Source organism: Bombina bombina, chromosome 5 (genome assembly GCF_027579735.1).
Source record: "Bombina bombina isolate aBomBom1 chromosome 5, aBomBom1.pri, whole genome shotgun sequence".
NCBI lineage: Eukaryota > Metazoa > Chordata > Amphibia > Anura > Bombinatoridae > Bombina > Bombina bombina.
The window spans coordinates 125,506,505-125,578,593 of NC_069503.1; positions in this window are offsets into that span (position 1 = coordinate 125,506,505).

Sequence of the window (72,089 nt, forward strand, 5' to 3'; positions counted from 1 at the left end):
ATATTAATCCTAAAATAGCTACAATATAATTATAATTTATATTGTAGCTATATTAGGGTTTATTTTACAGGTAAGTATTTAGATTTAAATAGGAATAATTTATTTAATAAGAGTTAATTTATTTCGTTAGAATAAAATTATATTTAACTTAGGGGGGTGTTAGGGTTAGGGTTAGAATTAGCTTTAGGGGTTAAAAAATTTATTAGAGTAGCGGTGAGCTCCGATCGGCAGATTAGGGGTTAATACTATTTATTATAGGGTTATTGAGGCGGGAGTGAGGCGGATTAGGGGTTAATAACTTTATTATAATAGCGGCACGGTCCGGTTGGCAGATTAGGGGTTAATAAGTGTAGGTAGGTAGCGGCGACGTTGGGGGCGGCATATTAGGGGTTGGCGGTGTTAGGGGCAGCAGATTAGGGGTTCATAGGGATAACGTAGGTGGCAGCGGTGTGCGGTCGGCAGATTAGGGGTTAAAAAATTTTAATAGAGTGGCGGCGATGCGGGGGGACCTCGGTTTAGGGGTACATAGGTAGTTTATGGGTGTTAGTGTACTTTAGAGCACAGTAGTTAAGAGCTTTATAAACCGGCGTTAGCCCAGAAAGCTCTTAACTACTGACTTTTTTCTGCGGCTGGAGTTTTGTCGTTAGATTTCTAACGCTCACTTCAGCCACGACTCTAAATACCAGCGTTAGAAAGATCCCATTGAAAAGATAGGATACACAAATGGCGTATGGGGATCTGCGGTATGGAAAAGTCGCGGCTGCAAAGTGAGCATTAGACCCTTTCCTGACTGACTCCAAATACCAGAGGGCGGTAAAAACCAGTGTTAGGAGCCTCTAACGCTGGTTTTGACGGCTACCGCCCAACTCTAAATCTAGCCGAAAAGATGGCAATCTGCATGAGGAATGTGCTGATGGGGTGGACATGATGTCATCAGTGAGTACGGCCAGGGGCCTTGGTCACAGCCAGCGGGGCAAAGTTGGGAGGGGACATTTTAATATGCCTAGAGGTGCTACTGGTAATGATGGCCGATGCAGCCTGGAGGGTCTGGGTTGCCTGCTAGAGGCAGGCAACGTAGAAAATATGGGGCTGAGGATTTTGGGCCGGGTGGAGCAGATGCTACGGCTCCAAAGAGGGGAAGGGGAGGGGCTACGGCTGGTTCACTAGACCTTTCCACTGTACAGAGGGGTGCTGGGTTGTTGGCACCGTTAGGGGGGATGTCACATGTTCCTTTATTACAGGTTCCTATGTAGCAAGTAAATTCATAGGAGATGACTACAGAACCAAGCAGTAGCGGGTTCCAGAGACAAAAGTTTGCAATGGCTGCAACCCAGCTGGGTTGGCCCTTGCGATATACAGGTGCATGGACAAGTGCGTGTGGGTCTGATGTGGTGGGTCAAGGTTTTGAGGAGCAAGGGGGTGTGAATGTATGGGGGGGAATTTATAGTACTATAGTAGCTGGGTTGAGAGATCTATTGGCCAAAATTGAGGGAGCTGGGTTGCTGGGGATCCCGGTGGTGGCCAGTGCATGGGTGCCTCTTGAGGCATCTGTGGGCAGTGCTATCCCCGGGGGTGTCTTTGGTGGTTCATGGAGTTGATGGGGTGTGTTTACCTAAGGGACAGACCAGTTCGGTTGTGGCCACTGCCGCTGTTATTGGTTCGGTCAAGGGGACAGGGGGACCGGTGCTTAAGATAGTGGACGCTGCCTTGTTGCAGTCCTGTCTTTGCTCCATTGTCCCTTTGGGCATGCATCTGACTACGGAATTGAGGGAAAAAATATGGAAGAGGAAATTCATAGAATTGTTTTCCTTCTTGCATTTGGATCAATTCTTGACCTCTGAGAATTCCCTAAATCCCTGAGAATTCCAAAAAAGATTCATAATAAAAAAAAAAGAGGAGGAAGAGCGGAAGAAGCACTACAGGAAGTTACCAAAACTTTCACAAACTGGGTTCAGGCTTTCGTCATCTACGACAATGTGATGGCTGGAAAGTTCCCTGACCAAGGAGCGCCACTCTTCTGCTATTTAGATGAGATAGCGGCTGCACAGAGGACGTACGGGGGGATGGCCTGGTGGGCCTATGATGAACAGTTTTGTCAACGCCTATCTGTTAAGCCAGAGATGTGGTAGGACGATAGGGATATGGGCCTTTGGCTCAAGATCATGACCACACTTCGGTCTGCTCAGCACTTTCGGTTTGGTGCCGGTGGTCAAACGTAAGGGGGACTCTCGGCACCAATCAAAAAAGGATTCTGTTTTGCATTTAATGAGAAGGTGTGCAAATGGAGTTCTTCCTGCAAGTTTCGACACAAGTGCTCAGGGTGCACGGGAGCACATTGCTTCTGTAAAGATAAGGCTGGAGGGAACTCTGAGCTGCCTGAAAAGGGGGGCAACCCCGGTGAGGGTAAGCGCGATGGAATGGTGGCTCACAGGTACGCTAAACAGAGAGGGTGTAAGGACAAGGTGTTGCTATTGTGGCATGGTTTTGAGCTTGGGTTTAAAATACCATCTACTAGGGGGTTGTTCATTTCAAGGGTAATCTAAAATCGGCTAGGGATTGACCCGAGGTGGTGCAAGAAAAACTTGATAAAGAGGTGGCATTAGGGCGCATGGCTGGTCCTTTCCGGAAACCTCTTATTTCTCCTTTGCTTATTTCACCACTTGGAGTGGTCCCTAAGAAGAATCCTGGGAAGTTCAGGAGGATCCACCATCTGTCCTTACCAAAAGGGCGGTCGGTGAATGACGGTATCCCTGAGGAGCTTGCTTCAGTATCTTATACATCCTTTGATTTGACAGTCAAACTGGTGAAGAAGGCTGGCCATTTGGCGTTGTTAGCCAAGATTGATATTGAAGCATCTTTTTGGTTGTTACCAGTTCACCCAACGTCACACTATTTACTGGGCTGTTACTCAATGGGGCCTATTACATAGATCTCTGCCTTTGCATGGGGTGTTCTATCTCATGCTCTCTGTTTAAGTGTTTTAGCACTTTCCAAGAATGAGTGGTTAAGGTTCGGTCAGGTTTTTCGCTGGTGGTCCACTACCTTGATGAATTTTTGTTTGTAGGTCGGCTAGATCGGAAGTTTGTGGTATATTAAGGGACATATGTTATCAAGTGGCAAGGAATTTTGGTGTCCTGATTGCCATGGGAAAAATTGGAAGGCCCTTAATTTTCTGGGTATTACCATTGACTCAGAGGAGTGTAGGTTGCCCCGTGACAAAATAGCTGATGTGGTGCGCATTATTCAAAGATTCCTTGGCATTTCTAAGGTGACTTTGTGGGAAATTCAGTCTCGTTTAGGAAAATTGAATTTCGCATGTAGAATTATCCACATTGGAAGGGTTTTCTGCAGGAGACTATCATTCGCGACAGCCAAGGTACTTAGGCCTCATTATTTTGTGAGGCTAACACAGGAGCTTAAGGGCTAAAAAGCTTGAGTTACACCCTATAATGACACGATCCGTTCCGCAATCTGAGACCAGTAGTTATGAGTTTTACGCAACAAAACTGTTACACAAAACTCAGAACTAAAGTGTTACAAAGTACACTAACACCCATAAACTACCTATTAACCCCTAAACCGATGCCCTCCCGTATCGCAAACACTATTTTAAAGTTATAAACCCCTAATCTGCCTCTCCCATCATCACCCCCACTAATAACATTTATTAACCCCTATTCCGCCACTCCCCGACATCGTTGCCACTATACTAAAGTTATTAACCCCTATTCCCCCGCATCCCAACATCGCCCACACTATAATAAAGATATTAACCCCTATTCTGCCGTCTCCCGACATCGCCACCACTAAATAAAGTTATTAAGCCCCTAAACCTCTGGCCTCACACATCACTACCACTAAATAAACCTATTAACCCCTAAACCACCAGCCCCCCATATCGCCAAAAATGATATTAAACTATTAACCCCTAAACCTAAAAACCCCCTAACTTTAAATAAAAATTACAAGATCCCTATCTTAAAATAAATAAAAACTTACCTGTGAAATTAAAAAGCCTAAGTTTAAGCTATATATTAAACTAACATTCCTATTATACTAAAATTATTTAATTATAAATTAAATTATAAAAAACCTAACCCTACTAAAACAAAATTATATCTACAATTACAAAAAATAAACAATACTAAATTACAAAAAATAACAAACACTAAATTATGAAAAATAACAAACGGAATTATCCAACATAAAAACAATTACACCTAATCCAATAGCCATATAAAAATAAAAAAATCCCCCGAAAATAAAAAAAAACCCTAGCCTACAATAAACTACCAATAGCCCTTAAAAGGGCCTTTTGTAGGGCATTGCCCTAAAGAAATCAGTTCTTTTCCCTGTAAAAAAAAATACAAAGACCCCCAACAGTAAAACCACCACCCAACCAACCCACCAAAATAAAAAACCTAACTCTAAAAGAACCTAAGCTACTCATTGCCCTGAAAAGGGCATTTGTATGGGCATTCATCTTTTTTTCCATTGCCCTTAAAATGACATTTAGCTCTTTTAAAAAAAGTCCTTAACCCTAATCTAAAAAAAAAAACACCCAAAAAAGTTTAAAAAAACCTAACACTAACCACTGACGATCCGCTTACAGTTTTTGAAGTCTGGACATCCAGGCGGCAAGAAGTCTTCATCCATGCGGCGAGGTCGTCATCCATCCAGGCAGCGTCTTCTATCTTCTTCCAGACGGCATCTTCTATCTTCATCCCGGCGGCACGGAGCGGCTCCATCCAGAGAGGAGCATCCTCTTCATACGGTTGCTGCCGTACACTAAATCTTCAATGCAAGGGAGTTTTTTCAAAATGGCGTCCCTTGCATTCCTATTGGCTGATTTGATTTTATAAATTAAAAATCAGCCAATAGGAAGAGAGCTACTGAAATTCTATTGGCTGATTTGAATTTGTAAGCCCAGCCTCTACCCAGTACCCCGGCCATTGGCTCACACACCATCTCCCTGGCAGAAAACCCCCCAAACCTTTTGCCCCAGAGGCATCCGTAAACAAATGTAAGTCCAAATCTAGCACTCCCACCTCTTGCATCATTGTCATACCATTGAATTATTTCAAAAACAGCCACCAAATTATCAAATCCTCCTTATGCTCCTTCCTCAATCTAATCCTATGAAAAGGCATCTTTATCCCTGCTGTAGCCAATGACAATTTTCTCGTACAGACACTGCCAACTGAAATTATCTTACAAGCAAAATTGAGCTTACCAATCAACGACTGAAGCTCTTTCAAACGCAGCTTTTGCTTCCCCAACACGCCTTCAATCGTGGCCATCAAATCCTCCACCATATCCTCAGGTAGACTACACGTCATCCTAACCGTATCAAGGTGGATGCCCAGGAAAATCAAGTTGGTCGTGGGGCCTTCAGACTTTTCTTCCACCACTGGTATTCCAAAATCCTCAGCCACCTCCATGAAGGCTTCCATCAACTTTGCACATACTTCCGATCCCTTTGAACCAACAAACAAAAAATAGTCCAAATAGTGAACTATTGAACAACACGGCACCCTTCTGTTTAACCACCCATTCAACAAAGCAACTATATTTTTTAAAATAAGAACACAAAATTGAACAGCCCATGGGAAGATAGAGATCAACAAACTATGACCCATCAAAAAAGTAACCCAGTAAATGATGACACCTTGGATGCACGGGCAGCAGACAAAAGGGGACTTCAACATCAACCTTCGCCATCAAAGCACCAACCCCAGCCTCGCTCACCAACTCCCCTGCCTTATCAAACTGCCACCAATTCAAGGTCAATGCCATTGTTGACAGACGTCTCCTTTGGCTAAGATAAGTGATGGATCATTCGAAATTGACACTGGACTTTCTTAGGTACCACTCCCAAGGGAAAAATCCTCACATTAGCCAATGGGAGCTCCCCAAAGGGCCCAGCCATCCTACTCAAAGACACTTCTCTCAACAACTTTCCCTGTACCACCTCCGGGAATTCCTTAGCAGACTTCAGGATCCCATGAACCACAAACCCCCCCCCCCTTCAACAAATGGGATCCAAAATATAGAACTAAAACCAGTTTAAATAATTTCTGCATCATGCCGCCAATACCTCCCTTTACCATACCGTTCTAGCCACGGGACCATCCTTTCGACTCTCACTGGTGTCCATGCCCTGTGGACCCAAATCTCCTGGCTTCCCCAACTGTCTGCCCTGCTTGAAGCGCTTGGAAAATACATGGGCTCCCCCGCAACCAGAACATTTGTGTTTATACTTACATGATCCTGCAAACCTACATTGCCCATCATTAAATTGAAAACAGAGTCCTTTCCTGACTGCCGTACTCGCTCCAGCTGCCACTGCTGTACTCACTCCAGCTCCCCCTCCTGCGCCTGCACCCCCTGTTCCATGAAAAGACTGCCCTCCTCTCAGCGGGGTCATCAATCTGACCACCCCCATACATAATAGTAAAGAAAAACAAACCCCATGAGCACAAGGCTTAACAATAAGAGCCGAACAGCCTGATAAATATAAGCTCCACCCCATCTACCGGGACAAAATAAGGAGCCGGGAAACTAACTAATAAAGCGTACTTTTTTAGGGACGCCTAAATACTGTCTTTATATAAATATGGCTGCCATAGTCCCATCACCTATTATTACCCCTTAGATCCCCACTGACCACAAAAGCCTCTTAATGTGCCTACCCCAAGACATCAACAGAAATACAGGCACAGCAGACCCGCCCCCCACCCCTTTTACCCCAACCTGATTAGCCACCTGTCCTCCTCCACCTTCAGTGGCGATGCACCCACATGGTTCCTCCGGGTCCCCCACCACACCCCACGGCCTACCTTCTGCTAGCCTCTGTCCCCTGTTAGGCCTCTTTTGGTTGATCCTCCTGTCCTCCACCTGAATGATGGGTGATGATCTCACCCGGTCCGCCTCCAATCACCTCTCTCTTCGGCAGTGATACATCCTCTGCAGTTGGCGGCCTCTCTGGCATGGGACTCGCTGCATTCACTGCCAGTCCTGCTGATGATGTTCTCCTGCCACTTCCGTCTGGTGCTAGCCTTCCTTCTGCCTCCACGTTCAGGACTTGAACGCTTAGCGGTCTAGCCCTCCTCACTGGCCTGGCCCTCGCCGGCCGTGCTGACCTGCCTCCAACTGCTGTCTCTTCCTCTCTGGTCACCTCCTGGGACACCGTCAGCTGCTCCATCACCCACTCTGTGCCCTTGTCTTTTGCCAGGGCCTGTACAGTCTGAAGCAGGTCCTGAATCCCTTCCATGGCACAGAATGTTGTAACTCTTCCAGGTAATCGAGTGCGAGTAGAAGGTAGCTAGCTTCTGCTCGCACATAATCTCCAGTATTCTTTGGTGCCTTTTCCTGGCCACCCTCACCTCTTATATAGCCCATCCTGGGACCCGCTTCAAGCTCCCACCCCTCATACATAAACATCCTACACAGTGAACAAGTAAGCATGCTCATGAAACGCGTTTGCGTTATAACCTGTCACACTCCAGATTATTTTAGCCTGTGTGCTTGCCTGGCTATTGAGCCAACTTTGTGCTTTTATATTTATGCCTCAATAAAGGATTGATTTTTACTAACGTGAGTCCGAGTGCTGTTGGCTGCTGTGTGCCTCTCCTGGATCCATGTATGTATACTTTAGCATAGTGAGCAGACTTGCCTTGGCTGCATAGCAGCACAGCTGACTTTCCTCTTACACCCATTCTCCTTTGAGCCTTGGCGGGAGACCGGAGTCTTCGCCTTTCTGATTACACAACGTCTGAGGTAGAGAGTGCTCCTGGAACAGTCTACTTGTGTTTCCTACTCCATATCTATACTGGGGTCAAACGCCCCTCCCTTAACTTTGTGTCATCCAGGGCTCCCAGTATTATTAAATTAAGACTGATATACTGTATATATGTGTATGTATATATATGTCTGTATATATGTGTATATATATATATATATGTCTGTATATATGTGTATATATATATATATATATATATATATATGTCTGTATATATGTGTATGTATATATATGTCTGTATATATGTGTATATATATATATATGTCTGTATATATGTGTATGTATATATATATATGTCTGTAAATATGTGTATATATATATATATATATGTCTGTATATATGTGTATGTATATATGTGTATATATATATATGTCTGTATATATGTGTATATATATGTCTGTATATATGTGTATATATATATATATATATATATAAAGATACAAAGAGAAAACTGTTTAAAAGCGCACAAAGAGATCTTGCAATAAATTCAAAATTACCTGATGATTCTCAGGAACACGGCACCATGGAGAGTGGGAGTAGGCGGTAGTGAAGTGTAGCAAGTGCAGCCAAAGCCTGGTCTGTTAACCACGCCAATCAAGTCATATACATCCAAAAAAGTAGGCGCACTATAGCAAAAGAAACTTCTCCTCAAAATGTAAAACACAAATTTATTTTAAAGAGTTAAAAGCATAACAGCATAATCGCTGAGAAGGCACACATAATAAAACAAACACACTAGTTGTGCGGTCGAGACCTTACGCAGACATGTTTCGTGCGCATGCGCACTTGGTCACTGCATGATTGCAGTCTGGATCGCATACACTTTTGTAGCAAATTCTTAAAGGTAAATTACCCTTTTTTAGCAACATTGTGTTTCAAATACCTTGCAACATTGTGTTTCAAATACCTTGCAACATGAATATACGATACACAGTTTAAACCAATTGACTGAAAGATTTTAAAATGGTTTTAACACAAAAATATATACATTTAGATCAGACAGTTAACTTCATAGGTTAGATAGAAATAGTGTTCTCCTTCAATCAAAGTATGAATATTATAACTCGTATATTTAAATGAACAGAGTACTTTCTTTAGATATTTTATCAAACCATATTGGGGCCTATTTATGAAATGTCTTGTGGACCTGATCCAACAGTGCTGATCAGGTCCGCAAGACCTCGCTGAATGCGGAGAGCAATACGCTCTCAGCATTTAACATTGCACCAGGAGCTCATAAGAGCTGCTGGTGCAACGCCGCCCCCTGCTGACTCGCGGCCAATTGGCCACCAGCAGGGAGGTGTCAATCAACCCGATCGTACTTGATCGGGTTGATTTCCGGCGATGAGGCGGACAGGGTTATGGAGCAGTAGTCTTTATACCGCTGCTTCATAACTGGTGTTTCTGGCGAGACTGAAGACTCGCCAGAAACACGGCCCACAAGCTCCGTTCTGAGCTTGATAAATGGGCCCCTTAGTCTTTATAAATTTTATGCCTGTGTATCTTTTATAGATTCTAAACTATTTAGAGGAATTACAGATATAAGTTGGTTTTCCCTTACTTGTACTAAGAGAATATTAAATCTAAGATGATTTGTAAACTTTAAGATATTTCGTTTTTGAAGAAAATTAAGAATAGTGATCTTTTTATCATTGGATAAATAAATCTAGATCTCTTCTCATATTCAATCCTTGTGGATTACTTGTTTTAAAAGAGAAAATCCAGAAAACTTCTCTGGATTTTCTCACTTAAAACAAGTAATCCACAAGGATTGAATATGAAAAGAGATCAGGGGGCCCATTTATCAAGCTCCGAACGGAGCTTGTGGGCCCGTGTTTCTGGCGAGTCTTTAGACCGCTGCTTCATAACCCTGTCCGCCTGCTCTGATGAGGCAGACAGGAATCGCCGGAAATCAACCCAATTGAGTACGATCGGGTTGATTGACACCTCCCTGCTGGCGGCCGATTGGCCGCGAGTCAGCAGGGGGCGGCGTTGCACCAGCAGCTCTTGCGAGCTGCTGGTGCAATGTTAAATGCGGAGAGCGTATTGCTCTCTGCATTCAGCGAGGTCTTGCGGATCTGATCCGCACTGTTGGATCAGGTCCGCAAGACCTTTAATAAATGGGCCCCCTAGATTTATTTATCCAATGATAAAAATATCACTGTTCTTAATTTTCTTCAAAAACTAACGCCTAGATTACGAGTTTTGTAAAGACCCGCGGTGCTAACAAGGCTTTTTTTCCACCGCTCCCTTAAGCCAACGCTGGTAGCAAGTTCTTCCTGAATTGCTCTTCCAGAATAACGCAAAATTAACCAGACTTGTTGTTAGCTGAACTCATCTGATATCACCACAGCGAGGAACACTACTCTAACCGTTCACCTAAAACGCTGAATACAAGTTTAAGGAGAAAATATCAGTTTTTCACAGCAGTCCCATACTTGTCGTTTTACCATCAGGAACCAGAGAATAAACTTGAATTCATACACGGACCATCTAACTGCTACACGATACTGTTGCGAAAACCAAAAGGATACAGGTTCCCAACATATGAGTTATCATTTCACTTTGATACATTAACTGGTTACTTTTGTTTGTACACATCACCGCATTTTTTAACTTTGCTTTATTAACTTCGTTGCCTTATATCTAGTATTAATTACATATGGTGTAATATTAATATATACATTTGGTTTATTAACAATATATCGTTGTTTTTATCTTTGTTATTTAGAATTTGTATTTTATTGATGCCGGCATCATATTTTAATCAATTTAATACTAATGCTTAGAACATTAATTAATTCATCAATTGAGTGTTATTTAATAAATTCAAATTTGATCCAATATATCTACATTCTTTAGGCTCCACTGGTTTTATAGGTTGGTGTATGGTAGTGATCATCAAACCATCTTGAGATATATTTTAGGACTATTTCCATTTATCTAAATTTTTAATTAAGCAACTTTGTTGCCGTTCTCTTATAAACATAATACTTTATAAACAGAATACTCTTTATCAATATTTATTGTGGTTTTCTTTTTTTGTGCTATCAAAATCACCGAAGCTCTCTCCTGCTTGATCTTGGCAATCAGACGAGGGAGGAGAGAAAATGGTGGGAACACATAAGCCAGGCTGAAGGACCAGGGCACTGCTAGAGCATCTATCAGCGTTGCCTGGGGATCCCTTGACCTGGACTCGTAACAAGGAAGCTTGGCGTTCTGACGAGATGCCATCAGATGCAGTTCTGGTTTGCCCCATAGTTGAATCAGCTGGGCAAATACCTCCGGATGGAGCTCCCACTCCCCCGGATGAAAAGTCTGCCAACTTAGAAAATCCGCCTCCCAGTTCTCTACTCCTGGGATATGGATAGCTGAGAGATGGCAAGAGTGAACCTCTGCCCATAGAATTATCTTTGAAACCTCCAACATTGCCAGGGGGCTTCTTGTTCCCCCCTGATGGTTGATAGGCTACAGTCGTGATATTGTCCGACTGAAATCTGATGAACCTGACTGCAGCTAGTTGAGGCCAAGCCTGAAGAGCATTGAATATCGCTCTCAGTTCCAGAATGTGTATCGGAAGGAGGGCTTCCTCCTGAGTCCACGAACCCTGAGCCTTCAGGGAGTTCCAGACTGTGCCCCAGCCCAGAAGGCTGGCATCTGTCATCACTATAGTCCACTCTGGCCTGCAGAAACTCATTCCCCTGGACAGATGAACCCGAGATAACCACCAGAGAAGAGAATCCCTGGTCTCTTAATCCAGATTTAGCAGAGGGGACAAATCTGTGTAGTCCCAATTCCACTGATTGAGCATGCAAAGTTGCAGTGGTCTGAGATGTAGGCGGTGCAAACGGAACTATGTCCATTGCCGCTACCATTAGGCCGATTACTTCCATACACTGAGCCACTGATGGCCAAGAAGTGGAATGAAGAGCACGGCAGGAAGTTAGAAGCTTTGATAACCTGACCTCTGTCAGAAAAAATTTAATTTCTACTGAATCTATCAGTGTTCCTAGGAAGGAAACTCTTGTGAGAGGGGAGAGAGAACTCTTTTCTTCGTTCACCTTCCACCCGTGAGACCTCAGAAAGGGCAGAACAATGTCCGTATGGGACTTGGCGATTTGTATCAGAATGTCGTCTAGGTAAGGAGCCACCGCTATGCCCCGTGGCCTTAGAACCACCAGTAGGGACCCTAAATCCTTTGTAAAGATTCTTGGTGCCGTGGCTAACCCAAAGGGAAGAGCCACAAACTGGTAATGCCTGTCTAAGAAGGCGAACCTGAGGAACTGATGATGATCTCTGTGAATCGGAATGTGGAGATAAGCATCCTTTAAGTCCACGGTAGTCATATAATGACCCTCATGGATCATAGGGAGGATGGTTCGGATAGTCTCCATTTTGAAGGATGGGACCCTGAGAAATTTGTTTAGGATCTTGAGATCCAAGATTGGTCTCAAAGTTCCCTCTTTTTTGGGAACTATAAACAGATTTGATTAGAAGCCCTGCCCCTGTTCCTCCCTTGGAACTGGGTGGATCACTCCCATAACCAGTAGGTCTTGAACACAACGTAAGAATGCCTCTCTCTTTATCTGGTTTACAGATAATTGTGAGAGATGAAATCTCTCCTTTGGAGATGAAGCTTTGAAGTCTGGAAGATATCCATGGGAAGCAATCTCTAATACCCAGGGATCATGGATGTCTCTTGCCCAAGCCTGGGCGAAGAGAGAAAGTCTGCCCCCACTAGATCTGGTCCTGGATCGGGGGCTACTCCTTCATGCTGTCTTAGAGGCAGCCGCAGGTTTCTTGGCCTGCTTCCCCTTGTTCCACGCGTGGTTAGGTCTCCAGACTGATCTGGGCTGGGCAAAATTTCCCTCTTGTTTTGCATTAGAGGAAACTGAAGCTGTGCCACTCTTGAAGTTTCGAAAGGAACAAAAATTATTCTGTTTGGTCCTTAACTTATTGGACCTATCCTGAGGAAGGGCGTGACCTTTACCTCCAGTAATATCAGAAATGATCTCCTTCAGACCAGGCCCGAATAGGGTCTGTCCCTTGAAGGGGATGTTAAGAAGCTTAGACTTTGAAGTAACGTCTGCTGACCAGGACTTAAGCCATAGCACCCTACACGCCAAAATGGTAAAACCTGAATTCTTAGCCGTTAGCTTGGCTAAATGAAAAATGGCGTCAGAAATAAAGGAGTTAGCTAACTTAAGAGCTTTAATCCTGTCTAGAATATCGTCTAACGGGGTCTCCACCTGAAGAGCCTCCTCAAGAGACTCAAACCAAAAGGCCGCTGCAGCAGTAACTGGGGCAATGCATGCAAGAGGCTGGAGAATAAAACCTTGATGTATAAAAATTTTCTTAAGGAGACCCTCCAATTTTTTATCCATAGGATCTAGAAAAGCACAACTGTCCTCGATGGGGATAGTTGTACGCTTAGCTAGGGTAGAGACTGCTCCCTCCACCTTAGGGACCGTCTGCCAAAAGTCCCGTATGGTGGCATCTATGGGAAACATCTTTTTGAAAGCAGGAGGGGGAGAGAACGGCACACCTGGTCTATCCCATTCCTTAGTAATAATTTCCGAAAACCTGTTAGGGACTGGAAAAACATCAGTGTTAACAGGCACTGCAAAGTATTTGTCCATTTTACACAATTTCTCTGGAACCACAATGGGGTCACAGTCGTGCAGAGTCGCTAAAACCTCCCTAAGCAATAAGCGGAGGTGTTCAAGCTTAAATTTAAACGCTGTTATCTCAGAATCAGACTGAAGTAACGCCTTCCCTGAGTCTGAAATGTCACGCACAGATAGAAGCTCACCTACCTCGGCTTCTGAGTATTGTGAGGGTATATCGGACATAGGCAATAAAGCGTCAGAAATCTCTGTATTAGTTCTAGCCCCAGAGCTGTCTCGCTTTCCTTGTAGCCCTGGCAGTTTGGAGAATACCTCTGTGAGGGTAGCATTCATAACTGCCGCCATGTCCTGTAAGGTAAAAGAATTAGACGCGCTAGATGTACTTGGCGTCACTTGAGCGGGAGTTATAGGTTCTGACACATGGGGAGAGTTAGATGGCATAATCTCCCTCTTTTCAGTCAGAGAATCCCCTGGAGATAAATCTATAAGCGCCATAATATGGTCTTTATAGTTTATAGAAATTTCAGTACATTTGGTACACATTCTAAGAGGGGGTTCCACAATGGCTTCCAAACATATTGAACAAGGAGTTTCCTCTATGTCAGACATGTTTAACAGACTAGTAATGAGACAAGCAAGCTTGGAAAACACTTTAATAAAGGTGAAACAGCAATTAATCAAAAACGTTACTGTGCCTTTAAGAGAAAAAAATAGCACTTAAACTGCAAAACAGTGAAAAATACAGTAAAATCTTTGAAATTTTTACAGTGTGAGGGCTTCCTCCTGAGTCCACGAACCCTGAGCCTTCAGGGAGTTCCAGACTGTGCCCCAGCCCAGAAGGCTGGCATCTGTCGTCACTATAGTCCACTCTGGCCTGCAGAAACTCATTCCCCTGGACAGATGAACCCGAGATAACCACCAGAGAAGAGAATCCCTGGTCTCTTAATCCAGATTTAGCAGAGGGGACAAATCTGTGTAGTCCCAATTCCACTGATTGAGCATGCAAAGTTGCAGTGGTCTGAGATGTAGGCGGTGCAAACGGAACTATGTCCATTGCCGCTACCATTAGGCCGATTACTTCCATACACTGAGCCACTGATGGCCAAGAAGTGGAATGAAGAGCACGGCAGGAAGTTAGAAGCTTTGATAACCTGACCTCTGTCAGAAAAAATTTAATTTCTACTGAATCTATCAGTGTTCCTAGGAAGGAAACTCTTGTGAGAGGGGAGAGAGAACTCTTTTCTTCGTTCACCTTCCACCCGTGAGACCTCAGAAAGGGCAGAACAATGTCCGTATGGGACTTGGCGATTTGTATCAGAATGTCGTCTAGGTAAGGAGCCACCGCTATGCCCCGTGGCCTTAGAACCACTAGTAGGGACCCTAAATCCTTTGTAAAGATTCTTGGTGCCGTGGCTAACCCAAAGGGAAGAGCCACAAACTGGTAATGCCTGTCTAAGAAGGCGAACCTGAGGAACTGATGATGATCTCTGTGAATCGGAATGTGGAGATAAGCATCCTTTAAGTCCACGGTAGTCATATAATGACCCTCATGGATCATAGGGAGGATGGTTCGGATAGTCTCCATTTTGAAGGATGGGACCCTGAGAAATTTGTTTAGGATCTTGAGATCCAAGATTGGTCTGAAAGTTCCCTCTTTTTTGGGAACTATAAACAGATTTGATTAGAAGCCCTGCCCCTGTTCCTCCCTTGGAACTGGGTGGATCACTCCCATAACCAGTAGGTCTTGAACACAACGTAAGAATGCCTCTCTCTTTATCTGGTTTACAGATAATTGTGAGAGATGAAATCTCCCCTTTGGAGATGAAGCTTTGAAGTCCGGAAGATATCCATGGGAAGCAATCTCTAATACCCAGGGATCCTGGATGTCTCTTGCCCAAGCCTGCGCGAAGAGAGAAAGTCTGCCCCCACTAGATCTGGTCCTGGATCGGGGGCTACTCCTTCATGCTGTCTTAGAGGCAGCCGCAGGTTTCTTGGCCTGCTTCCCCTTGTTCCACGCGTGGTTAGGTCTCCAGACTGATCTGGGCTGGGCAAAATTTCCCTCTTGTTTTGCATTAGAGGAAACTGAAGCTGTGCCACTCTTGAAGTTTCGAAAGGAACAAAAATTATTCTGTTTGGTCCTTAACTTATTGGACCTATCCTGAGGAAGGGCGTGACCTTTACCTCCAGTAATATCAGAAATGATCTCCTTCAGACCGGGCCCGAATAGGGTCTGTCCCTTGAAGGGGATGTTAAGAAGCTTAGACTTTGAAGTAACGTCTGCTGACCAGGACTTAAGCCATAGCACCCTACACGCCAAAATGGTAAAACCTGAATTCTTAGCCGTTAGCTTGGCTAAATGAAAAATGGCGTCAGAAATAAAGGAGTTAGCTAACTTAAGAGCTTTAATCCTGTCTAGAATATCGTCTAACGGGGTCTCCACCTGAAGAGCCTCCTCAAGAGACTCAAACCAAAAGGCCGCTGCAGCAGTAACTGGGGCAATGCATGCAAGAGGCTGGAGAATAAAACCTTGATGTATAAAAATTTTCTTAAGGAGACCCTACAATTTTTTATCCATAGGATCTAGAAAAGCACAACTGTCCTCGATGGGGATAGTTGTACGCTTAGCTAGGGTAGAGACTGCTCCCTCCACCTTAGGGACCGTCTGCCAAAAGTCCCGTATGGTGGCATCTATGGGAAACATCTTTTTGAAAGCAGGAGGGGGAGAGAACGGCACACCTGGTCTATCCCATTCCTTAGTAATAATTTCCGAAAACCTCTTAGGGACTGGAAAAACATCAGTGTTAACAGGCACTGCAAAGTATTTGTCCATTTTACACAATTTCTCTGGAACCACAATGGGGTCACAGTCGTGCAGAGTCGCTAAAACCTCCCTAAGCAATAAGCGGAGGTGTTCAAGCTTAAATTTAAACGCTGTCATCTCAGAATCAGACTGAAGTAACGCCTTCCCTGAGTCTGAAATGTCACGCACAGATAGAAGCTCACCTACCTCGGCTTCTGAGTATTGTGAGGGTATATCGGACATAGGCAATAAAGCGTCAGAAATCTCTGTATTAGTTCTAGCCCCAGAGCTGTCTCGCTTTCCTTGTAGCCCTGGCAGTTTGGAGAATACCTCTGTGAGGGTAGCATTCATAACTGCCGCCATGTCCTGTAAGGTAAAAGAATTAGACGCGCTAGATGTACTTGGCGTCACTTGAGCGGGAGTTATAGGTTCTGACACATGGGGAGAGTTAGATGGCATAATCTCCCTCTTTTCAGTCAGAGAATCCCCTGGAGATAAATCTATAAGCGCCATAATATGGTCTTTATAGTTTATAGAAATTTCAGTACATTTGGTACACATTCTAAGAGGGGGTTCCACAATGGCTTCCAAACATATTGAACAAGGAGTTTCCTCTATGTCAGACATGTTTAACAGACTAGTAATGAGACAAGCAAGCTTGGAAAACACTTTAATAAAGGTGAAACAGCAATTAATCAAAAACGTTACTGTGCCTTTAAGAGAAAAAAATAGCACTTAAACTGCAAAACAGTGAAAAATACAGTAAAATCTTTGAAATTTTTACAGTGTGAGTAAGGGACTAAAGCAACATTGCACCCACTTGCAAATGGATGATTAACCCCTTAGGCCCCAAACATGATTGAAAAACGTTAAAAAACGTTAAAAGTCAATTGAGCACCATGCCACAGCTCTGCTGAGGCTCCTATCTGCCCTTAAATATGATTTTGTGCAGCAATAACCACTTTGAAATGGTTCTCAGATGCCAGAGGACTCTTCTAGGGAAGCTGGATGTCTCAGGATGAATTAAAACTGCGCAGTTAGAGCGCTAAAATAGGCCCCTCCCACCATGCACTGGATGTCAGAGGGGCCTTAAGAAAATACTCCTAGGAGTATCTGACTAGCCATGTGGAAACTAGGCCCCAAATAAAGACTTATCTCCCTCTGAGAAAGAACGTCCTATTTATGAAATCATGTAAACGTTTTGTCACTAAGCAATATGAATATTAACATGAGTATTACCCTGTTATGTAAGCATGATCCCAGTCGATGTTAAATCACTGCATCAGGCTTACCTCAAATACACAAGGCTCTGTCAGCATTTTCTAGAACTTATTCATCTCTCTAGAAAAAAAAATACTGAACATACCTCAAAGCAGGTAATCTGCAGACCGTTCCCCCAACTGAAGTTTTCCCATATTCTTCAGTTATGTGTGAGAACAGCAATGGACCTTAGTTACAAACGGCTAAGATCATCAAATCTCCAGGCAGAATTCTTCTTCTAATTTCTGCCTGAGAGTAAAACAGTACAACGCCGGTACCGTTTAAAAATAACAAACTCTTGATTGAAGGTAAAACTACACTAAGACACCACATATCTCTTGATACTTCCTTTCTTGTCGAGAGTTGCAAGAGAATGACTGGGGGTGGCAGTTAGGGGAGGAGCTATATAGACAGCTCTGCTGTGGGTGTCCTCTTGCAACTTCCTGTTGGGAAGGAGAATATCCCACAAGTAATGGATGAACCCGTGGACTGGATACACCTTACAAGAGAAACATAATTTATGTAAGAACTTACCTGATAAATTAATTTCTTTCATATTGGCAAGAGTCCATGAGCTAGTGACATATGGGATATACAATCCTACCAGGAGGGGCAAAGTTTCCCAAACCTCAAAAGGCCTATAAATACACCCCTCACAACACCCACAATTCAGTTTAACGAATAGCCAAGCAGTGGGGTGATAAAGAAAGGAGCGAAAGCATCAACAAAGGAAATTAGGAAATAATTGTGCTGTATACAAAAATCATAACCACAATAAAAAAGGTGGGCCTCATGGACTCTTGCCAATATGAAAGAAATGAATTTATCAGGTAAATTCTTACATAAATTATGTTTTCTTTCATGTAATTGGCAAGAGTCCATGAGCTAGTGACATATGGGATAGCAATACCCACTATCACAAGAGTCACTAGAGAGGGAGGGAATAAAATAAAAAACATAATTTATGTAAGAACTTACCTGATAAATTCATTTCTTTCATATTAACAAGAGTCCATGAGCTAGTGACGTATGGGATATACATTCCTACCAGGAGGGGCAAAGTTTCCCAAACCTTAAAATGCCTATAAATACACCCCTCACCACACCCACAAATCAGTTTAACGAATAGCCAAGAAGTGGGGTGATAAGAAAAAAAGTGCGAAGCATATAAAATAAGGAATTGGAATAATTGTGCTTTATACAAAAAAATCATAACCACCACAAAAAAGGGTGGGCCTCATGGACTCTTGTTAATATGAAAGAAATGAATTTATCAGGTAAGTTCTTACATAAATTATGTTTTCTTTCATGTAATTAACAAGAGTCCATGAGCTAGTGACGTATGGGATAATGACTACCCAAGATGTGGATCTTTCCACACAAGAGTCACTAGAGAGGGAGGGATAAAATAAAGACAGCCAATTCCTGCTGAAAATAATCCACACCCAAAATAAAGTTTAACAAAAAACATAAGCAGAAGATTCAAACTGAAACCACTGCCTGAAGAACTTTTCTACCAAAAACTGCTTCAGAAGAAGAAAATACATCAAAATGGTAGAATTTAGTAAAAGTATGCAAAGAGGACCAAGTTGCTGCTTTGCAGATCTGGTCAACCGAAGCTTCATTCCTAAACGCCCAGGAAGTAGATACTGACCTAGTAGAATGAGCTGTAATTCTTTGAGGCGGAATTTTACCCGACTCAACATAGGCAAGATGAATTAAAGATTTCAACCAAGATGCCAAAGAAATGGCAGAAGCTTTCTGGCCTTTCCTAGAACCGGAAAAGATAACAAATAGACTAGAAGTCTTACGGAAAGATTTCGTAGCTTCAACATAATATTTCAAAGCTCTAACAACATCCAAAGAATGCAATGATTTCTCCTTAGAATTCTTAGGATTAGGACATAATGAAGGAACCACAATTTCTCTACTAATGTTGTTGGAATTCACAACTTTAGGTAAAAATTCAAAAGAAGTTCGCAACACCGCCTTATCCTGATGAAAAATCAGAAAAGGAGACTCACACGAAAGAGCAGATAATTCAGAAACTCTTCTAGCAGAAGAGATGGCCAAAAGGAACAAAACTTTCCAAGAAAGTAATTTAATGTCCAATGAATGCATAGGTTCAAACGGAGGAGCTTGAAGAGCTCCCAGAACCAAATTCAAACTCCAAGGAGGAGAAATTGACTTAATGACAGGTTTTATACGAACCAAAGCTTGTACAAAACAATGAATATCAGGAAGAATAGCAATCTTTCTGTGAAAAAGAACAGAAAGAGCGGAGATTTGTCCTTTCAAAGAACTTGCGGACAAACCCTTATCTAAACCATCCTGAAGAAACTGTAAAATTCTCGGTATTCTAAAAGAATGCCAAGAAAAATGATGAGAAAGACACCAAGAAATATAAGTCTTCCAGACTCTATAATATATCTCTCGAGATACAGATTTACGAGCCTGTAACATAGTATTAATCACGGAGTCAGAGAAACCTCTATGACCAAGAATCAAGCGTTCAATCTCCATACCTTTAAATTTAAGGATTTCAGATCCGGATGGAAAAAAGGACCTTGTGACAGAAGGTCTGGTCTTAACGGAAGAGTCCATGGCTGGCAAGATGCCATCCGGACAAGATCCGCATACCAAAACCTGTGAGGCCATGCCGGAGCTATTAGCAGAACAAACGAGCATTCCCTCAGAATCTTGGAGATTACTCTTGGAAGAAGAACTAGAGGCGGAAAGATATAGGCAGGATGATACTTCCAAGGAAGTGATAATGCATCCACTGCCTCCGCCTGAGGATCCCGGGATCTGGACAGATACCTGGGAAGTTTCTTGTTTAGATGAGAGGCCATCAGATCTATCTCTGGAAGCCCCCACAATTGAACAATCTGAAGAAATACCTCTGGGTGAAGAGACCATTCGCCCGGATGCAACGTTTGGCGACTGAGATAATCCGCTTCCCAATTGTCTACACCTGGGATATGAACCGCAGAGATTAGACAGGAGCTGGATTCCGCCCAAACCAAAATTCGAGATACTTCTTTCATAGCCAGAGGACTGTGAGTCCCTCCTTGATGATTGATGTATGCCACAGTTGTGACATTGTCTGTCTGAAAACAAATGAACGATTCTCTCTTCAGAAGAGGCCAAAACTGAAGAGCTCTGAAAACTGCACGGAGTTCCAAGATATTGATCGGTAATCTCACCTCCTGAGATTCCCAAACTCCTTGTGCCGTCAGAGATCCCCACACAGCTCCCCAACCTGTGAGACTTGCATCTGTTGAAATTACAGTCCAGGTCGGAAGAACAAAAGAAGCCCCCTGAATTAAACGATGGTGATCTGTCCACCACGTTAGAGAGTGCCGAACAATCGGTTTTAAAGATATTAATTGATATATCTTCGTGTAATCCCTGCACCATTGGTTCAGCATACAGAGCTGAAGAGGTCGCATGTGAAAACGAGCAAAGGGGATCGCGTCCGATGCAGCAGTCATAAGACCTAGAATTTCCATGCATAAGGCTACCGAAGGGAATGATTGAGACTGAAGGTTTCGACAGGCTGTAATCAATTTTAGACGTCTCTTGTCTGTTAAAGACAAAGTCATGGACACTGAATCTATCTGGAAACCCAGAAAGGTTACCCTTGTTTGAGGAATCAAAGAACTTTTTGGTAAATTGATCCTCCAACCATGATCTTGAAGAAACAACACAAGTCGATTCGTATGAGACTCTGCTAAATGTAAAGACGGAGCAAGTACCAAGATATCGTCCAAATAAGGAAATACCACAATACCCTGTTCTCTGATTACAGACAGAAGGGCACCGAGAATCTTTGTGAAAATTCTTGGAGCTGTAGCAAGGCCAAACGGTAGAGCCACAAATTGGTAATGCTTGTCTAGAAAAGAGAATCTCAGGAACTGATAATGATCTGGATGAATTGGAATATGCAGATATGCATCCTGTAAATCTATTGTGGACATATAATTCCCTTGCTGAACAAAAAGCAATATAGTCCTTACAGTTACCATCTTGAACGTTGGTATCCTTACATAACGATTCAATAATTTTAGATCCAGAACTGGTCTGAAGGAATTCTCCTTCTTTGGTACAATGAAGAGATTTGAATAAAACCCCATCCCCTGTTCCGGAACTGGAACTGGCATAATTACTCCAGCCAACTCTAGATCTGAAACACAATTCAGAAATGCTTGAGCTTTCACTGGATTTACTGGGACATGGGAAAGAAAAAATCTCTTTGCAGGAGGTCTCATCTTGAAACCAATTCTGTACCCTTCTGAAACAATGTTCTGAATCCAAAGATTGTGAACAGAATTGATCCAAATTTCTTTGAAAAAACGTAACCTGCCCCCTACCAGCTGAACTGGAATGAGGGCCGTACCTTCATGTGAACTTAGAAGCAGGCTTTGCCTTTCTAGCAGGCTTGGATTTATTCCAGACTGGAGATGGTTTCCAAACTGAAACTGCTCCTGAGGACGAAGGATCAGGCTTTTGTTCTTTGTTGAAACGAAAGGAACGAAAACGATTGTTAGCCCTGTTTTTACCTTTAGACTTTTTATCCTGTGGTAAAAAAGTTCCTTTCCCACCAGTAACAGTTGAAATAATAGAATCCAACTGAGAACCAAATAATTTGTTTCCCTGGAAAGAAATGGAAAGTAGAGTTGATTTAGAAGCCATATCAGCATTCCAAGTCTTAAGCCATAAAGCTCTTCTGGCTAAGATAGCCAGAGACATAAATCTAACATCAACTCTAATAATATCAAAAATGGCATCACAGATGAAATTATTAGCATGCTGGAGAAGAATAATAATATCATGAGAATCACGATTTGTTACTTGTTGCGCTAGAGTTTCCAACCAAAAAGTTGAAGCTGCAGCAACATCAGCCAATGATATAGCAGGTCTAAGAAGATTACCTGAACATAGATAAGCTTTTCTTAGAAAAGATTAAATTTTTCTATCTAAAGGATCTTTAAACGAGGTACCATCTGACGTAGGAATGGTAGTACGTTTAGCAAGGGTAGAAATAGCCCCATCAACTTTAGGGATTTTGTCCCAAAATTCTAACCTGTCAGGCGGAACAGGATATAATTGCTTAAAACGTTTAGAAGGAGTAAATGAATTACCCAATTTATCCCATTCCTTAGCAATTACTGCAGAAATAGCATTAGGAACAGGAAAGACTTCTGGAATAACCGCAGGAGCTTTAAAAACCTTATCCAAACGTATAGAATTAGTATCAAGAGGACTAGAATCCTCTATTTCTAAAGCAATTAGTACTTCTTTAAGTAAAGAGCGAATAAATTCCATCTTAAATAAATATGAAGATTTATCAGCATCAATCTCTGAGACAGAATCCTCTGAACCAGAAGAGTCCAAAGAATCAGAATGATGGTGTTCATTTAAAAATTCATCTGTAGAGAGAGAAGATTTAAAAGACTTTTTACGTTTACTAGAAGGAGAAATAACAGACAAAGCCTTCTTTATGGATTCAGAAACAAAATCTCTTATGTTATCAGGAACATTCTGCACCTTAGATGTTGAGGGAACTGCAACAGGCAATGGTACATCACTAAAGGAAATATTATCTGCTTTAACAAGTTTGTCATGACAATTATTACAAACAACAGCTGGAGGAATAGCTACCAAAAGTTTACAGCAGATACACTTAGCTTTGGTAGATCCAGCAGGCAGTGGTTTTCCTGTAGTATCTTCTGGCTCAGATGCAACGTGAGACATCTTGCAATATGTAAGAGAAAAAACAACATATAAAGCAAAATAGATCAAATTCCTTATAAGACAGTTTCAGGAATGGGAAAAAAATGCCAAACATCAAGCTTCTAGCAACCAGAAGCAAATGAAAAATGAGACTGAAATAATGTGGAGACAAAAGCGACGCCCATATTTTTTGGCGCCAAATAAGACGCCCACATTATTTGGCGCCTAAATGCTTTTGGCGCCAAAAATGACGCCACATCCGGAACGCCGACATTTTTGGCGCAAAATAACGTCAAAAATGACGCAACTTCCGGCGACACGTATGACGCCGGAAACGGAAAAGAATTTTTGCGCCAAAAAAGTCCGCGCCAAGAATGACACAATAAAATGAAGCATTTTCAGCCCCCGCGAGCCTAACAGCCCACAGGGAAAAAAGTCAAATTTTTGAGGTAAGAAAAAATATGATAATTTAAAGCATAATCCCAAATATGAAACTGACTGTCTGGAAATAAGGAAAGTTGAACATTCTGAGTCAAGGCAAATAAATGTTTGAATACATATATTTAGAACTTTATAAATAAAGTGCCCAACCATAGCTTAGAGTGTCACAGAAAATAAGACTTACTTACCCCAGGACACTCATCTACATGTTTGTAGAAAGCCAAACCAGTACTGAAACGAGAATCAGTAGAGGAAATGGTAAATATAAGAGTATATCGTCGATCTGAAAAGGGAGGTAAGAGATGAATCTCTACGACCGATAACAGAGAACCTTATGAAATAGACCCCGTAGAAGGAGATCACTGCATTCAATAGGCAATACTCTCCTCACATCCCTCTGACATTCACTGCACGCTGAGAGGAAAACCGGGCTCCAACTTGCTGCGGAGCGCATATCAACGTAGAATCTAGCACAAACTTACTTCACCACCTCCCTTGGAGGCAAAGTTTGTAAAACTGATTTGTGGGTGTGGTGAGGGGTGTATTTATAGGCATTTTAAGGTTTGGGAAACTTTGCCCCTCCTGGTAGGAATGTATATCCCATACGTCACTAGCTCATGGACTCTTGTTAATTACATGAAAGAAACAGCCATATTCCGCTGAAAAAATTAATCCACAACCCAAAAAAATAAGTTTATTTTCATTTTTGAAAGAAAAAACTTAAATCAAAAGCAGAAGAATCAAACTGAAACAGCTGCCTGAAGAACTTTTCTACCAAAAGCTGCTTCCGAAGAAGCAAATACATCAAAACGGTAGAATTTAGTAAGTGTATGCAAAGAGGACCAAGTTGCCGCTTTGCAAATCTGATCAACTGAAGCTTCATTCTTAAAAGCCCACGGAGTGGAGACTGATCTAGTAGAATGAGCTGTAATTCTCTGAAGTGGAGCCTGACCCGACTCCAAATAAGCTTGATGAATCAAAAGTTTCAACCAAGAAGCCAAGGAAATAACAGAAGCCTTTTGACATTTACTAGGACCAGAAAATAAAACAAATAGACTGGAAGTTTTCCTGAAATCTTTAGTAGCTTCCACATAATATTTCAAAGCTCTTACCGCATCCAAAGAATGTAAGGATCTTTCCAAAGAATTATTAGGATTAGGACACAAGGAAGGGACAACAATTTCTCTACTAATGTTGTTAGAATTCACAACCTTAGGTAAAAATTGAAAAGAAGTCAGCAAAACTCCCTTATCCTGATGAAAAATCAGAAAATGAGACTCACAAGAAAGAGCAGATAACTCAGAAACTCTTCTAGCAGAAGAGATGGCCAAAAGGAACAACACTTTCCAAGAAAGTACTTTAATGTCCAAAGAATGCATAGGTTCAAATGGAGGAGTAAAGCCTTCAGAACCAAATTAAGACTCCAAGGAGGAGAAATTGATTTAATAACAGGCTTAATACGAACTAAAGCCTGTACAAAACAGTGAATATCAGGAAGTATAGCATACTTTCTGTGAAATAAAACAGAAAGAGCGGAGATTTGTCCTTTCAAGAAACTTGCAGACAAACCCTTATCCAAACCATCCTGAAGAAACTGTAAAATTCTAGGAATTCTAAAAGAATGCCAGGAGAATTTATGAGAAGAACACCATGAAATGTAAGTCTTCCAAACTCTATAATAAATCTTTCTAGAGACAGATTTACGAGCTTGTAACATAGTATTAATCACTGAGTCATAGAAACCTCTATGACTTAGTACTAAGCGTTCAATTTCCATACCTTCAAATTTAATGATTTGAGATCCTGATGGAAAAACGGACCTTGAGATAGTAGGTCTGGCCGTAACGGAAGTGGCCAAGGCGGTCAACAGGACATCCTAACCAGATCCGCATACCAAAACCTGTGTGGCCATGCTGGAGCCACCAGCAACACAAATGATTGTTCCATGATGATTTTGGAGATCACTCTTGGAAGGAGAACTAGAGGCGGGAAAATGTAAGCAGGATGATAACACCAAGGAAGTGTCAGTGCATCCACTGCTTCCGTCTGATCATTCTTGGACCTGGACAGGTATCTGGGAAGTTTCTTGTTAGATGAGAGGCCATGAGATCTATCTCTGGAAGACCCCACATCTGAACAATCTGAGAAAACACATCTGGATGGAGAGACCACTCCCCTGAATGTAAAGTCTGGTGGCTGAGATAATCCGCCTCCCAATTGTCTACACCTGGGATATGCACCGCAGAGATTAGACAGGAGCTGGATTCCGCCCAGCTCCTTCATAGCTTGGGGACTGTGAGTCCCACCCTGATGATTGACATATGCCACTGTTGTGATATTGTCTGTCTTAAAACAAATGAACGGTTCTCTCTTTAACAGAGGCCAAAACTGAAGAGCTCTGAGAATTGCACGGAGTTCTAAAATATTTATTGGTAATCTCGCCTCTTGAGATTTCCAAACCCCTTGTGCTGTCAGAGATCCCCAAACAGCTCCCCAACCTGAAAGACTCGCATCTGTTGTGACCACAGTCCAGGTTGGCCGAACAAAAGAAGCCCCTTGAACTAAATGATGGTGATCTATCCACCATGTCAGAGAGTGTCGTACATTGGGATTTAAGGATATTAATTGTGATATCTTTGTATAATCCCTGCACCATTGATTCAGCATACAAAGCTGTAGAGGTCTCATGTGAAAACGAGCAAAGGGGATCGCGTCCGATGCTGCAGTCATGAAACCTAAAACTTCCATGCACATAGCCACTGAAGGGAATGACAGACTAAAGGTGCCGGCAGGCTGCAACCAATTTTAAATGTCTCTTGTCTGTTAGAGACAGTGTCATGGACACTGAATCTATCTGGAAGCCTAAAAAGGTGACCCTTGTCTAAGGAATCAAGAAACTTTTTGGTAAATTGATCCTCCAACCATGTTCCCGAAGAAACAACACTAGTTGATTCGTGTGAGATTATGCAGTACGTAAAGACTGAGCTAGTACCAAGATATCGTCCAAATAAGGAAACACCGCAATAGCCTGTTCTCTGATTACAGAGAGTAGGGCACCCAGAACCTTTGAAAAGATTCTTGGAGCTGTTGCTAGGCCAAATGGAAGAGCAACAAATTGGTAATGCTTGTTTAGAAAAGAGAATCTCAGCAACTGATAATGTTCTGGATGAATCGGAATATGAAGGTATGCATCCTGCAAGTCTATTGTGGACATATAATGTCCTTACTGAACAAAAGGCAGAATAGTCCTTATAGTCACCATCTTGAAAGTTGGTACTCTTACATAATAATTCAAAGCAAATATCTGTAAGGACAGAAGAGAGAGAGGCGCCTTATGGGACAGTATCACTCGTCACAAAAAGGATAAAGAACACACAACAGCCCAAAGCCGGGGTACTCACAAGAGTTGCGGCATAACAGTATGCCTCACAGCACAGGACGGGACCTTATTCGCCCGACAGACAAGCCAGCAGGAGAGAGCCCGGGAGTCCAGGACCCAATCAGCAGCCGCTGACAACAGAACGTCACAGGATAGCCGTCCGTGGTGCGTCCAATCACCGGTGACCCAGTTAGAGAGACAGGCAGGCGGACCAACCAGAAAACAGCAAGCGAAGAGCGGGGATATCACAATAAAAGGATTTTATTTTAAAACCATAAGTTAAAACATATGCATGATATGATATCCAGAACTGGTCTGAATACATTTTCCTTCTTTGGGACAATGAATAGATTTGAATAAAACCCAAACCTTGTTCCTGAAGAACTGGCATGATTACCCCTGAAGACTCCAGGTCTGAAACACACTTCAGGAAAGCCTGAGCTTTTACTGGATTTGCTGGGATACGTGAGAGAAAAAATCTTCTCACAATAGATCTTACTCTGAAACCCATTAGATACCCTTGAGACAATGCTCTGAATCCATTAATTTTGGACAGATTTTATCCAAATATCCTTGAAAAACCTTAATCTGCCCCGTACCAGCTGAGATGGAATGAGGGCCGCACCTTCATGTGGACTTAGGGGGTGACTTTGGTTTCCTAAATGGCTTGGATTTATTCCAATTTGAGGGAGGCTTCCAATTGGAAGCAGATTCCTTGGGGGGAGGATTGAGGTTTTTTTTTTATTCTGACGAAAGGAACGAAAATGGTTAGAAGCCTTAGATTTACCCTTAGGCTTCTTTTTTTTTCTTTTTTTTTAAGCATACATTATTTATTTATTTATTTATTTATTTATTTATTTATTTTTTAAAGAAGGAAAACTAAAACAAATTACCATAACAACAGGTAAAATAAATAAATACACATTGCAACTTAATATTAACTACAGATGATAAAAAATGAACTGGGGAATTACATTTTGAGTTTAAATGTCACTTAATAAAGATTTACAGGTTGTTCTGTAAAACATGAAGTAGTGACAAAAATGTCTGCCCCCAGCATTATACTGTGTGAGAACAGGGCAATAAAAGTTTATCAAGTGATTATGGCATGTAATGAGATAGGAAATTAACAAGTGTTTTCTTTTTCTTTTTTTTTAATTTAAACATTGCCAATATACAATACAATAAGCAAAAATCAAGACGTTCATCATAACATAGGGCATTATAAACAGAATTGATATCTTCTCGTCATAAGCCTATTTAGGGAGTGATGATCTGATTAACACCAGAAAAAAAAAACGTTAGAAATAAAAACTGTAAGTATAATTGTATTTCTGTCCTGGAAAAACAATAAACTCTTAAATTAAACACAAATAAGTGTCAATGTATTTTTTTCGAAATAAGACTAAAAATAATTAAATTAGAACAAAACAAAAAAATAAAAAATAAAAATTTTCAAGGATAGGAAAAAGGAATCTCCGGGCCCGCAAGGTACTACCTTATGATTTATAGCTCCTACTTCTATAATTTTATGGTATATCTCTAAAGTTTCTAATCCAAGAGCTGGGGAAAACTTGTAACAGAACTAATTCAGCAAAGCTGGTAGAGGAGACGAATGGAGACAGAATCCACCGCTGAAGCTGTAATGGGTAAGACTTGATAATAGGATCCCAACTCTACCAAAAATATCTTAATTCTTTTCTCTGAAGCCTGGGATAAATAAAAAGACTCATATATAATTTGGGATTGTATCCCTTTAAGAATTAACCCTAGGCTGGGAGCACTCTTAGCAATCCAGGATTTGAAAAGATTATATCTAACAGTAAGTATGATAGTGTTTAATATCCGGGTTTTTGAGTCTGTCCTGGGATTAAGAACCAGACAGACTATATCTTCCAGGGAAAACAAGTAAGCCCCATTATAAAGTCTATTGAACCAGTATTGAATTTTCTGCCATAGCTGTTTTATTTTGGGGCAATGCCATATCATATGTAAAAGATCAGCCTTACCATACGAGCAACGCAGGCATTCAGCTCCTTTAAAAGGGTAAAATTTGGCTAGCCTAAGAGGTGATAAATAAAATTTATTCAATAATTTGACATGAGATTCGTTCCAGCTTACCGAAATAGGGTAACTGGCTACCATCTCCAGACTATGGGAAATCTTCTCCTGATCAATCGTAGGGATATAAGGGCGCCAGGAATTAACTAATTTCCCCCCCGCCAGTATGCCCTGTTTAGTGAGCAAGATATCATAGATAAGGGGGATAGATGTATCTCCAGCTATAAATTTTTGGATACAGACCTTGATCTCGGACCACTCCAACCTAATTGATGAATACCAACTTTGAGAACTAACATGTTACGGTACCAACAGGATACCAAGGGTTAATACCAGGGAACAGCGTCCTGCATAGGGAATCAGCAATTCACAAACCAGCCAGTTTTCAGGTTTAAACAGAATGTCATTTATTAAAGGCTATGCCTAGTATTTATGCAGGTCTGACCCCCCCCCCCCCCCAGATGGGGGTTGAAAGACTGTTGTACATTACATGGAGGGAACAAGCCCTTTGACATGATACAATAGAATTATATTACTTAAACACTTCAACCACAAGACACTCTTGGCTCTTCTTATCACTTAGGCGTTTTCTCTCTGAGGGTGATCAAAAAATGGAATTCTTATCACTAACTAAATTATGGTTGGAGCCAGCAACTTGTGTTTAGAAAATAGTTTCTTAAAGCTAAACACAGTTAACTCCTTCAGTCCTGACAGAAGGGTCTGTCACATAGCTCCCCCCTTGTGGAACACTCCGGCAGACCCGGCTTGACCCTTTTGCGGGTCAACCTGGGGATGACCGGACTAGGAGGTGGTAGGCATGTCAGTTTGCTGGGACAATCCATCTGTATTCCCGTTATGAGAGAGAATTCCTGTCCATACAAACAAGGGTTCAAATTCCTCAGTGCCCAGACCAGGGCCAAACAGTCCTTCAAAATCCCATCAGCTTCTTTACGAGTTTTCTGTACCTGCTCTTTATAGGTATCCACAATCCCTTCATACTGACATAGGGTGCCCTTGAGTTGCTGCACCTCACTATGAGCCAGCGTCAGCTTCTCCTCAAGTGTCGCTAAGTTTGTCTTTAAGGTTTCATGTCCCACTCTCAAGCTGGTGTTTTCTGCAGTCTGTCGGTGCAGCTTGTCTAGCAGAGATTCACGTTCTAAACATGCTTTTTCCTCTGCGCTCCTCTTCTCCTTCATCAGCGCATTGTAACGGGACCTCCACATATCAATAGCGGATAGAGATTTACTGAGCTCAGCGTCCTGGGGCTTAGCAGCAGGTGGGTCAGTCTCTGCTGCACGGATCTGGGCACGGGTAGTCACAGGGTTAACATCAGCGGGACCCATAGGAGCGTAGGCAGAAACAAGGGGGGCCAAGTCATTTCCAAGAAGAACATCAGCAGGTAAGTCCTTCTTGACCCCCACATTCACAGGTCTAGCGCCCACTCCCCAATCCAAATGTACCCTGGCAACAGGTAGGCTGAACACATCGCCCCCTGCTACCCTCACAGCCACAGTGTCTCCAGTGTACTGTTTCTCAGACACCAAGTTCTTTTGAAGCAAGGTCATGGTAGCACCAGTATCCCGTAGACCACTGACCTTCTTCCCATTCACTTTAACCAGTTGCCGGTTATTCCGGTGGGCAGCTTGCACAAGGTTTGCCTCATGTAGGATGCTCCAGCATTCTTGTGCCTCTACGTAGCGGGCCGCAGGCTGAGGATTACGTGGGATTCCGCCAGCGGGTCTTCTCCAGGACTGCGCTTGGTTCGCTGCGTTTAGGGGACACTCTGGTCTTTTGTGCCCTAGTTGCTTACATCTAAAGCACCGAATAGGTTGTGAGTAGCACCGCAAATTGAACAGGGCTCTCTGAGGGTAGTTCGTGGCCGGAGGCCGTGTGGTATAGCGGTGCGCCGGGGTTTGGTAACTGGCAGCTGCTGGGGTGACTGGGGGTCTGTACTCCACTCTAGCAGGGGGCTTAGTGGTAGCAGTGTCCAGTTTGCGGGCATCCGTATACTCATCTGCCAAGCGAGCCGCTTCCTGCAGGGTGGAGGGTTTACGGTCCCGAACCCACTCTCGAACTCCTGCGGGTAACTTGTCGAAGCAATGTTCCAACAGGAATAGCTGCAGCACCTCTTCCCCAGATATGGCTTGGCACCCTGCTATCCAGTGAGCTGCTGTGCGGTGCACCTTACATGCCCACTCAAGGTAGGAATCTCCAGCTAATTTAACAGTGTCTCTGAACCGCCTCCGGTATGCCTCCGGTGTAACCGCATACCTGGAGAGCAGAGCCTCTTTTATAGTATTATAATCCCCGACTTCCTCATCTGGAATGGCCCGAAAAGCCTCACTGGCCCGGCCGGATAATTTTCCAGATAATATCGTGACCCAGTCCTCTGCGGGTACCTTGTGTAGTGCACATTGCCTCTCAAAATCCGCAAGGTACCCATCAATCTCTCCTTCTGTTTCCAGGAAGTTTTTAAAAGCTGCAAAATTTACTTTTCTCTTTTCCATCTTAGTCAGTATTGTAATAATCCCCCTCTTCCTGAGGTTACTGGCTTGTGTAGTTGCTCTTCTGGGCGATAAGGTTCATTCCGTCACTTGCCACCAATTGTTACGGTACCAACAGGATACCAAGGGTTAATACCAGGGAACAACGTCCTGCATAGGGAATCAGCAATGCACAAACCAGCCAGTTTTCAGGTTTAAACAGAATGTCATTTATTAAAGGCTATGCCTAGTATTTATGCAGGTCTGACCCCCCCCCAGATGGGGGTTGAAAGACTGTTGTACATTACATGGAGGGAACAAGCCCTTTGACATGATACAATAGAATTATATTACTTAAACACTTCAACCACAAGACACTCTTGGCTCTTCTTATCACTTAGGCGTTTTCTCTCTGAGGGTGATCAAACAATGGAATTCTTATCACTAACTAAATTATGGTTGGAGCCAGCAACTTGTGTTTAGAAAATAGTTTCTTAAAGCTAAACACAGTTAACTCCTTCAGTCCTGACAGAAGGGTCTGTCACATAACATAATGGCGGATTTGAAAGTATGCAAAACAATTCCCCATATTCAGGGAAAATTTTGAAGAGATCACTTCCCAAGGTACCCTTAGGCTTCTTATCCTGAGGCAGAAAAACTCCCTTCCCCCAGTGACAGTTGAAATAATAGAATCCAACTGAGAACCAAATAAATTATTACCTTGGAAAGAAAGCGATAGTAATCTAGATTTAGATGTCATATCAGCATTCCAAGAGTTAAGCCACAAAGCTCTTCTAGCTAATATAGCTAAAGACATGGATCTAACATCAATTTTGATAATATCAAAAATGGCATCACAAATAAAATGATTAGCATATTGCAGTAAGCGAATAATGCTAGATAAGTCAGAATCCAATTCCTGTTACGCTAAATTCTCCAACTAGAAAGTTGATGCAGCCGCAACATCAGCCAAAGAAATTGCAGATCTGAGAAGATGATCTGAATATAAATAGGCCTTCCTTAGATAAGATTCAAGCTTCCTATCTAAAGGATCCTTAAAGGAAGTACTATCTTCCATAGGAATAGTAGTACGTTTAGCAAGAGTAGAAATAGCCCCACCAAGTTTGGGGATTTTTTCCCAAAACTCTATAGATTTTGCTGGTAAAGGATACAATTTTTTAAACCTTGAAGAAGGAATAAAAGAAGTACCTGGCTTATTCCATTCCTTAGAAATCATATCAGAAATAGCCTCAGGAATAGGAAAAACCCCTGGAGAAACCACAGGAGGTTTAAAAACAGCATTTAAATGTTTATTAGACTGAACGTCAATAGGACTGGTTACCTCAATATCCAAAGTAATTAATACTTCCTTTAATAAAGAACGCATATACTCTATTTTAAATAAATAAGTAGATTTGTCAGTGTAAATGCCTGAGGAAGGATCTTCTGTATCAGATATATCCTCATCAGAAGAGGATAAATTATTATGTTGTTGGTCATTTGAAATTTCATCAACTAAATGAGAAGTTTTAAAAGACCTTTTACATTCATTAGAAGGTGGAAATGCAGACAAAGCCTTCAGGATAGAATCAGAAACAAATTCTTTAAAATTTACAGGTATGTCATGCACATTAGAAGTTGAAGGAACTGCAACTGGCAATGTACTATTACTGATGGATACACTATCTGCATGTAAAAGTTTATCATGACAACTATTACAAATGACATTCGGCTAAATAATTTCTACAATTTTACAACAAATGCGCTTAGCTTTGGTAGAACTGATGTCAGGCAGCAATGTTCCAGCAGAAACTTCTGAGGCAGGATCAGATTGAGACATCTTGCAAAATGTAAGAGAAAAAACAACATATAAAGCAAAATTATCTATTTCCTTATATGACAGTTTCAGGAATGGGAAAAAAAATGCAAATAGCATAGCCCTCTGCTAGAGAAAAAAGCAAGAGCCAAACATCAATGGGGTATTGAAATAATGAAAAAGTTTGGCGCCAAGTATGACGCACGCGTAACTTAAACTTTTTTGGTGCCAAAAATAACCGGAAATTACACACTCGCGTCACTAATGACGCAACCGTGTTAAAGGTCTCGGCATCAAGTATGACGCCAGAAATGACGAAGTTATTTTTGCGCCAAGAATGATGCAATAAAGTTTAGCATTTGACGCACCCGCGGGCCTAATACCGCCCACAATTTGCAAGAAGTAGTCAATTGAAAAAAAGACTAAACCCCAGGTAAGAAATACATTTCTATAAAAAAATGTTTATATTCCCCAAATATGGAACTGACAGTCTGCAGAAGGAAATTCATGAACCTGACTCATGGCAAATAAGTACAATACATATATTTAGAACTTTATATAAATGCATAAAGTGCCAAACCATAGCTGAGGTGTCTTAAGTAATAAAAAACATACTTACCAAAAGACACCCATCCACATATAGCAGATAGCCAAGCTAGTACTAAAACAGTTATCAGTAGAGGTAATGGTAAATTGAGAGTATATCGTCGATCTGAAAAGGGAGGTAGGAGATGAATCTCTACGACCGATAACAGAGAACATATGAAATAGACCTCCGTTAGGGAAATCATTGTATTCAATAAGTGATACTCCCTTCACGTCCCTCTGACATTCGCTGCACTCTGAGAGGAATTGGGCTTCAACAATGCTTATCATTGCATATCAACGTAGAAATCTTAGCACAAACTTACTTCACCACCTCTATAGGAGGCAAAGTTTGTAAAACTGAATTGTGGGTGTGGTGAGGGGTGTATTTATAGGCATTTTGAGGTTTGGGAAACTTGCCCCTCCTGGTAGGATTGTATATCCCATATGTCACTAGCTCATGGACTCTTGCCAATTACATGAAAGAAAATCCGATTGGTTGATTTAATCAGCCAATCGAATTGAACTTCAATCCGATTGGCTGATTGGATGAGCCAATAGAATGCAAGGTCAATTCTATTGTCTCATCCAATCAGCCAATCGGATTGAAGTTCAATCCGATTGGCTGATTAAATCAACCAATTGGAATTTTCCTACCTTATCAGCCAATCAGAATTCGAGGGACACCATCTTGGATGACATCATTTAAAGGAACCTTCATTCGGACTTAGGACATCGTACAAAGAGGATGGCTCCGCGTTGGATGGATTCAAGATGGCTCCGCTCCGGTTGATAGAAGATTGAAGATGCCGCTTGGATGAAGACATCTGCCACTTGGAGGACCTCTTCTGCCCCGATCGGATGAAGACTTCTGCCGCTCCAGATGTCAACTTCTGGCCCATCGGTGCCCGGCTGGGTGAACACGGCTCCAGGTAGGGTGATCTTCAGGGGGGGTAGTGTTAGGGTTTTTTTAAGGGGGGATTGGGTGGGTTTTAGAGTAGGGGTATGTGGGTGGTGGGTTGTAATGATGGGGGGGGGATTGTATTTTTATTTACAGGTAAAAGAGCTGATTACTTTGGGGCAATGCCCCAGAAAAAGCCCTTTTAAGGGCTGGTAAAAGAGCTGATTACTTCTTAATTTAGGATCGGGTAGGGCATTTTATTATTTTGGGGGGGCTTTTTTATTTTATTAGGGGGCTTAGATTAGGTGTAATTAGTTTAAACTTCTTGTAATTCTTTTTTTTTTTTGTAATTTAGTGTTTGTTTTTGTACTATAGTTTAGTTTATTTAATTGTATTTTAGTTTACATAATTGTAGTTAATTTATTTAATTAATTTATTGATAGTGTAGTGTTAGGTATATTTGTAACTTAGGTAAGGATTTATTTTACAGGTAATTTTGTAATTATTTTAACTAGGTAGCTATTAAATAGTTATTAACTATTTAATAGCTATTGTACCTAGTTATAATAAATACAAAGTTTCTTGTAAAATAAATATAAACCCTAAAATAGCTACAATGTAACTATTAGTTATATTGTAGCTATATTAGGGTTTATTTTATAGATAAGTATTTAGTTTTAAAAATAATTAATTTATTTAATGATAGTAAATTTATTTCATTTAATTTAAATTATATTTAAGTTAGGGGTGTTAGGGTTAGACTTAGGTTTAGGGGTTAATAACTTTATTATAGTAGCGACAATGTTAGGGGCGGGAGATTAGGGGTTAATAATTGTAGGTAGGTGGCGGGGATGTTAGGGAGGGCAGATTAGGGGTTAATAAAATTTATTATAGTGTTTGCGAGGCAGGAGCGCGGCGGTTTAGGGGTTAATACATTTATTATAGTGGCGGCGATGTCCGGTTGGCAGATTAGGGGTTAATAAGTGTAGGTAGGTGGCGGCGACATTGGGGGGGGGCAGATTAGGGGGTAATAAATATAATATAGGTGTCGGCGATGTTCGGGGCAGCAGATTAGGGGTTCATAGGTATAATGTAGGTTGCGGCGGTGTCCGGAGCGGGAGATTATGGGTTAAAAAAATTTATTATAGTGTTGGCGATGTGGGGGGGCCTCGGTTTAGGGGTTCATAGGTAGTTTATGGGTATAAGTGTACTTTATAGCACAGTAGTTAAGAGCTTTATGTTCCGGCGTTAGCCCATATAACTCTTAACTACTGACTTTTTTTTTGCGGTTGAAGTCTTGTCGGTAGAGGCTCTACCGCTCACTTCTTCCAAGACTCGTAATACCAGCATTAGGCAAATCCCATTGAAAACATAGGATATGCAATTGACGTAAGGGGATCTGCGGTAGCCTCGAGTCGCGGAAAGAAAGTGAGCGGTAGACCCTTTCCTGCCTGACTCGTAATACCAGCGTTAGATAAAAAGCAGCGTTAGGACCCCTTAACGCTGCTTTTTAAGGCTAACGCAGAACTCGTAATCTTAGTACAAGTAAGGGAAAACCAACTTATATCTGTAATTCCTCTAAATAGTTTAGAATCTAAAAAAGATACACAGGCATAAAATTTATAAAGACTAAATGGTTTGATAAAATATTTAAAGAAAGTACTCTGTTCCTTTAATTATACGAGTTATAATATTCATACTTTGATTGAAGGAGAACACTATTTCTATCTAACCTTTGAAGTTAACTGTCTGATCTAAATGTATATATTTTTGTGTTAAAACCATTTTAAAATCTTTCAGTCAATTGGTTTAAACTGTGTATCGTATATTCATGTTGCAAGGTATTTGAAACACAATGTTGCTAAAAAAAAGGGTAATTTACTTTTAAGAATTTGCTACCAAAGTATATGCGATCCAGACTGCAATCATGCAGTGACCAAGTGCGCATGCGCACGAAACATGTCTGCGTAAGGTCTCGACCGCACAACTAGTGTGTTTGTTTTATTATGTGTGCCTTCTCAGCGATTATGCTGATATGCTTTTAAAGGGACAGTCTAGGCCAAAATAAACTTTCATGATTCAGATAGAGCATGTAATTTTAAATAATTTTCCAATTTACTTTTATCACCAATTTTGCTTTGTTCTCTTGGTATTCTTAGTTGAAAGCTTAACCTAGGAGGTTCATATGCTATTTTCTTAGACCTTGAAGCCCTCCTCTTTCAGATTGCATTTTAACAGTTTTTCACCACTAGAGGGTGTTAGTTCACGTATTTCATATAGATAATACTGTGCTCGTGCACAAGAAGTTATCTGGGAGCAGGCACTGATTGGCTAAACTGCAAGTCTGTCAACAGAACTGAAAAAAGGGGCAGTTTGCAGAGGCGTAGATACAAGATAATCACAGAGGTTAAAAGTATATTATTATAACTGTGTTGGTTATGCAAAACTGGGGAATGGGTAATAAAGGGATTATCTATCTTTTAAAAGAATAAAATTCTAGTGTAGACTGTCCATTTAACTCTTTAAAATAAATTTTTACATTTTGAGGAGACGTTTCTTTTGCTATAGTGCGCCTACTTTTTTGGATGTATATATATATATATATATATATATACACAGTATATATGTGTGTGTGTATGTATGTATGTATGTGTGTGTGTATATATATATATATATATATATATATATATATATATAGTATATATAATGTGTGTGTGTATATATGTGTATATATATGTATGTAGATGTATATTTAGGTATGTGTGTGTGTGTGAACATATATATCTATTAATTAAGTATCATTAGCTAGTCACAATATTAGTATTATCATCATTATTTTTATTCATTTTTATTAGTATTATCATCATTATAATATTCACACGGGCAGCAGATAGAGAAGGGTGAAATGTAAATAATTGTATATTAGTATTACACAAGGAGGTGTACAATGTGCCTGTCACATGCTGTTTCTCTGTACAGTAATTTATACTGTGACTTATTGCCTCATGCTAGGAAATAGCACAAACCTTCCTGACTCTCTCTTTCCACCACAGGCTTTCTAGGTCAGGTGTCAGTGTGATTTATTGCCAGAAGCAACCTCAGTATTAGGGATATGTGAGGCAGAGCCGCCAATAAATAATCACATGGCTTCCCCCCTGGCACCTCTGCACAGCCCACCATATTGTCTCATTATCAAACAAATGTCACTGTCACCCTTATAGAGGCAGGACCCCAGCTTGTGTAACCTGACAGCTAAACTACAGGGAGCCCTAGCTGTATCTCTGGCCTTAAAAGAATACTTACCTGGCAGGGGAGTCTTAGCCATGATCACTAAGATATACCATATATATGTTCTGTGAAACAGACAGTAAACCATAGGACTAGATTAATAAATACTCGTGAGGTTGCTGAATTACCAAGTTGTAAAAGCAAGAACATGCTTGTACTGTAAGTCATTGAACCTAGATTAACCTGCCTTTCCGAGCGTTTCCTAATTGGGCGCTCCCTGCTTTTAACAGCTATAGATGCCAGTAACCATTTTGTGGGTGGAGCTGTGTTTATTGGAAGGGATTGTGGGATTTTTTGGGTGATCTGTGGGTGTGTCAGGGCAGTTTGTGGGTTTTTCTGGGTGGTATGTGGGTGTGTCAGGGCAGTATGTGGGTGTGTCAGGGCAGTATGTGGGTGTATCAGGGCAGTATGTGGGTGTTTGTGGGTGTGTCAGGACAGTTTCTGGGTGTTTCTGGGTGGTGTGTAGGTGTGTCAGGACAGTTTGTGGGTGTTTCTGTGTGGTATGTGGGTGTGTCAGGGCAGTTTCTGGGTGTTTCTGGGTGGTGTGTAGGTGTGTCAGGACAGTTTGTGGGTGTTTCTGGGTGGTCTGTGGGGGTGTCAGCACAGGGCCGTTTGTGGGTGTTTCTGGGTGATCTGTGGGTGTGTCAGGACAGTTTCTGTTTTTTTTCTGGGTGGTATGTGGGTGTGTCAGGGCAATTTGTGGGTTTTTCTGGGTGGTATGTGGGTGTGTCAGGGCAGATTGTGGATGTTTCTGGGTGGTCTGTGGATATGTCTGTTTGTGGATGCCTGTTTGTGCATGTCTGTTTGTGCATGTCTGTTTGCTCATGTCTGTTTGTGCATGTCTGTTTGCGCATGTCTGTTTGCTCATGTCTGTTTGTGCATGTCTGTTTGCTCATGTTTGTTTGTTCATGTCGGTTCGTGGATTTCTTTTTTTGAATGTCTGTGCATGTCTATTTATGTTTGTTTATGCTTGTCTGTTTGCGCATGTCATTTTGTGCATGTCTGTTTGTGCATGTCTGTTTGTGCATGTTTGTTTGCTCATGTCGGTTGTGTATTTCTTTTTTTGAATGTCTGTGCATGTCTATTTATGTTTGTTTATGCTTGTCTGTTTGCGCATGTCATTTTGTGCATGTCTGTTTGTGCATGTTTGTTTGCTCATGTCGGTTTGTGCATGTCTGTGCATTTTTGTTTGCTCATGTCGGTTGTGTATTTCTTTTTTGCATGTCTGTGCATGTCTATTTATGTCAGTTTATTCTTGTCTGTTTGCTCATGTCATTTTGTGCATGTCTGTGCATGTCTGTTTGTGCATGTCTGTTTGCTCATGTCATTTTGTGCATGTCTGTTTGTGCATTTTTGTTTGCTCATGTCGGTTGTGTATTTCTTTTTTGCATGTCTGTGCATGTCTATTCATGTCCTTTTGTGCATGTCTGTCTGTGCATGTCATTTTGTGCATGTCTGTTTGTGCATGTCTGTTTGTGCATGTCTGTTTGTGCATGTCTGTTTGTGCATGTCTGTTTGGTCATGTTTCCCCAGTAGTAACATTACTGATTAGCCTACTAGGCCTGTCTGCTTCCATGGTTGAGCAGGTCCTGCTGCAGGGTGTGCTGGGAGGAACATGAATAGTGCTGTCAGGGCCGGATTGGGCAGCCGGGATACCGGGAAAAATCCCGGTGGGCCGCCGGCCGGCCGACAGCTCAGCTGGGCTTGCTCAGCTGCTGCAGAGACTGAGAGCAGCACATTTTTTATGCGGGCGGCTAATTGATTTTTTTTTTGCCCTGATCAGACAGTGGGGCTGTTAGGCTGCCACTAGTTTCCTTTGCTAGTTTGCTCTGCAGCCCACCACACTGGTTCAAAGTCAAACAAACAAAATATATATATATTTTTTTTATTTTATTATTTTTTTTTGTGCGCAATTTTTTTTAAAAATGATTTCCCGCAATTTTTTACCCGCCCGGCACAGGTGAGTGAGTGACAGGCAGGCAGTGACGTCAGCACCCGCCGTCACGTGACCCACTTGCCACTTATTCTGACTCCTGAGCGTTACACGACCACAGCCTTCACACACGCGGCTGCAGCACTGAGCACTCACAGTTGAACCAGCCCGCCGGTGACACTAAACTCTGCAGAGAGGCTGTCTGAGCCAGATCGCACTGAGTCTGCAGATGGGCGGTAAGTAAGCAGGGTTTGTGCACACAATGCATTGCTCAATGCTTACCACCAGTTACCACTCAGTGACCGCTCACATGTTCCACTCACTATAAACTACCCCGGCATCCTGAGTCCATACTCTGTTACAGTACAGAGTATGGAGGATGCAGCGCAGGGGTAGTTTATAGTGAGTGGAACATATCATATACTCTCCAGTTACACCATAAAGTACGTGGATGGGAATATCTAGGCAGTAGTGTGTCATGACATTGCGCCTGAGTTGGGGGCATCATGTTTTTTGGGGGGCACGCATCATTTTATTGCAGGGGAGATCTGAGGCATAATTTTATTGCTGAGGGCATCGTTTTTTGCAGGGGGGCTGGGGGCATCATTTTATTGCAGGGGGACTGGGCATCATTTTATTGCTGGGGGCATCATTTTATTGCAGTGGGGCTGGAGCATCATTTTATTGCAGGGGGGCTAGGGGCTTCATTTTATTGCTGGGGGCATCATTTATTGCAGTTGGGATGGGGCATTATTTTATTGCAGGGGGACTGGGGTTTAATTTTATAGCTGGGGGCATCATTGCAGGGGGGCTGGGGGCATAATTTTATTGCAGGGGGGCTGGGGGCATAATTTTATTGCAGGGGGACTGGGCTTCATTTTATTGCAGGGGGGCTTCATTTTATTGCAGGGGGCTGGGGACATCATTTTATTGCAGGGGGCTGGGGACATCTTTTTATTGCTGGGGGCATCATTTTATTGCTGTGGGGATGGGGCATCATTTTATTGCTGTGGGGATGGGGCATCATTTTATTGCAGGGGGATGGGGCATCATTTTATTGCAGGGGGGATGGGGCATCATTTTATTGCAGGGGGGATGGGGCATCATATTTTTGCTAGGGGCATCATTTTATTGCAGGGGCATCATCTTTGTGCTGGGGAGATGGGGCAATATTTTTGTACTGGGGGCATCATATTTTTTATTGTAGGGGGGCTTCATTTTATTGCTAGGGGCATCATTTATTGCAGTGGGGCTGGGGGCATCATTTTATTGCACTTTCAGTGTCTGTCAGTCAGTGTGCACTGTGCAGTGATTGAAATCTGAAGCTGGGACATCTGGGTGCTGCTGCTGCAGCATCAAAGCAAGGGGGGTACTCTGTGAGTGACCCATACATATGGCATCAAGTCACAGTGTCAAAAGAGGTCAATGTTTTGCTTTTCTAAGCATTTTAATTAGCCACCTAAAAATCCTATACTCTGTGGTGTGTGTATGTTTTGTGCCTGCATGTATGTGTCGGTTTGTATGTGTAGGTTTTGTGTCTGCATGTATGTGTATGTTGTGGTGTATGTTGTGGTGTGCGTCTGTATGCAAGTGTATATAGTGTGTCTGCATGTATGTATGTGTATGTAGTGTGTCTGCAAGTATGTGTAAGTATGTCTGCAAGTATTTCATCATTTGTGTACAAACTGCCTGCTTAACTCACAATATTTGTATTTTTTATTTTTTATATATATATATATATATATATATATATCAGTGACGTGCAGTGACGTCAGAGGCTAGTGAGGCAGTGGCTTGGATACGCCTTCATTCTTTAGATATCCTTTGTTGAAGAAATAGCAATGCACATGGGTGAGCCAATCACATGAGGTATCTATGTGCAGACACCAATCAGCAGCTACTGAGCATGTTTAGTTATGATTTTTAACAAAGGATATCAAAAGAATGAAGACAATTAGATATTAGATGTAAATTGGAAAGTTATTTAAATTGCATGTTCTTTCTAAATCATGAAAGAAAACATATGGGTTTCATGTCCCTTTAAATGGTGTCTTGGAAAACTGGTCAACTTAGTAAACATCTGATTTTAGTCTTAAAGGATTGTAACAAACTCTTGCCAGATAACAAAATGCTTGCTCTGATTATGAGATCTAGAAATCCATGCCCATTAAAATATGTTTTACTTTTTACTTTAATGCTGCAAATTATGCTTATAGATTCTTTCATTATTCAGTAAATATAAAAATGTCTTGATCCAGTGGCGGCTGGTGAAATTTAAAGATGGTGGGGCGCTTGACCCCACCCCTTTAAATAAAGCCACACCATCAGATGGCACTACCAATTCATTAATTAAATAAATAAAAGGTAGACAGAAACACATACACAGAGGGTTAGAGAGAGAAAGAGAGAGACACACACAGAGGGTTAGAGAGAGAGAGAGAGAGAGAGACACACGCAGAGGGTTAGAGAGAGAGAGAAAGAGAGAGACACACAGAGGGTTAGAGAGAGAGAGAGAGAGAGAGAGAGAGACACAGAGGGTTAGAGAGAGAGAGAGAGAGAGAGAGAGAGAGACACAGAGGGTTAGAGAGAGAGAGAAAAAAAAGAGAGAGAGAGACACACACAGAGGGTTAGAGAGAGAGAGAGAGAGAGAGACACACAGAGGGTTAGAGAGAAAGAGAGAGACACACACAGAGGGTTAGAGAGAGAGAGAAAGAGAGAGAGAGAGAGAGGGACACACAATCACACACAGAGGGTTAGAGAAAGAGAGAGAGACACAATCAAACACAGAGGGTTAGAGAGACACATAAGGGATGAGAGAGTCAGAGGGGGAGGAAGAGAGACAGAGAGACCATGGGGAGAACAACACATAAGGAGAGAGATGGATAGATAGATAGATAGAGAGAGACACACACAAGGGGGGAGGGAGAGAGACCACTGCATTTTTAAGTAACAAAACAGCAGAGCTACAGAGAGTTCAGAAAGTGAAGGCAAGCTGTTAAGTTAGTGGGTGTAAAGTTTGAGTAAACAAAATACAAAAACGACCCTGCTGTAAAAGAGTAAAAAAAAAAACACTAAACCACATTCATTAAATTATAATTTTCACTAACAGAATCCCTTTCAGTGAAATCCAAGGTTGTAGAACTTACTTCAAAGATGTGTCTTAAACACTGCTTATTGACTGAATCTCTTCCTGCTCTGCCTCTGTCTGTATTAAGGAAGTGACAGTGGCACATTCCACTGCACTTAGAGGGGAAGTATAGAACTCTCTTTTTCACTTTAGCAAAAGCTGGCAGCTTCACAGCACAACAACAAAATAAATGAAAGTAGTTTTTTTACGTTTTTGTTTTGTTTTATATGATTTAACATCCAGCCCCAACCCTAAGTTCCACTTATTAATGCCTCTCACTGGATTGGGTCAGCCCAAATAGGACTGCCTCAAATAAGCAATTAATGGGTCATCCAATGATCTTAACCACTGTCATCCAGTAGATGGCGCAGCATGTTGTGTAATGGTGGGCAGACCTGCTTGTGCCTCTCCATTGCACAACATGTATCTGTGAAGAAAAAAAATGCTTGGGAAAATAATTGCCAATTTTTTATTTTATTTTTTTAAAGCCCATAAAAAAAATATATATTTTTGCCCATATGAGAGGTGAAGCACTTCCTCACCTGCCTCTAGTGACTGCACATCACTGATATATATATATATATATATATATATATATATATAATCTATATGAGTTGAAGGGGAAAAGTTGGCTGGCTTTGAGGGGGCGTGACTATGTTGGAGAGGGCATGGCTATGTTGGAGGGGGCGGGGTTGGGCCTGTCTATACAAATTTCCAGGGCTGGTCTGATTTCCCAGTCCGGCCCTGTGTGCTGTCCAGAGGAGCAATGCATGTTGCCCTCTGCACACCCTGCAACATGTGTAACTTCTAAGTGTCCAGGAAAACATGGCTGAGGTGGCAACACTAGGTCTAACTGATGTAAGCTGCTCTGCCTTTGATTGCCCGGGTCTATTTTTGGACCCAGCCTAGAGTACAGCTACCAACATATAGAACATCAGTAACTACACAACTATAACATTTTTGTGGCCTACTTTGCTTGTTTCATTCATTTCACACCCATAGCTGCTTGATATTATTCCGTATGTCTTGTGAATAATGTTATCAAGGCTTGTCATAGGGAATAGTCAGAGACCAAGTGCATGTAGATAGTTTTGTGACCAGTGCCACTTGTCCCATAGCTGACAATTAAGAGGTGGGTCTGGTAAGATGACAAACCACCATTATTAAAGAATGTAAAAACAAAATATTCTTACATGGCTATTACATTTTATTTTCATTTTTAAAGGAACATGAAACCCAACATTTTTCAGATTGAACACACATTTTCAATTTAGTTCTATTATACATTTTGCTTCATTCTCTTAGTATCCTTTGTTGAATGAGCAGCAATGCACTACTGGGAGCTAGCTGAACACATTGGCAAGCCAATGACATGAAGCGTATATGTGCAACCACCAATCAGCAGCTACCTCAGCCGAGCCTTCCTAGGTACGCTTTTCAACAAAAGATACCAAGAGAATGAAGCAAATTAGATAGTAAATTGGAAAGCTACATAACATGGTATGCTCTATCTAAATCATGATGGGAAAATGTTGTATTATATCCCTTTAACAAATTTCCTTCTCATATTTGTTGCTTAAATCCTTTTTTTAAAAAGGGTTAAACATATTCAAATTTGCATTTCCAGAGGCCCCCCCCCCTTTTTGCTCTAAAAGGACTCCCAACACCCCAGGACATACACCCTGAGTGCTAACTCTATCTCTAGTAGCTTAAAGCCAATATTACTGTATAGGTATAAAGGGTAATGAATAAACAGTGAAGTATAGAGTCGTGATAGATTTATTTGCTGCTGTCTGAAATTATTTGTCAGACACTTTATTTCTGCGGGATGCCTGTCGAGTCGGTGTCCGCTTCACTGAACCAGATAAGTGTCATATAGAGAAGCACGAATCACAGTCGCAGTTCTGCGCATTGCCGAAGACAGACAAAGGTACTTCATTAAATAACAAGGTCTCAAAAAGATCACACCAGAATATAGTGTGACACAGTATTTGAGTTCTGTTCTCCAGATCACAATATGACTTGGTAAAATCACACAGTGAAATGAAAAATCAATTTCTGCAAATATTGTTCCAGTGTAATCTGCTAAACTCTGAAAACTGCAACAAGTATACATCTGTTTATATATAACTAATATCTGTGTTTATTATTACACATTATAGATATTAAAGGGACATAAATATACAAACAGAAAATGCTGTAAAGCAGTACCCCCAACAGGCTAGGTTTTCATTATAGCTGAACCAGTGCACAGGTGAAATAATCCGTAACCATGGTTACTAAACTGCTCTCACCCATCAGTTGATTATTTCACCTGTGCTCTGTTTGTTATAGCGCTATTGCTTTTATTTATCTATGGGGTCAATCACAAACTATTGACAATTTGCCCCATATGGCTTTTGGCTTTCTAACTAAATTGTGGTCAGATTACAAGTAGCGTGCTAATTTTTTTTATTGCTTATGAGCACTAACTGCACTGCTACAAGGTTAGCGCTGATATTACAAGATGAAAGTAAAAACCCAGTGCAGTCTCGATATCCGAAGCCCTTAAGCTATAGCGCCTAACTCTCTCTTTCCATAGACTTCTATGAGCGCGATAAAGAAAGGCTTTTTTATTTTATTGCTTGCACGCTAACCCATAACTGCGCTAAAGATGAAGATGCATTAGGAATACCTCAAATTCCTATATTCTTCACTTAGAAGAAATGTTTTATTTTTATTTTTAAATAGATATTTCTATACATATATGATTTTTTTCTAAAATATGTAAGTAAAGAACATACAATTTCTATTAAAATCATATTAAAATGGATTAAAAATGTTAATGGTAATGCACGTGTTAAAGTTACCAATGACCTACTTACAGCAAAATCCAAAGGCCACTTCTCTCTGCTTATCCTCCTTGATCTGTCTGCAGCCTTTGATACTGTCGACCACCGTCTTTTGCTCCAAACCCTCCAATCCTTCAGCATTTGTGACACAGCTCTCTAGTGGTTCTATTCCTACCTGTCTATCCGTACCTATAGTGTAGCCTTTTCTGGGGCTTCCTCTGCCCTGTTACCATTTTTTTGTTGGGTCCCCTTCTCTTCTCAATCTACACGTCACCATTATGTTCCTTAATAAAGTCCCATGGGTTTCAATATCATTTGTATACTGATGACACCCAAATCTACCTCTCTTCACCAGACCTAGCTCCTTCCTTGCTAACTCGTGTCACTAACTGTCTTTCTCACATCTCTTCCTGGACATCCTCTGCCTACCTTAAAGGGACAGTCTAGTCAAAATTAAACTTTTATGACTCAGATAGGGCATGTCATTTTAAACAACTTTTCAATTTACTTTTATCATCAAATTTGCTTTGTTCCCTTGGTGGTATTTTTGAAAATTAAACCTAGCTAGGGCCATATTGATTTCTAAACAGTTTCCTAACTCTTATCCTTTCCCGCCTCGACTACTGCAACCCCGTCCTCTCTGGTCTCCCTAGCTCCATTACAATCCATAATGAATGCCTCTGCCAGGCTCATCTTCCTTACACATTGCTCTTCATCTGTTGCACCTCTCTGCCAATCCCTTCACTGGCTTCCTCTTGCCTCCAGGATTAAACACAAAATTCTGACTCTGACATACAAAGCCCTCAACTGCACTGCTCCCCCCTATACCTCAGACCTTGTCTCCAGATACTCTCCCTCCCGTCCCCTTCGCTCTGCTCATAACTTCCTACTCTCCTCCTCTCTTGTTACCTCCTCACATTTCTGTTTACAGGACTTCTCCAGACTGGCTCCCATCTTGTGGAACTCTCTGCCTCACTCCACAAGACTCACCCCTAGTTTTGAAACTTCAAGTGCTCCATAAAGACTCTACTGTTCAGGGATGCATACATTCTACACTAACCTTTCCTTATACCAGTTTCTCTCCTCCATTTCTATCCCCTTGAACCCCTTTAGCATGTAAGCCTAAGAGTCCAGCTGTTTGTAGATCACCTTCATAAGAGCCGACTACAACAGTGCAAATCTCAACAGGGCCCTCTACCCATTTGATCCCTATAAATGCTACCTTGTATACTGCCTATATTTATAGTGCTGAGGAATCTGTTGGCGCTCTACAAATAACCAATAATAATTAAACATTATTTTGCATTTTACATGGTAATTGACTGGGATTCACTCAAAAGTTTATATATATGTGTATATATGTGTGTGTATATGTATGTATGTGTGCACGTATTTACACCTTTAAACACATAAATACACATGTATACACACATATTTATACATTGGAGCTCTTTCCAGTCAAGCACCTCGCCATATACCATATCCCTTTTAAAACCTTTTATCAATTTTAAACTGATTTTTTTTAATAAAAAAAGTTTATATATGAGTGTAATATTTTATTTTAATATGCGTTACATGCGTTTTGTGAAATTTTATTTTAACTCTTACACTTTACTTCAGGTCTCAGGTTGTGCTAGGTCTCACTATTTTGGTTTTTGCTCAAGTGCAACCCATAACTTTCAACTTGTAATATCAGAGCTATTTATCCTTCTGATTTACCATGGACTTGTAGTATAAAGTTTCTTGCTAATGTTAGCGCGGTCAAGCCATACTGCTTATTGTGTCCTGAGCTATCATTAGTGCGCCGCTTGTAATGTAGCCCATGATTGTCTGGTTTCTTGGGTGATAACGATGCAAAATGGATTAATTTGTTAAAACCCCACAGCTTTCAATAGAAAAGTTTGCAAAAAGGCCTTATCGTGTGTTAAGTACCTGTTCTCCAAACTGGGAGGTCACCCAAAACTAACTAATACAATAGCCCATTCACACCTCTTAAGGTTAAAGTTATATTCAATTAAACCCTTTGTTCATTGTGCAAGGGAACTACTCATTTACATTTACCTATTGTAATCTGAAAACCATCCCTCTGAAATGGCCACAGGAGACATTGTAGAGGTCTATATAAACATACATGGTATCGATTTACAAAAGCTCTATTCATCCCTATGACATTTAAGCCTTTCCACCCAACCGTCACAATGGGGAGGGTGTCGGCATGAAGGGGTTAATATCACTAAGCCTCTGGTTCCTTTACCTTTAACTATACAAAAGACCTAAAGGGACACCAAATTAACCCCCAAATCCTGCCTACACCAACCCAGTTTAACAAATTCCTGCCACCACCAAGAATTTTGGGTGAGGGTATCTTGTAAACCCAATAACTCACACATTTAACAATTAGGTAACGTGCCTTTAAAGGGACAGTCAAGTCCAAAAAAACTTTCATGATTCAAATAGGGCATGTAATTTTAAACAACTTACTCCACTAATTTTACTTTGTTCTCTTGGTATTCTTAGTTGAAAGCTAAACCTAGGAGGTTCATACGCTAATTTATTAGACCTTGAAGGCCGCCTCTAAGCTGAATGCATTTTGACCACTAGAGTATCTGATCCCATCAAAAAAGAATGTACATTAGATGAAACCAAGTCCGAATTTGAAAAACGTGGCTATCCACATACAGCATTGACACATGTGAGATCAAATTTCCAAAACAAACACTCTAGACAGCAGAATGATAGACTTACTTTTGTTAGCACATATAATACTCTAAGTAATAAGATTTAATGTATCTTTAAACATAATTGGCATATCCTAAGAGATTTGTATCCTGACATTAAGGAATTCAGTCAAATGCTTAGAGCAGCGTATCGTAAGGGTTATACAAGTGGGTAAAGGATAACTAAAGCAGTTAACTCTGATACTAAAGTATCTCCATTTTTTGGTAAACCCAAAAATGGTACCTTTCCCTGCCTAGGGTGCCCTCATTGTAATAGTGTTATTAAGGGTGGAGAGATCTGTCATCCCTACTCAGGCTGTAAATTTAAAATACCTGGTTATTATACCTGCAATTCATTGTATGTAAATGTATGCCCTCAAATGTCCCTGTGGGATTTTATATATAGGTGAGACTACCCAAAGCGTTAGGGAACGTATTAGTCAACATAAATAAAACACAGAAATTCAGGGACAAAAGATCTTCCAGTGCCGGGCCATTTTTTACAAATGGGTCACCAGGTGAACCAATTTACGCTTTATGCTGTTAGATCAAGCCAATAGAAAGCCTAGGGGGGGAGATAGACAGAGGAACCTTCTTTACAAAGAGGCTAAATGGATATGGAAATTGGATACGTTATATCCCAAAGGTATGAATAATAAGGAGTTTGATCTTAACCCAATCCTGTAGACTTTCTATGTTTATACTATAGGTTTCCACAGATTTGTATGTAAATTTAAATTAATTTAAATAGTTTATTATATTCCCATACTAGATTGTGATATTTGTATAGTGGCTGTGCTATTTTGCTTGTTTTTAATCTTGGTCCTCTGGGACACTCCAAAAGGGCAAATATAGGGTTAATATGTTGTTTTTCTTGGTTCACATGTGATTTCTATAACCCCGCCCATGATGTGTGTTCTCATTGGCCCTTGTTTTATTGGTATAGCTATATATTGTCTGTATGTGCGCTATGTTTTTTGCTTGACAAAGGGGCAGGTGCCCCAAAACGTTGCCGTCTATCTAATAAAGGTTATTTCACTTTTCCACACCTGAGAGTGCAACATTTCTTTGGACACATGATTATTTGGAGCAAGGGTTTTTTGCTCTGATTGTGTTGCACCCTCCTTGAAACCTGCTGGACATTTATGTTTAAAGGTGTGCTGGTCCTACAACTTTGTTTTACACTAGAGGGAGTTAGTTCATGTGTTTCAGATAGATAACATTGAGCACATGCACGTGAGAATACCAAGGAGTGAGCACTGATTGGCTAAAATGCAAGTCTGTCAAAAGAACTGAAATAAGGGGGCAGTCTGCAGAGGCTTAGATACATGGTAATTACAGAGGTAAAACGTGTATTATTATAACTGTGTTGGCTATGCAAAACTGGGGAATGGATAATTAAGGGATTATCTATCTTTTAAAACAACAAAAATTCTGGTGTTCACTGTCCCTTTAACCTTGTCTCTTCAGAGTGTGAATTCAGATATTAGAGCCCAAAGACAGAATTAGATGTTTATAATAACAAAAATACCAATACAGGTTACACAGTGCCAAACTAAAAAAACATTCAAAATAACAAGATATGTGCAAAGATATAGTTCTTTAAAATAAAATGGGACATAATAAACAAACACAATATCTAAACGTTAAACAGATTACCAAATTCCTGTAGATATGTGGAGAACTCACTGATGTTACAGCTTCTGGTTCCAGGCAAGTTCTGCCTACTTTCTCTGTAACATTCAGTTATAACCCAGTTTTTTCTTTGTCTTGTCAAGGATACCACCCTTGTGTTAATTTACGACATCTACATGCCAGTCCATACCAGTAACTCACAGTACCAAGAGAATGGGGGAGGGAGGGGGGTTTTGAAACCACGGCATTCCTACACACAGATGTTACACAAAGAAAGATCAGTTCAGATTAAACCTGGCAATGCTGAGACCACATTACCACCTCTGCTGGGTATCTAATCCAGGTGTTGACTACTCCTCATGAGTGTTTCATGCATGACACCTCCCCCTTTAATATGTTGGAAAGAGGGGGTCAGCCCATGCTGAACCCCTATGTGAACCTGAAGCTTAGTCATTCTTCATTCATAATACCAGTTCTGCCCATGTCACACACACGCATCAGCTGCCACAATTTCCTTTGTGGCGGGCACTCTCTTGCTAGATATCACACTCTCCTTGCTCTATTCACTCATGAAGGGATCTAGAGATCCCTCAGGGTAACTCACTAGGGGACTAATGGCAGTCCTGGCAAAGTTTAGGCCAGATAGTCCATTGTTCACACCTACCGCTGTATGCTCAGTAGGTATAGCAGGTTCACTTATCACTGTAGCTGCTGGGCCCACACATTCTCTATCCCAGGCACACACAGCTATGGGAGAAATGTAGTGGGAAGTCCCATCTCCCTCCCCCTTTTCTTCCCATATGCTATCACTGTAGGGTGGGGTTACAGACACACCTAGGGTCCCATCCTGTCCTAACCTCTGTAACAGGGCAGAGGGTACTCTGGCCTCTACACCAGCCATGCCATTCACTACTACTTGCACATGCAATGCTGTTTCAGAGACAGATTGACACATACCTGTCAGTTGTTCTCCTTGCCAGCTGCATAACTGAGCCTAACATCCCTCACTTAGAGTGCATTTTACCTCAGGGGAACCCAGGGTCGAAGCCTCTTCTCCTGACCCCTGTTCACTACACTCAACTGTCACACCACACTCAGGCATCACATGCTCACAGCATCCAGCAACATCTAGGACATCATCCTCTCTCTGACCTCTACTCTCACTCCTAAGCAGGGGTAACACCAAGCTCTTCCACCAGTCCCTGTACTCTAGGGCCTGGTGCTTGGCCCACATTGTCATCATTTAATGGCAGTGTCATCGATACCAAGCTGCTAAGGTCATCCCTCCACCCCCCTCTACCTAGCCCCCTCATATTTCTCCCCAGATTTGAACTTTTGGGAGCTTTTGCAATCTCCAGGACGCTTGGTTTCATTCATTTTGGCATTTTTAATATCCTCCCAGAGGAGCTGTTCTCTGACCGGGAAAACCCTTCTCAGCTGGCCGGGCTCCTGGAACTGCTGGCTGGCTATACCCGCTTCCCTTTACCCCAGGTCGCTCCAGCGGCCCCTTGCTCCAGAGCTCCGCTCTTTTGGGGATTGATCGCCCCTAGGGAGGACCAGAGGTGGGGTGATTGCCAAAGGGGCACTCCCTTGGGAACCGGGGGTTTTGGACACCCCCACCTCCATATCTTTCCCAGGCTGCAACTCCACACGCCAGCAATGGATCATGATGCTTTTTGGACTATGGCATCTGGGAACTGAGAGCTTTCCAAGGACATACTGGATGTGCTACCACTCACCCGGGATCACCTAGAAACCGCCACCACTTTATCACTGGGACTCTATGAGACAATGAACACTATAGGGGGTGCCAGCCTGTCTGGAGGGGTGGGAATGGCGGGAGATCTGGGGGCCTAATAAGGCTCCTTTGTGTTTCACCTGAATGCTAGTCTGTCTAGTTATTAAGGTGGGCTCTGCTATAATCACTTTCTCCACGACATAGCAGCATGTTCCAGGTATAGGAAGGTCCTTTGGTGAAGCTGCCCAGTTAGGGTAGCCAGAGTTTGTCACATTGGTTGGCAGCAGTGTTTTTGGACACCCCCACCTCCATATCTTTCCCAGGCTGTAACTCCGCACCCCAGCGATGGATCATGCTGCTTTTTGGACTGTAGCATCTGGGGACTGAGAGCTTTCCAATGATACCTCTTTATCACTGGAACTCTATAAGACAATAGACAATATGGGTAGCACCTGCCTGTCTGGAGGGACAGGAATGGCAGGAGATCTGTGGGCCTGATAAGGCTCCTTATCAAGATCAGTTTGTGTATAAAGGTAGTGTGTTTTCCACAATAAAGTTGTTTTTTGTGTTTCACCTGAATGCTAGTCTGTCTTGTTATTTGGGTGGGCTCTGCTATAATCACTTTCTCCGCTACATAGCAGCATGTTTCAGGTATAGGACGGTCCTTTGGCGGAGCTGCCCAGTCAGGGTAGCCGGAGTCCGTCACAGGCAGTATATCCCTTTTTACTGTAACAAGACATTACTGATACAAGCTCAGGTAAATCAGCATTAACCCTAGGCTCTCTCTCCCAGCAACCATGTTCAATAGAATCAATATATAGCCACAATAATTTACAATACATCCCTCTTCACTAGAGCAAGACATTACTGGTTTCAATACAGGCAGAGCTGCATTAACCATCGGGCTCCCCCTCCCAGAAACCATGTTCAATTGAATCAATATTGCCACAATCATTTACAATACATCCCTCTTCACTAGAACAAGACATTACTGGTGTACACACAGGCAGAGCTGCATTAACCCTTAGCTCTACCTCCCAGCAACCATGTTCAAGGGAAGTATTCTCTATCCTTTAGTAGGATGCCATCGCTCTGGTGCAGCTAGAGATTTGTCCATCCCCAGCCTCCCCTCTGGGTCCCCCAAAGTATTACACAGTACCTCAGTTGGTGCAGGGCCCTCTGATGGCCCTTCCAGATTGCAAGTGTTGTCTTCTGGGGCATACTGACAAAGCCTCCGGGCCCGAATCATTCCCAAATAAAACATCAACAGGGATTTCACCCACCTCCCGAAATCCTTTGCCCGTTCCCCAATCTAGGTAAACACATGCCATTGGCACTGTGGGGCATACCCCACCAATTCCTTTGATTGCCATGGTTTTCCCAGGGATAATATCCTCTACCTGCAACAGCTCAGGGCACACCCAGGTACAGGCAGCCCGAATATCCTAAATTCCCATGGCCACCAGTTTACCCACGGTGACAATGCAGATTATCCTTGCTCTCCTCTGGGCCACCCACAAGCAAAACTGTAGCAGGTGCCCCTGCTGCTTTCCCACCCGCAGCTGCATGTGTAGCAGGCTTCTTCTTCTCGGGGCAGGTGAAACTCAGATGCCCCATCTGGTTACAATTAAAACACTGGCTGGTATCCCCCTGGCCCGATGTGGCCTTTGGCTGTAGGGTGTAGATGATATAGTCTCTCTGCTGGCTTGTTTTCCCTTTTACATTTAGGAGATCCAGCTTGAGCAGTTGCCTGCCTTGCTGCAGGTGCTCTGTTGTTGGCATAATTATTACCCAGGTCTGCAGCCTCTGCCAAAGTTTTGGGCTTTCTGTCCAGAATCTTTGTGTCATGAGATGCAGGACACAGCATAGAAGGTACAACGCTATTTTATTGCAGAGCATAGAAGTAAACAGTTTGTACAACACATCTAACTTGGTAACTGCGACATAGACAATAATGGCCCTAAACCAGAAACCATCCGGTGACGTCACTTCCACTCTCATCACATCTTCCCCCTTTTTAAAGGACAAATGCTACATTTTTTTTTCTTTGAATACATCAAATAACAAGGTATAGAGAATGAATATATATATATATATATATAAAAACAACATGACATACAATCCTGACTGGAACATCGGGGTAGACTACCCTATTCCACAGTGACCATGGGATTATTCTGCCCATATTTCCGGTCACTGCTCTAACTAGTGCTAATCCCGATATCGGGCTGGAAGTTTCACCACCCTTCCACTTGATGTCATTTTACATGAACTGTCCTCCGATACAGAAGAAGGTGATTGAGAGTCTGCTGGAAGCAAAGAAGTATCCCCGCTGTGATCTTGCTGAGGAGAAGGCACCGCCCTTAAAACAGGGGATCCCACCGGCAGTGGTAATGAGGCATCCAGTCCCAAACTCTCAGGTACTGTCTGAAGATGTTTTCAATTTCGATGTGTGACTGTCCCTCCATCAGTAAGGACTACATAAGACCTTGGTTCTGGAGAGCGTCCAATTACCTTAGCAGGTGTCTTCCATTTCTTCTCATCATCCAGTTTAACTCTGACACTTTGCCCCACATTCAGCTCCTGCAAGGGCCTCAGAGTGTCTCCTGTCGTATAAGAATCGATAGCTCCTTTTAGCCTCTTCATCCCTCCTAAGGACCTCATCCCGAGGAACAGAGCTAGTTGACTGGAAGATACCCACAGAGGGTAAAGTGGTGCAAATCAGGCTAAAACCCGTGGCCTGAATGGGAGTTGTCCTATAGGACAAGATGGCTAGGTATGGTTCAGATTGCTTCAAAATTAACTTTGTTGTTTGAACTGCCCTTTCAGCCATTCCATTGGCCTGCGGGTAATGTGGACTCGAGGTAGAATGGACAAAATCATATTCACTGCTGAAAGAACTGAACTCCGTGGAAGCAAACTGCATTCCGTTATCACTCACTAACTCCATTGGTATGCTCCACAGGGTGAACAAGCTCTTGAGACAAGAGATAACAGCTTGACTTGTGATCTCATTCAAGGGTGCAATCTCTAAATACCTGGAATAGTAGTCAATCATGACTAGGTAATTTTTCCCGTGCAGTTTGCACAAATCAGCAGCTATTTTCTGCCATGGGCCTGCAGGCAGCGGAGTAGAAATCAACACAAAAGAAGACTCGTAGGGGAAAAAGGAGTGGCACAAAATTAAAGAAATCAAATAAAGAAAAGCCATCCAGTGAAGAAACTATCCAAAAGTCAGTCCCTCAAACATCAGACTCAAACCGAATAAATAATAAGAAAGGAATCAATGGCATATACAATTTAAGCTCAAGAGAACTAACAACACAAGAAGAATCCGTACTAGCGTATGATCTCAGTTTTGCACTGACAAAATGTCTGGATAAATTTCAAGCTTTCATCAGCACCAAAGAGTTCGTTAGGAAACTAACATTAAAATGTTATTTCCTAAAATCACCAATCGAACGTAATTATATACCCCCTGTATCCTCTGAGAACAGTGAATTTCTACATAAAGACCTAAGACCGAAGTCTACTTTTTATCCGGTCGGAAGTAAAGGCTGTGCAATCGAGGCCTTCGAGACCAACGTATGCCATGATATCAGAAATTTGAGTCGAAATAAACTCAAGAAGGTCAATTATAACTTATTGAAATCTCAATTTGACACGATTAAGGCACTTGAAAAAAACATGAGTTTATGATTTTGTCATATTCCATTCAAGGGCAATTATAATCTATTATGTTTATGAATGGATATAACCTTCATCACTAGATAGTAACATTTCAATGTTTCTGTTGAATACCATTAGATTGGTAAACATAATTTTTTTTGGAGTGGAATGTTTATTTAGAGGTTATTTTGGGAATCATTTCTGTTCTTAGATGTGGGAAGGAAAAAATATGTAATTGCAATATACCTTTAAGGTATATCCCCGCCCTTATACAACTCCACCCTATTTAAGAAGCTCAATACAAGGATACCTTGCCTGAAAATTGCAGTAATGTGTTCAGCTAATAACTTTGTCTTATTAGTTATTTTCTCTTCAGGTCAATTCTGCATCTTAATCGCTATAACCGGGTTATACTTGTATAACTCTTATTCATTTGATCATTGTACCTGTGGTTAATCTATTCGTAGCTTATTTCAACCTTACAGTCAGGACCAGGATCAGCTGTGACGGATCTCATTTCCCCGGCGTTCCGGAAGTCAGACACACTCACACTGGACACTGTAGCGGTTGGTAAAGTATCGCTCTGGGGGAAACTTTTTATCACAAGGTACCACTCCATGTATTATCTCTTCCAGAGGAAATTTGTATATCGCTAACAGGATAATCATGCTTGCTTCTTTGTAATCTGGCTGTACTTACATTATTTATGTGCAACTGAGTTATCGCAGCTTCTGTTTGCTATTTGTATATCTTTACCTTGCATTAACACGCAAACTAACCAACCTGCAAATATTCTGTTTAAGAATTATTTGAGTGAATGGAGAACTGTAAATATTTTACCTTTGAATGATTATGTGTGAGTGTGTGTAGATATTACATGCTGAAAACGGCAACACCAAGTTTATCTATGTGGATTATAAATTCAATATATTCAAACCCGTGTGTGAATTCATTACTAACCTTAAAGAGTTACCTCAGTATTAACTCCTTGTATCCAGGACTTTGCTTACTAACCTTGCTAAAACCTATTGTATCTATACTGGTGTCATATTTTAACCCCTGAAGTCTCAGGAACTCTATCTAATCCAAGTTAGCTTTGCGAAATTATCTTCACTAACTCTAATGAGCCACAGTGTTTATCTTTACGATATCTATCTTTAATGCTTAGGCATTAGTTATAATCTATCTCTTGCTTATCCACAGACATTGTGTCTATCAATACCTAAATCTTCTTCAGTAATATGTCTCACTGTTCGTTCACCATTTAAACATAGCTATTGTTCCTTGGTGAAAAGCAACAAAGAGATACACAACTACTCGGGTATTTTAAACTTCAAAGTATATTTACACTTTGCGAAAATTACAAATACAAATCCCACATAATTTTCAGGCCAATAAAATATACTATAATTTGAAGTTTGTATTGCCATTAAGTATAATGAATGCTGAAGAAGTAAAGAAAGAATTCACTAATGTACATAATAAACTTGACTACTTGGCACGTGGGCTAACTGAAGTGCAAGCAGAAACATTAGTATTAAAAAAATATTATTAAAGAGTGTATGACACCTAAACAAGCTGAAATACCAGAACCACAAATCCTACCACTTATACCTTTTTCTGGTAAAAGGAGTGAATTCAAAGAGTTTAAGAATGCCTGCAGTTTAATGTTCACCCTAAAACCAAGGACTTATCACTCTGATAGGATTAAAGTTTGTACAGTAATTTCCTATTTACAGGGTGAACCACGTACTTGGGCAAACCGATTCTATGAAACAAACAATCCTAAACTAGAGTCTATCCAGGATTTCTTCACTGCCATGTCAAGTTTATATGAGGACACTAATAATCAATTATATGCAGAGACACGTTTACGCCAATTAAAACAAGGCAAACGCACAGTCGAAGAATACACCACAGATTTTCAAATGTGGGCCACTGATTCACAGTGGAATGAAATTAGCTTGAAAAATCAGTTTCGTCTGGGATTGTCCGAGACATTAAAAGACGAATTGTCACGAGTAGAATTCCCAGAGACACTAAGTTCTCTCATTAAATTAAGTACAACCTTGGACCGATGATTACGGGAGAGACGGGCAGAAAGAGTATCAAGCGAAATACCTATAAGACGACCTTTCACAACACAACATGACAAAACTACAAGTGGATCAACCCCCATGGAAATAGGAGCTATGAAGGGACCTCTAACTTTGGAGGAAAAGACCAGGAGGAGATTAGGAAACCTTTGCATGTATTGTACCCAAAAAGAACATTCTGTAGCGACATGTCCAATATTAGCCAAGCAAAAGAGGGGTAAGCTAAATATACTTAACCAAATACATAGTTTAGTAAATCTAAAACACATGTTAATCCCTCTCTCTTTACAGTGGGACCAGACAAGCACACAAACTAAAGGGCTGATTGACTCCGGAGCTTCTGAGAATTATATTGATGCAAGTTATGTTGAAAACAATAAAATTCCACTAGTGTGTAAGCAAATTCCAGTCTTTGTTAAATTAATTGACAGAGGACTGTTACAGAAAGGACCCATAACACACCAAACCATACCAATACTGATAACCACAAATTCAGGACATGTAGAATGCTTGACCTTTGACGTACTACCTAACTCATTACACCCTATAATACTAGGATATACTTGGTTAAGTAAACATAATCCCACCATAAATTGGTCACAACATACTGCAAGGTTTGATTCACTCTTCTGTCAAAAAACATGTTTTCCACATAGTACTATATCTCTCACTGTAAGTGATAGGCCTTGGTCTACTATAGCAATGGATTTTATAGTAGACTTACCTATATCACAACAGTTCAACACCATCCTAGTTATAGTAGATCACCTAACTAGATTGGCACACTTCATACCATCTGCAAAAACCACTGCGAAAGTCTTTGACACTATTTTCCGTTTACATGGGTTACCAAAGAATATAATCACAGACAGAGGTTCGCAGTTTACCTCTTCTTTCTGGAGGGCTATTTGTGATACATTGCATATCAATCCAAGATATTCCACAGCTTTCCATCCCCAAACAAACGGATTAACTGAATGGTTAAACCAAACACTTGAGCAGTATCTCAGATGTTACATTACATATCTGCAAGATGACTGGGAGTCATATCTCCCTATGGCAGAGTTTTCATATAATAATTCTAAATCATCATCACTAAAGATGTCACCATTTTACGCAACTTATGGATATCACCCAAACACCTTATCACTAACCACCATTAACAATAATTCACCTAGCGCAACAGAGTTCGCTTTATCACTACAAACACGAATGAACGTACTAAAAACTCATTTATCTGAAGCAAAAGAACATCAGAAGACATATTATGACACAAAGCACAGTCCAAGTCCAAATTACAAATTAGGGGATAGGGTCCTACTCTCAACTAAACACCTCAAATTGCACTTACCAAGCAAAAAACTGGCAAACCAATATATAGGTCCATTCACCATAAATAAGATTGTCAACGCTAATGCTGTAGGTTTACATTTACTGAAAGATTATAAAATTCATACAACTTTTCACGTATCCCTTTTGAAACCGTATTGTTCTGAGGCTCAAAGAAGTAACTCAAAACCACCACCTCCTACGTTGATTGATGATTCTGAACATTATTAAGCAAAAACTATCCTTGACTCAAGGATACAACGTAATAGACTAGAGTATTTAATTAGATGGAAGGGTTATGGTCCTGAGGAGGATTCATGGCAACCTCATTCGGATGTACATGCTCCTCGGTTACTATGAGCTTATCATTTGAGAAACCCTTCCAAACCTGCCTTGGACTCTCCTGGGGTGGTTCCTTGAGAAGGGGGATATGTGATATACCTTTAAGGTATATCCCCGCCCTTATACAACTCCACCCTATTTAAGAAGCTCAATACAAGGATCCCTTGCCTGAAAATTGCAGTAATGTGTTCAGCTAATAACTTTGTCTTATTAGTTATTTTCTCTTCAGGTCATTTCTGCATCTTAATCGCTATAACTGGGTTATACTTGTATAACTCTTATTCATTTGATCATTGTACCTGTGGTTAATCTATTCGTAGCTTATTTCAACCTTACAGCCAGGACCGGCTGTTATCCACCTCCAGATCACTCCACTATCAGCTGTGACGGATCTCATTTCCCCGGTGTTCCGGAAGTCAGACACACTCACACTGGACACTGTAGCGGTTGGTAAAGTATCGCTCTGGGGGAAACTTTTTATCACAAGGTACCACTCCATGTATTATCTCTTCCAGAGGAAATTTGTATATCGCTAAGAGGATAATCATGCTTGCTTCTTTGTAATCTGGCTGTACTTACATTATTTATGTGCAACTGAGTTATCGCAGCTTCTGTTTGCTATTTGTATATCTTTACCTTGCATTAACATGCAAACTTACCAACCTGCAAATATTCTGTTTAAGAATTATTTGAGTGAATGGAGAACTGTAAATATTTTACCTTTGAATGATTATGTGTGAGTGTGTGAAGATATTACATGCTGAAAACGGCAACACCAAGTTTATCTATGTGGATTAGAAATTCAATTGGAGATATATTCAAACCCGTGTGTGAATTCATTACTAACCTTAAAGAGTTACCTCAGTATTAACTCCTTGTATCCAGGACTTTGCTTACTAACCATGCTAAAACCTATTGCATCTATACTGGTGTCATATTTTAACCCCTGAAGTCTCAGGAACTCTATCTAATCCAAGTTAGCTTTGCGAAATTATCTTCACTAACTCTAATGAGCCACAGTGTTTATCTTTATGATATCTATCTTTAATGCTTAGGCATTAGTTACAATCTATCTCTTGTTTATCCACAGACATTGTGTCTATCAATACCTAAATCTTCTTCAGTAATATGTCTCACTGTTCGTTCACCATTTAAACATAGCTATTGTTCCTTGGTGAAAAGCAACAAAGAGATACACAACTACTTGGGTAGTTTAAACTTCAAAGTATATTTACACTTTGGGAAAATTACAAATACAAATCCCACAGTAATCTAAGAAGCAATAGAAATTATTCTGTTCATTCATGCCGTGTGGGTGAACAGTATTAAGTAGATAAATTCATTTGCATTCTGCTCTTAATGGGGCTTGTTCAAAATGAATCCCCTTATTCATAAGGAGATTTTCTTTAATCTTGTACATTTTTTTTTATTCAATTGGGGGAATATAGGAAATGTGATGCCACTGTAGTGTTTTGTCATCTTCTTTATCGTTTTTTAATTTTTGATATTTCTTAAGTGTTCTTGTAAACAGGTTCTAAGTTTTCTACTTGTCATTCCAACGTAAACCTTTTGGCAATCACATCTAAGTGCATCTAACAACATTAGGTATAACCCTGCTTCTATGTAAGATTAGCAAAAACCTAAAAAATAGTAGTGCTTTAGGTAGTACATATATATTTAAGGAAAAGGTTCAAACCCCGTCAAATCTTACCCCCTAAGTAATTATTGTTGATGGAGGGTTATAATGCTAAAGAGTGTACAACATTAAAATGACAGGTTCTGCTCTTAAGCTTGGTTTGTATGTTGTACCCCAAGGTCTGTATTGAATAATCAGGATTTTGCCACTAGGCAGACAATATAGTATTTGGCTATGTTTGATCTTACTCATACCTAGGTAATAAATCAATTGAAGGAATACAGTGAGCTGCCATTACCAAAAAAATAGTGGACATTCTGTAGTAACTGGATAGTTATGTGCACTATTGTATACAAAGCATTTTATGCTGGGACATGACATTTTCAAACATCTACAGCTTATATGAAGTGTGACTCAGGTTGAACAGTGAACACATACATAGTAAAGGTATAGACAAAAAACACAACTCGGTTAAGGAACAGATAAACAACTTATAGTCCTACCACTAGGAATGATAAATAGAGAACTTATAAAGTATAGAATTTATAAAAGGACAAAATGTAGAAGTGGGTATGTAATTATATTTTGTTTTGGATGTTATAAAGTCCTCTGGAACACATCAGTTTGTTAAAACTCTGAAGACCCATGCCAAGAAGGGTGTCGCTGAGCACCAATAACAACTTATTCCAGTATCCCTCTAGCTCAGAATTACCAACCGTATAGCACAGGAATTAGTCTCGGTATACAAATCTTATTTAACCCACTCTAAGTCAACAGTCCTGTAGAACTCCGTCTGGGATATAGTACTCTAAGACATAAGGGTGCAAGAGCCATCCATAAGCTTTTAGTAATCGTCCTGTCTTCATATACCTCCATTTGTAAACAAAGCAAAGCTTATCACTGGTGTTCTAAACTAAGTTGTCTACCATAGGAATGCGCGACATACGTCACTTCCGGTGATGTGTAATCAGCTGCTGGAGGTATGTGGTGCTCACTGCGCATGCGCTAGAGGCCCAACCTCCTTAAAACAGCTGATTTACACGGGTCGAGGAATTATATGGCACACGCACGTTACTGGGGTAGACAACTTATTTTCCAACAGTTGCAAAATCAGACTGAACAAATTTGACAGTCAAGCAGCCATCTTTACTCTGGGCGAAATAACATAATAAACCAGGACAAGAGAGAATACATGCGTTTCTAATTATGAGAAAAATATCAAGAAAGTATAAAATATACTGGCATCTGTAAAATATTGACATTCTATTTCACAATAAAAATGCATTAAATTAATTACTAGCAAGTAGAAATAGATTTATTCGTTACATGTGAATATAATCTTCTAGAGAAAAATAAAAATTGTGACACTTAAATTTGGGTTATGCATATCTTCTGGCAGTGCCTATGTTCTATCGACAGAACACCTAGTATCGTGTGCCCTTAAGCAAGATGTCTGACACTGTCTGCCATAATATATTCATACAAATGACATGTCCGTTGTGTGGTGGTGTACAGATTCTGCGACCCGTCTGGCGCACTTTCTGGTTACAAAATCCGATGACAGACAGCTTGTTCTGTCTGATATTGCAACCAGTAACGTGTGTTCGATCAGCTGTTTGTAGGAGGTTGGGCCTCTAGCGCATGCACAGTGAGCGCCACAAACCTCCAGTAGCTGAATGTGTCCACCGGAAGTGACGTGGTGGACACATTCCTATAGTAGACAATTTATTTTAGAACACTGGCGCTAGTAAGTCAGAAGTGGGTAAGTGAGCATCATCTTCACTGCTCAGATCGAATAACTTTAGAGCTGCCAATCCACCAAGAGCCTTGTTCCTGTCCTCATATTCGACTACCACTGCCACTGGAATTTCGCTAGCGATAACTGCTATCTCCATCAGGTCAGGCTGGGTCTAAACTCCCACCTCAGATTTAGATGTATGCGCTCGGGTAGCAGCTGGCCACGGATCGAATGTCAGGACTCCCAAGGTCTCATGGCCTCCTGTTTATGTCCCAAGGTGGATCGAGGTTCTGTGGTAGTATGGCGTGTATAGCCCGGCTGACTGTAGTAGCGAGGTGTCTTTAAGCTGGCTGGTTTTGTCATAGTGGGTATAGATTTGCAGTCAAATTTCTTTGCCAGCTGATCTATGGTAGCAGGTTTTAATCATTCAGCGACTCGCGGAATAAATAGAAGGTTACATAGCTCTTCATGTAGACTCTGGTAGTAGTTATGAATGAGCTGCGTCATCTCTTGTTCCCCTTTGTCCAGAAACTCCATTTTCATGCCGGAGTTTAAACTAGTCCCCTTAAACAGCTTTGAGTCTATAAATGACTACTGTGTCGGGATAGTTGGTTCCCTCTTTAACATAGAATGGACAGCCTTTATAAGATTGTGTAACACGATTGAATTGAATACAGTACGCCTTGGTACTGTGCTAAGGCAGAAAAGATCTTTGATGGGGGGGTATATTGAGGGAACAGGCCTCAGGTTAAAGCTCCAGTATATCGTGACTGGCAGATGCCAGACTTGGGTTTAAGTGTGCAGCAGAGTTTGCTAACTTTACATCTGCAGGCTCAACCACAACAGATGCAGGAAACCTCATATGGTGAGCAGATGAATCTGAGATCTGGAGTAGCTCACAATATTGCGGCCATACTTGACCGCTGCCCGGAAGTCCCCCCCAACAATATGATTTATTAATTAGTATAATATGTTTAAGAAAACAATGTTCCATTAAGACTATAAATACATATAAAGAGAGATGGATATTAATATTATATTTATTAGATCACATTAGGTGGTGGTTGCATATTCAGAGACTGCAAAAACTATTAAATAGTTTGGAAGACGGGCAGGTAAAAAAAAAAAATAGGTTGCTAAAAATAAATTCCAGTATTTGTGGTACAGACTGTGGGGTATATTTATTATAGTGCGAGCAGACATGATATGATGTAGCGTATCATGTCCGCTGCACATCGATAAATGCCGACAGCATACGCTTTGAACTGCTGGTGCAATGCCGCCCCCTGCAGATTCGCAGACAATTGGTTGCTAGCAGGGGGTGTCAAATAACCTGATCATAAAGGATTGGGTTGATTTCTGTCCACAGCCTCAGAGCAGGCAGACAGGTTATGGAGCAGCGGTCTTTAAACCGCTGCTTCATAACTTCTCCGTACGGAGCTTGATAAATCGGCCCCTATTACTTTATTGCTGATTTTGTACGACGTGCATCACTGGTGTCATAGCTCGTCTTTTAAGATTTACTGAAGTTGCAAACATTATTTCTGATGTGAGAATGATGCAATAATTATTTTAATTGGTTCTGGTGCAAGCAGACACCAACATCTTTTCCTTTATTTAATCCTGGCACAAACAAAAACAAAAAAAAGATTTTCCTCTTAAAAGACATAATCTGAAAAACTCACACTGGCAAGAAATGATTTCCATAATCCCACTAAGCTTTTTGTCCTGGCAGGGAGTTCACCTGTTCAGTGCATTTCCTTTGCATAGCGGAAATATGGATCCTGAGTTCTTGGAACACAGGCAAAGCAAATAAACATCAGCCTTCAGGGAGTTCCATGGGAATGTCTTGGTTTCCATGACCTACAAAGCCAACAGTTTGAGACTTCCGAGATCCACACAACATGTAGAGGAATGTAGGTTGAAGGTCAAAAAGAAGATTTACATATTTGCCACCTGTCCTGATTTTGTTGGGACAGTCCTGGGTTTTGGGCTCCTGTCCCGCTGTATAACTGCAGTACACACAAGATCTCATGTCCCTCTAAAGTTGTAATTGTTTTACCCACTTACCATCAGTCAGCAATTGTTTCATGTGCAAGATTTTATTTATTTGACAGCGGTCAATGTTAATGGCAGGAACGCCTACTAATGATACTCTTAGAAAGATAGGTGAAGCAGGAGTCAATGAATTGCATGGCCTCGCCTTGACAAGAAAGTACCTAGTAGATCTGTGCATTTGGCTATTTTGTTGGCACACAAATGCAGAAGAAGGCAGCCGCTAGCAGATTCAAGTTATTTAAGAATCAGATTTATTCTTGCAAAATTCGAACACATGATGACCTGGATTTTCATAGAGCTTAGTGTGTTGCATTTTAACAAGAAGAAATCTGGCTTTGAAAAGAGTCGAATGCCGTTAGCTGTTGCCTTCTTCCACATTCGTGGGCTAACAAAATAGCCAAATTCACGTCTATTCACAAGCATATATTAATCTAGCTCCACGAGAAGAGTTGCCAACTGAACTAAAAAATGTTTGAGTTACAAAAGGATGTAACAGAAAAAGAGGAAAATGGGTTTTCAGCAGGTGCAATGTGTATAAACCTAACATGAAAAATATAATGTATGCTTACCTGATAAATTAATTTCTTTCATGTAATTAACAAGAGTCCATGAGCTAGTGACGTATGGGATATACATTCCTACCAGGAGGGGCAAAGTTTCCCAAACCTCAAAATGCCTATAAATACACCCCTCACCACACCCACAAATCAGTTTTACAAACTTTGCCTCCAAGGGAGGTGGTGAAGTAAGTTTGTGCTAGATTCTACGTTGATATGCGCTCCGCAGCAAGTTGGAGCCCGGTTTTCCTCTCAGCGTGCAGTGAATGTCAGAGGGATGTGAAGAGAGTATTGCCTATTGAATGCAGTGATCTCCTTCTACGGGGTCTATTTCATAAGGTTCTCTGTTATCGGTCGTAGAGATTCATCTCTTACCTCCCTTTTCAGATCGACGATATACTCTTATATTTACCATTTCCTCTACTGATTCTCGTTTCAGTACTGGTTTGGCTTTCTACAAACATGTAGATGAGTGTCCTGGGGTAAGTAAGTCTTATTTTCTGTGACACTCTAAGCTATGGTTGGGCACTTTATTTATAAAGTTCTAAATATATGTATTCAAACATTTATTTGCCTTGACTCAGAATGTTCAACTTTCCTTATTTCCAGACAGTCAGTTTCATATTTGGGATTATGCATTGAATTATCATATTTTTTCTTACCTCAAAAATTTGACTTTTTTCCCTGTGGGCTGTTAGGCTCGCGGGGGCTGAAAATGCTTCATTTTATTGCGTCATTCTTGGCGCGGACTTTTTTGGCGCAAAAATTCTTTTCCGTTTCCGGCGTCATACGTGTCGCCGGAAGTTGCGTCATTTTTTGACGTTATTTTGCGTCAAAGATGTCGGCGTTCCGGATGTGGCGTCATTTTTGGCGCCAAAAGCATTTAGGCGCCAAATAATGTGGGCGTCTTTTTTGGCGCTAAAAAATATGGGCGTCATTTTTGTCTCCACATTATTTAAGTCTCATTATTTATTGCTTCTGGTTGCTAGAAGCTTGTTCACTGGCATTTTTTTCCCATTCCTGAAACTGTCATTTAAGGAATTTGATCAATTTTGCTTTATATGTTGTTTTTTTCTTTTACATATTGCAAGATGTTCCACGTTGCAACTGAGTCAGAAGATACTACAGGAAAATCACTGCACAGTGCTGGAGCTACCAAGCTAAGTCTGCTATAAACTTTTGGTATCTGTTTTCTCCAGCTGTTATTTGTATTGCATGTCATGTCAAACTTATTAATGCAGATAAAATTTCCTTTAGTACTGTTACATTACCTGTTGCTGTCCGTCAACATCTAATTTTCAGAGTGTTCCTGATAACATAAGAGATTTTATTTTTTAAATCCATTAAGAAGGCTATGTCTGTTATTTTTCCTTCTAGTATACATAAAAGTCTTTTAAAACTTCTCTTTTTTTCAGATGAATTTTTAAATGAACATCATCATTCTGATACTGATAATGGTTCTTCTGGTTCAGAGGTTTCTGTCTCAGAGGTTGATGCTGATAAATCTTTGTATTTGTTCAAGATGGAATTTATTCGTTCTTTACTTAAAGAAGTGTTATTTGCATTAGAAATAGAGGATTCTGGTCCTCTTGATACTAAATGTAAACGTTTAAATAAGGTTTTTAAATCTCCTGTAGTTATTCCAGAAGTGTTTTATCTCCCTGATGCTATTTCTGAAGTAATTTCCAGGGAATGGAATAATTTGGGTAATTTATTTACTCCTTCTAGACGTTTAAGCAAATTATATCCTGTGCCATCTGACAGATTAGAGTTTTTTGGGACAAAAATCCCTAAGGTTATGGGGCTGTCTCTACTCCTGCTAATGTACTACTATTCCTATGGCAGATAGTACTTCATTTAAGGATCCTTTAGATAGGAAAATTGAATCTTTTCTAAGAAAAGCTTACTTATGTTCAGGTAATCTTCTTAGACCTGCTATATTTTTAGCGGATGTTGCTGCAGCTTCAACTTTTTGGTTAGAAGCTTTAGCGCAACAAGTAACAGATCATAATTTTATAGCATTATTATTATTCTATAACATGCTAATAATTTTATTGGTGATACCATCTTTTGATATCATTAGAGTTGATGTCAGGTATATGTCTCTAGCTATTTTAGCTAGAAAAGCTTTATGGATTAAACTTGGAATGCTGACATGTCTTCTAAGTCAACTTTGCTTTCCCTTTCTTTCCAGGGTAAATAATCATTTCGTTCCTTTCTCAACAAGGAACAAAAGCCTGATCCTTCATCCTCAGGAACGGTATCAGTTTGGAAACTATTTCCAGTTTGGAATATATCCAAGCCTTATAGAAACCTATAGCCAGCTCCTAAGTATCTATGAAGGTGCGGCCCTTATTCCAGCTCAGCTGGTATGGGGCAGATTACGTTTTCTTCAAGAAATTTGGATCAATTCCGTTCTTAATCTCTGGTTTCAGAAACATTGTTTCAGAAAGGTACAGAATTGGCTTCAAGTTAAGGCCTCCTGCTAAGAGATTCTTTTCTTTCCCGTGTCCCAGTTGACACAGCAAGGCTCAGCATTTCTGAAATGTGTTTCAGATCTAGAGTTGGCTGGAGTATTTATGCCAGTTCCAGTTCTGGAACAGGGGCTGGGGTTTTATTTTATCTCTTCATTGTACCAAAGAAGGTCAATTCCTTCAGACCAGTTCTGGATCTATCATTATTGAATCGTTATGTTAGGATACCAATATTCAAGATAGTTACTGTAGGACTATCCTGCCTTTTGTTTAGCAAGGGCATTATATGTCTACAATAGATTTACAGGATGTGTATCTGCATATTCCGATTCATCCAGATCACTTTTAGTGTCTGAGATTCTCTTTTTAGACAAGCATTACCAGTTTTGTGGCTCTACTGTTTGGCCTAGCCTCAGTTCCAAGAATTTTTTTCAAAGGTTCTCGGTGCCCTTCTTTCTGTAATCAGAGAATAGGGTTTTGGTATTTCCTTATTTGGACGATATCTTGGTACTTGCTCAGTCTTCTCATTTTCGAAGAATCTCATACGAATCGACTTGTGTTGTTTCTTCAAGTTCATGGTTGGAGGATCAATTTACCAATCAGTTCATTGATTCCTCAGACAAGGGTAACCTTTTTAGGTTTCTAGATAAATTCAGTGTCTATGACTCTGTCCTTGTCAGACAAGAGAAGTTTAACATTGATATCAGCTTGTCAAAACCTTCAGTCACAATCATTCCCTTTGGTAGCCTTCTGCATGGAAATGTTGGGTCTTAGGACTGCCGCATCAGATGCGATCTCCTTTGCTCGTTTTCACATGCGACCTCTTCAGCTCTGTATGCTGAACCAATGGTGCAGGGATTACTCAAAGATATCTCAATTAATATCTTTAAACCGATTTTACGACACTCTCTGACATGGTGGACAGATCACCATCGTTTAGTTCAGGGGGCTTCTTTGTTCTTCCGACCTGGACTATAATCTCAACAGATACAAGTCTTACAGGTTGGGGAGCTGTGTGGGGTATCTGACGGCACAAGGGGTTTGGGAATCTCAGGAGGTGAGATTTCCGATCAATATTTTGGAACTCCGTGCAATTTTCAGAGCTCTTCAGTCTTGGCCTCTTCTGAAGAGAGAGTTGTTCATTGTTTTCAGATAAGACAATGTCACAACTGTGGCATACATCAATCATCAAGGAGGGACTCACAGTCCTCTGGCTATGAAAGAAGTATCTCGAATTTTGGTTTGGGCGGAATCCAGCTCCTGTCTAATCTCTGCGGTTTTTATCCCAGGTATGGACAATTGGAAAGCGGATTATCTCAGTCGCCAAACGTTGCATCCGGGCGAATGGTCTCTTCACCCAGAGGTATTTCTTCAGATTGTTCAAATGTGGGAACTTCCAGAAATAGATCTGATGGCTTCTCATCTAAACAAGAAATTTCCCAGGTATCTGTCCAGATCCCGGGATCCTCAGGCGGAGGCAGTGGATGCATTTTCACTTCCTTGGAAGTATCATCCTGCCTATATCTTTCCGCCTCTAGTTCTTCTTCCAAGAGTAATCTCCAAGATTCTGAAGGAATGCTCGTTTGTTCTGCTGGTAGCTCCGGCATGGCCTCACAGGTTTTGGTATGCGGATCCTGTCCGGATGGCCTCTTGCCAACCGTGGACTCTTCCGTTAAGACCAGACCTTTTGTCTCAAGGTCCTTTTTTCCATCAGGATCTGAAATCCTTAAATTTAAAGGTATGGAGATTGAACGCTTGATTCTTGGTCAAAGAGGTTTCTCTGACTCTGTGATTAATACTATGTTACAGGCTCGTAAATCTGTATCCAGAGAGATATATTATAGAGTCTGGAAGACTTATATTTCTTGGTGTCTTTCTCATCATTTTTCTTGGCATTCTTTTAGAATACCGAGAATATTACAATTTCTTCAGGATGGTTTAGATAAGGGTTTGTCCGCAAGTTCCTTGAAAGGTCAAATCTCTGCTCTTTCTGTTCTTTTTCACAGAAAGATTGCTATTCTTCCTGATATTCATTGTTTTGTACAAGCTTTGGTTCGTATAAAGCCTGTCATTAAGTCAATTTCTCCTCCTTGGAGTTTGAATTTGGTTCTGGGGGCTCTTCAAGCTCCTCCATTTGAACCTATGCATTCATTGGATATTAAATTACTTTCTTGGAAAGTTTTGTTCCTTTTGGCCATCTCTTCTGCCAGAAGAGTTTCTGAATTATCTGCTCTTTCTTGTGAGTCTCCTTTTCTGATTCTTCATCAGGATAAGGCGGTGTTGCGAACTTCTTTTGAATTTTTACCTAAAGTTGTGAATGCCAACAACATTGGTAGAGAAATTGTGGTTCCTTCATTATGTCCTAATCCTAAGAATTCTAAGGAGAAATCGTTGCATTCTTTGGATGTTGTTAGAGCTTTGAAATATTATGTTGAAGCTACGAAATCTTTCTGTAAGACTTCTAGTCTATTTGTTATCTTTTCCGGTTCTAGGAAAGGCCAGAAAGCTTCTGCCATTTCTTTGGCATCTTGGTTGAAATCTTTAATTCATCTTGCCTATGTTGAGTCGGGTAAAATTCCGCCTCAGAGAATTACAGCTCATTCTACTAGGTCAGTATCTACTTCCTGGGCGTTTAGGAATGAAGCTTCGGTTGACCAGATCTGCAAAGCAGCAACTTGGTCCTCTTTGCATACTTTTACTAAATTCTACCATTTTGATGTATTTTCTTCTTCTGAAGCAGTTTTTGGTAGAAAAGTTCTTCAGGCAGCGGTTTCAGTTTGAATCTTCTGCTTATGTTTTTTGTTAAACTTTATTTTGGGTGTGGATTATTTTCAGCAGGAATTGGCTGTCTTTATTTTATCCCTCCCTCTCTAGTGACTCTTGTGTGGAAAGATCCACATCTTGGGTAGTCATTATCCCATACGTCACTAGCTCATGGACTCTTGTTAATTACATGAAAGAAAACATAATTTATGTAAGAACTTACCTGATAAATTCATTTCTTTCATATTAACAAGAGTCCATGAGGCCCACCCTTTTTTGTGGTGGTTATGATTTTTTTGTATAAAGCACAATTATTCCAATTCCTTATTTTATATGCTTCGCACTTTTTTTCTTATCACCCCACTTCTTGGCTATTCGTTAAACTGATTTGTGGGTGTGGTGAGGGGTGTATTTATAGGCATTTTGAGGTTTGGGAAACTTTGCCCCTCCTGGTAGGAATGTATATCCCATACGTCACTAGCTCATGGACTCTTGTTAATATGAAAGAAATGAATTTATCAGGTAAGTTCTTACATAAATTATGTTTTCTTTCATGGTGGTCTCCATTACTCCTGGGAATTATATTTCTGGCCACTAGGAGGATGCAAAGATCCTAAAACTCCAAGAGCCCTTAAAATCCTTCCCACCTTACCGGAAACTAGTCTGACAAATAGCTAAGCCAGAGAAGAAGGAAGGAAAAGAAAATAAGAGCAACAAAAAAAGTGTGCGGTGCTCATGGACTCTCACCACCATTAAAGAAATTAATTTATCAGGTAAACATAAATTATATTTTTCATGTCAGATTTGTAGACAATAAATTTCCATTACTCCTGGGAACTAATACCCAGGCTATAAAGTCCACGCGTAATCTGAGCGGGATCAGACATACTATTCCAAATACATTGGATGATTAGATATTTTTTTTAATGCAGAAAAATTATAAATACAAAATATTTAACACACAGAAACAGCCACCTCAAGGACTTTCCTACCAAAAGCTGCCTCAGAAGTAGCATAAAAATGGTAGAATTTGAAAAAGTATGTAAGGAAGGCCAAGTTTCAGCCTTGCAAATTTTATCTACAGAAGCCTCATTCTTAAAGGCCCAGGAAGAAGCAACTGATCTTGTAGAATAGGTAGTAATCCATTTAGGAGGAGACTGACCAGTCTCCAAGTAAGCTTTATAAATGAAAAGCTTCAACTAAGGGGCTAAAGAAAGGACTGTAGCCTTCTAGTACAAGACAAGCTAGAAGATGGTTTAAAATCTTTA